Source organism: Miscanthus floridulus, chromosome 18 (assembly GCF_019320115.1).
Source record: "Miscanthus floridulus cultivar M001 chromosome 18, ASM1932011v1, whole genome shotgun sequence".
Taxonomy (NCBI): Eukaryota; Viridiplantae; Streptophyta; class Magnoliopsida; order Poales; family Poaceae; genus Miscanthus; species Miscanthus floridulus.
This window is the reverse complement of record NC_089597.1, coordinates 71,806,464-71,866,258: the sequence shown is the minus strand read 5'-3', so window position 1 is coordinate 71,866,258 and position 59,795 is coordinate 71,806,464. Positions and strand designations below refer to the sequence as shown.

The following is a 59,795-nucleotide window of genomic DNA, read 5'->3' as shown; positions in this document are numbered from 1 at the left end:
GAGTTAGTGGTAAAGAAAAGAACCGGATACACTAATTGAAGACCTAAAGCAAACCTTCGAAACTGAAGATGGAGGTGGAAATTGAATCCAAACAAATGTGTATAGAGTTCCTTCGGACACTACTCGGATTCCTGGTCAGTCATCGCTGAATCCAAGCAGCGCAACAAATTCGAGCCATAACAGAGATGGGCCTCTCGAAGTGTCAAAGTGTGCAGAAGCTAACAGGCGGCTGGCGCACTAATCGTTTCATATCAAGACGTTGAAAAAGGGTTACCTTTCTTTAATTGCTAAAGAAGACAGACAAGTTCGAGTGGACAGAGAAACCAACGAAGCTTTCAAGAAACTCAAGGCAATATCTCACATCCTCACCCGTTCTCACACCTCCAAAGAAATACGAAGACATGATGTTGTACATAGGCGGCAACTTCTACTGTGATCAGCACAGCGATTGTCAGTGGAAAGAGAAGAAGAAGGGCTGTATATATAAAGTACAATGCCCCGTATACTACATCAGCGAAGTACTGTCAGAATCAAAAATCCGGTACCCGCATGTGCAAAAACTACTCTATGCCCTCCTGATCACTTCACGTAAGCTTCACCACTATTTTGAAAGCCACAGGATTACCGTGGTGACAGATTTCCCACTCGGAGACATCCTACACAACAGAGATGCAACTAGGGCGCATATCTAAGTGGGCAGTTGAACTTGGTGCTCTCAATATCGATTTCACCCCACGGAAGGCAATTAAATCTCAAGCTCTGGCTGATTTTGTTGCTGAATGGACAGAAATTCAACAACCTAGTGTCAAGTACCATCCTTGATCATTGGAAGATGTACTTTGATGGATCACTCAAGCTAGGCGGAGCCGGTGCAGGTGTCCTCCTAATTTCTCCAGACAGAAAGCAACTCAAGTACGTCCTTCAGATATTATGGCAGCTACAAATAATGAGGCAGAATACGAAGCCCTCATTCATGGGCTACGAGTGGCAATTACCCTCAGAATCAAACGTTTACTCATTTGCGGAGATTCAGCAGTAGTAATCAATCAAGTCAACAAAGATTGGGACTGCACCAAAGAAAACATGGGCGCTTACTGTGCTGAAATACGAAAGCTCGAAAAACATTTTCAAGGATTAGAAATTCTACACGTCCTGTGCGATTCTAATATTGCGGCAGACATCCTCGCCAAGCTTGGATCAGACAGGGCGAAGGTCCCACCTAGTGTATTCATAGAGGAGTTATCAGCTCCCTCTATCAAACAACCCTGGTGAGATAACCCCTGAAATCTCAGCCAAAGACAACCAGATCTTAGGTAATCACCAGTTCATGGACCCTAGGTTTTTATTGATTACATCAAAGAAAACAAGTTGCCAGCTGAAAAAGAAGAAGCTACCCGAGTTGTTCGTAGAAGCAAGAACTACGTCCTAGTAGGAGATAAGCTCTACAGAAGAGCCTCATCATCAGGAGTACTCCTAAAATGCGTCTCATTTGAAGAGGGCAAAGAGATCCTAGACGAAATACACTCAGGTTGCTATGGAAATCACACCGCTTCAAGAACACTAGTCGGAAAAGCATTCTGCACTGGTTACTACTGGCCAACCGCTTTGAAAGACACAGAAGAACTCATCAGAAGATGCAAAGGTTGTCAAATGTTCGCAAGATAGGCTCATGTGCCAGCTCACAACCTGATCTGCATCCCACCTGCTTGGCCTTTCTCCTGCTGGGGGCTGGATCAAGTAGGACCCCTCAAGAAAGCAAAAGGCAGCTTCGAGTACATCTTCGTAGCAATTGACAAGTTCACCAAGTGGATTGAATTCAAACCACTCGCAAAATACAGCGCATAGCCAAAGCAGTCGAGTTCATCCAAGACTTTATGCACCACTTCGGCATGCCCAATCGAATCATCATGGATTTGGGTTCTCCCTTCACAACCATAGAATTCCAAAGTTGGGCACAAGACTACGGCTTCAGAATAGATTACGCATCAGTCGCACATCTAGAGGCCAATGGACAGGTCGAAAGGGCAAACGGACTCATACTAGCTGGATTAAAACCAAGATTGTATGAAGAACTAATAGACTATGGATCAAAGTGGATCGAAGAATTACCCAAGGTTGTATGGGGGCTACGGACTCAAATAAGCAGAGCTACCGGATACTCACCTTTCTTCCTGGTGTACGGATCAGAAGCAGTACTACCCGCAGACTTGATCTGGACGTCACCAAGGATAGAACAATACGACGAAGGAGAAGCAGAACACACCCAAAGATTAGAACTCGACAGTACAGAAGAAGTCAGAGTGAACGCTACCCTTCAATCAGCAAGATACCTCCAAGGACTAAGACTGCCACTACAACAAGAATACCCTAGTCTCGATCATTACAAGTCAGAGACCTAGTACTAAGAAGAATACAAAAGACAGACGGACGCCATAAACTACTCAGTCCATGGGAAGGTCCTTTTATCGTCACAAAAGTCACCGGACCAGGCACATACAAGCTAGATAACTGAAGACGGAAAAGAAGTCAACAATACATGGCACATCAGTCAGCTACAAAGATTCTACGCATGAAAACAACTCAAGGGAAAATATGTATACAAGACACAAGAGATCAACGATCATGATCAACAAAGATAGCGCTCATCAAACAACATATGTATTATTATAGCTTATCAATGATTCACGATCAATAAAGATGGTCTTTACACAAAACATATGTCTTGTTATGACTTTCTCTGAAGTTGTCTTCATTAAGCAAAATGGCTGAAACATGCCTGAGCATACCGGCCGAGAGCAAAATAGCTGAAAAGACGCTTGAGCCCGCCGATGAGGGTAGCTAATAAGCTAACACCCGAATTAAAAAGCAAAATAGGCTGAAAAGACGCCTGAGCATACCGGCCGAGAGCAAAATAGCTGAAAAGACTCTTGAGCCCGCCGATGAGGGTAGCTAATAAGCTAACACCCGAATTAAAAAGCAAAATGGCTGAAAAGACGCCTGAGCATACCGGCCGAGAGCAAAATAGCTGAAAAAGATGCTTGAGCCCACCGATGAGGGTAGCTAATAAGCTAACACCCGAACAAAAAGCAAAATGGCTGAAAAGACGCCTGAGCATACCGGCCGAGAGCAAAATAGCTGAAAACATGCTTGAGCCCGCCGATGAGGGTAGCTAATAAGCTAACACCCGAACAAAAAGCAAAATGGCTGAAAAGACGCCTGAGCATACCGAGCCGAGAGCAAAATAGCTGAAAACATGCTTGAGCCCGCCGATGAGGGTAGCTAATAAGCTAACACCCGAACCAAAAAGAAAAACGACTGAGAATAAGCCTGAACATAAATCAGAGCAATTTCAAGACAAGACCCTCCAGCTCCTTGTTCCAAATAGCAAGAGGCTCAGGGGGCTACACTCAGAAGATCCCAAGAAGCGCTACATGGTTTCGCTCAAGAAAGCACTTGAACAACGCTTGTTCCTGCTCAACAAGACTTGAAGGAAATAAGACAAGGCTTCCAGAACTCTACCATGAAGCAGCTCGGGGGCTTGCCGGTCCTAGGATACTTTTGCAACCAGAAGATAGGACCAGATGCTGACCACACTACGAGCTAAGCCAAGAAGAAGAAGCTGGAGATATCCTAAGTCTTTTTTAATACTAACAAGAACGCAAAGTTTGTCGACACAACGGGCTATACCGAGTTGTTTACAAGTCACAGACGAAAGCCAGACAAGCACTCAACAAGTCAAGGAAGTCTGTCAAGACATCAATCTACATACACCGAGTTGTTTCACACGGCACAGACGAAAGCTAGACAAGTACTCGGCAAATCAAGAAAATTTGTCAAATACAACGATCTACATACAGCGAGTGGTTTATACAACGCGGATGAGAATCAGAACAGATAGCTACCTAGAGAAAATTCTGATCAATTGGACAACACATTTAAAGAGTAAGCAAGGATTAGACATCCAGACAAAGAAGACATCAACAAAGATAGAGGATCTTCATTCAAGAAAGAGTATAAGTATTCTGTTACAAAAGCCGGAGTGCAGGGGTCGATTACATTCAAGCATTGTCATCAGGAGTAGAAACATCAATATTGAGATTATCTACAATCTTCCTGGCTAAGTCATCGACCTCGGGCTCTAACCTCTCGACAGCATCGAGGTACTCTTGGCTCTTGGCTTCATCAGCAACCTTGGACAAAGGAAAGTCCAGAGAAAGAACCCGGACCTAGGCAAGGACGTTCCTGGTGCAAAGATGGGCACAACGCTTCACGAACTCCTAGAAACGGGTCGAGCACTTGGGGAATGAATTGAGCCCAAGAATGACCATCGTCTGCTGAAGTCCGAAGAAGGTCGGCTACTGACCGAAAAGACTTCCACAAAGCTTTCTAGTTTTCAGTAGCCGTTGCCAACTTGCCAGTCAAGTCCTCGACTGGTCTTTTGGGCCTGCACAAGATCTCTGTCAGCTCCACGCCTAATCAATCTAGCAAGCGCGAGTTCTTCTTAGCTTGAGCAATTACCTCCTCAGCCTTGTTGTGGCTAGTTCGAGCAAGCGTCTTCATCTCCTCGATACCCTCCGAGAGCTTCTGCTTTTCAACTCGAAGAGCTAGACCAGGCAACAGAAACAAGTCAGCGGAAAAGAAAATTAGAGTACAAAAGAAAAAAACGAAAAGTCAGCAGAAAGGGAAGCTAGAATACAAAAGGAAACAAAAAGAACCCGCAATACCTTTGCACTCGATTCTTCGCAGCATCCTTCTGCTTCTCTACCTCTACCACTCGGGCACGAAGAGTTTTCTCCTCCTTTTGGTGCGTCTGACGCTCGGTCTCCAACTCGCCCTGGAGGAGGTCAAGCTCGGCCTTCAGGGCACTTACCTCAGAAGACAACTTCTTCTCATTTTTGGACGAGAAAAAGAAGCCGGTATGATCTCGAGAGAAAGACTAAACAAAGAGAGAGAGAGAGAGAGAAGGCATAAGAAGAAAATGAAGATCAAACATCCAAAGAAAGAACTCCAGCAAAACTCACCTGAAGCTTTTCACCAAAGGAAGTCGAAAGGGCCCCCTAGGCAGCAGTCAATTCTGACAGACGATGGGTGGCGTCGAACTGCAGCAACACTTCGTCGTCCAAGCGCTGACTACTGGTTCCAAGGAGAGCAGAGGGAGAAGCTGGCGAAGGCAAAGAAGGCAGAACCAGGGCTGTATCCTGGGAAGCCCCGGCTACCTCTCCAGAAGTACCCACCGCCGTGGCCACGGTCACCTCCGAAGCAACAGGATCAGCAGCGGTAGGGGACCCGGCTTCCCTCACAGCTACCTCACCGACCGAACATCCCAAGTCCAGAGACTCAGCGCACAGAGGCGGGTCAGAGGACTGAGAAGAAGTAGGCGGAGGGTTAAGGGAAGGCGAGGGTCTGCAAAATCACAAGAAAAATCGACTGATAAAGAATATGAGCGAGGGAAGAACAGAGAGAGAAGCAAAAAAGCATAACAAGGAATCACTTACTCAGCTATCTTCTTCCTCATAAGACCAAAATAAGACCTCGTAGGGGGAACCACGGCAGCAAAGACGTCCCCGCCACTCGTCGGCAGGAGCAGCGTAGCCTGGTACCGGAGCCCCGGAAGAACTCGGTACCGAGCTACGGAAGAACTCGGTACCAGAATCTCAGAGGAACTCAGGTGCTGGTGCCCTAGAAGAACTTGTACCCGATGACCGCTTACTACAAAGAGATCAAGACCAAAGTCAGAACAAAAAGAAGGTTTCAACTACAGGAAAGCAAGAAAACAACTCACCGACGAGTAACAAGGGCAGCACCATCGTCCTCTTCCGCCTCACTCTCGACCAAGGTTGCCAAAACACCAGCTGAAAAAGGACAAAAGTACTCGGTTCAAGATAAAAACAAGAAGACAAAGGGACAAAGCGTATTAATATGCTCACCTAAGAGCATGCTAGCTACAACTAGGAGTACCTGGACGAGTACTTGACTGGCGGGACTTCTTGGCAGAAGACAAACCAGAAGAACTTTCAGCTCGCCCCCTCTTTCCGACACTGCTGAGGGCCTCGGGGAACTGAACGAGGAACATACTCTACATATACATCAGGGTTTGCGGAAGAAACACCAGGAAGCATTACGACGGTTTGCGACTTACTAGTTAAAGAAGCCCCAGCAAGACTACCCCCAGCCCCCACAATGGCAGGGAGGTCGTGAAGGGGAATCGGGTCGATGAAGTTACGCCCCAATCCCTACGAAAAGAATAAGACAACAAGACAAGGAAGATTAAGCGAAAATAGATACAGCAAAAAGAAATACAAAAAGTACCTGCACAAAGAGAAAACAACTTACAGCTGGAGGCGGGTTCTTTGCACAGAACTCGGAGACGGTAAGCGGGACAACGCTTGCTCCTTTCAGCATCTTCTGAAGACGCTCGAGTACTTCCTCATTCGGTCAACTCAAGGGCGGAGACCATGCGTGAAGGATCCTCAGCCCCAGAGTACTCGAAGCCAAAGTTCTCTCGCTCCTTCAGAGGCTGAACACGACGGCGAAGAAAACTCGAGACGATTTCGAAGCCGGTCAAGCCCTGCTGCTTCAGAGTGCCTATCCGCTCAAGGAACGGCTGGATCGCCTGGAGCTCGTCCGGTGTCAGGGAGTTCTTTTCCCACCAGGTCGTTAACTCGAGGGACCAGATCCTAGAATGAACGGAGAGAGAAGGAATCAAATTGGTGGCATAGAACCAGTCAGCACGCCAATCCCTCACAGAGTCAACCAGGTCATAGTCAAAGAACTTGCTTTTAAGACCCTGGCGAAACTGAATCCCGTAGCCGCCAAGAACATTGGTGTCTTCGCGGCGGGGTTGAGGCTTCAGACGAAAGAAGTGACGGAAGAGAGAAAGAGAAGGAGGAATTCCAAGGAAAGCTTCACAGAGATGAACAAAAACAGAAAGATGGAGAACGGCATTGGGAGTAAGATGGTTCAAACTAACCCCAAAATAACCAAGAAATTGATGAAGGAAGGCGAAAGCAGGAAGGCAAAGTCCGGCACGGATAAAGGAGACGAAGAGAATAATCTCACCAGGGCCTAGAGCAGGGACCCGATGCTCGCCTAGAGCTCTCCATTCAGCAATGTCCTTGCTCTGGATCAGACCATCGCTAACAAGCTCACGAAGCTGGTCTTCAGTCATTGTCAGGAGCCGGCCAAGACTTCTGGGCAGCCCTCATGGCCACGAACTCCTGGTTCTCGATCACGGAAAGAGACGACTCCTCATCCACGAAGGTTGCCTGGGACTTGCTCGCGGCTTTCTTCCTACCCATGTACTAACTGGAGACAAAAAAAGCACTAGGGAAAGAGAAGGCTCGGATGGCGGCGCTCAGATGGCGGCGGTAATGGTGACGGCTGGAGTTGCAAAGGCTAGGGTTTTTTCAAGGCGAAGGCGAAGGCAGGGTACCAAAGAAAAGGAGGACAAAGGCCTTTAAATAGATTTTACACCGGTAAAAATGCGGCCCACCAGGCCCGTTTTAACTGGCATGAGAACGCAATGGTCCATTTACTGACACAGCTAAAATGACGGAAGGCACAAATCCACACAACAGGTACAGTTCAACAGGCAGATTTCGGACTTATCCATCCAGCAAAACGACAGAGTTACCATATGGCTGCAAAAAGAACTCATCAGCCATGAAGCAACGGAAGGTTACCTCACAAGGAACATAACAACCCGGTTCTAACATAAAGAACTCAGGGAATCTCATAGACAACCAGGACATCAGCAGAATAAAGAATGACAACTCGGAAGACAAGATTCTCTCTATTACAAATGACTTCAAAAGATACAAGATTACACATCTTACAAGACCCAACGAACTCAGAACTACGACAGGCAAGTAGCAAAAAGGAACCCGGAAACAACTAGGCTCTGGAACGACTACGTGTTCCAAATCGCTACTCGGTAGAACAAACCGCACTCGGCTACACTATTTTCTTCAAAGGACGGACGCAGTGCACCCAAGGCGGAAATCAGCAGAACGGCAGGACAACATGGAGCAGAGAAGGCCGGCAGGCATCTGTCTACCCAAGTCTGATGTGATGCTGGATATGGTGTTGATCTGCACCGGACAGTCTCAAGACAAGCGGCGAGGATCAACCCAGAACTGCCAGATGAAGGAACGAAGCCCACATCACAAGACTTCCTCCAACTACTGCCACGTACATCCTGGTACATTGCTGCTGCGGGATTAGCCTACCTCTAATCCCTATCACAAGACTTCCTCCAGCTACGGCAAGACATACAAGAACTACAAAATAAACCCGAGGGCTGCTCTACTTCACAAACTACCATATTCATGACTACAGAGACTTCAGAACAAGCAACAGAATGCTCAATGAATCAAAACAGCACTCTAGGAGGGCTATTTATAGACCGAAGGAGCGGTGCACATGGACCAAGAGCACCAACGGAACAAGCCTAACAAAGGACACAGTGAAAAGACAGAACTCAATAATGAAGGGGAACTCAGGCGTGAAGGAACAGTACTCAACAACAAGCATATTCGGGAGAATATACCAACACAGTACAACCCGTGAACAAAAGGCATTTACACTCAACCACCACCATACAACTACACCTGACAACAGCGGACTCTACATCTGAAAGCAGCAGACTCTACAGTCTGAAAGCAGCAGACTCTACATCTGACAACAGCAGACTACCAGAGAATATGTCAAGATTCTGTATCCGAGTTCTCTTTGAACAATGCTCGGGGCTGCAACAGGGGAAGTTTTCAGTTCGTTGAACAACTCAAATTCAAGACCCTCCAACTTTTTGTTCCAAATAGCAAGAGGCTCGGGGGCTACACTCAGTGAGTGCACTTTTTCCTTCAAAAAAGCGCACGTCACTCAGAAGACTTCTTCAAGACAGACGACTTCAAGGCCACACGATAAAAAGAACCCGGATATAGCTATATCCGAGATCTTTCGACAAAAGAACCCGGATATAGCTAAATCCAAGCTCTTTTCGACAAAGAACCCGGGTATATGCTCGGGAGCCCTTCGACGAAGAATCAGGGCGATTTCAAGAAAAGACCCTCAAGCTCCTTGTGCCAAACTAGCAAGAGGCTCGGGGGCTACATCCAAATGGGAGTACTTTTTTCTTCAAAAAGGTACACGCCACGCGAAGATCTCACGAAGCGCTACACGGTTTCGCTCAAGAAAGCACTCGGACGACGCTTGTTCCTGCTCGACAAGACTTGAAGGAACAAGACGAGGCTTCCAGAACTCAACCATGAAGTGCTCGGGGGCTTGTCGGTGCGGGACCCACGGGATACCCCGCAAGGAAGGGAGAACTAGTCTAACTAGGATTCTTCCCATGTAATCTTAGTAGTAGTATTATTCTATAATCCTACTAGGAACTCTCATTGTAAACCGACTAGGACTCCGGCCTCCTGACTATATAAAGGAGGGCAGGGCTCCTTGAGAAGGAGAGTTCAGAGAACAATTGTACAACACAACACTTTACAATCAATCCAACGCAAAGGCTAACGCCGACTGGACGTAGGGCTATTACTCGATCAAAGATCGAGGGTCCAAACCAGGATAAATCGACTGTCTCTTGCGTTAACCGTCGAGTTCCGCATACGCTGAAGCCCGAACATACTGCCCCGGGGACCCCCGTGGCAGGCTATCGGTGGTCAAACATCGACACATAGGTCTTCCTAGAAATAACAGGATTTTACATCATTGATGTTGACCTTTGCCATCCCTTTGAATTTGTCTAAAAGCTTGAGCACATCTTTCTACTAGAAAGAGCCTTTCTTTGAGTTACCAGGCAACTTGCCAGGGCTGTAGTAGTTCTCCCAGATTAGTGAGACCCATGAAAAGTCTTCTCTATTAAAGAATTTATGTAACTATTTGATTAGTAAAGCTTCATTCTGGGTCTTAATGTTAAGGACTCCCAATCCTCCATCTCTTGTTCTGCAAACTATTAACCAAGCTGCCTTTGGTTTTTGTCGGTGATTGGTTCTCTTGTTCTTTCCTTCCAATTAAAAACCATGTTTCCTTTGGCATGCAGTCCACGTTGTGTTCAGAATCAAACCACCTCGACATTTTTACTGTATGTTTGGAAGTTGGTCGAAGTTGTGTGTGGGGGGGGGGGGACAAAAACCATAATATGACCTTCTTGACTATGGTTGCAGCTTTTTGTTGGGATATATATTTGGCTAACCAGGAATGATATAGTGTTTAATAAATGTCACCCAAAAATGTTTTTGTAGGTTCTATTCAGAGGGACGTACTAGCTTCGGTTCTAGGCTCTATTGCAGATCATGGATGATCGCAAACATCAGATGATTGAGGCATGCGGGTCGAATCTTAGAATCCTGCACCATGGAGTTCTTCGCATTCAATGGATTGCCATTTTTTTCCGTTTATATTAATATTGTGAAACTGTTGTAAGCGTTTAAAGTGGATGTATTTGTTTAACTTTGGACCAATGTCTCTTTTCTAAAGAGGAATGAAGCCGATAGTTTTCATTATCTAAAAAATTTTAAAACTCTGTTGTTTCTCTCCAGCCGAATCTTCCATATTGTCAGCATCAGGGTTCAAAATTTCGGCCAAATTTCGCAAAATTCGGTAATTTCGGTGGTGGCTGAAAGAAAAATCCAAAATTTTGTAATACACTAATACATGTGTTACATAACTTTAGACTCAATTTTTTTTGTTTATATTGCATATTTTTGTATTCAATAGATGTGTAGTCATAAATCATACTAATATTTGTTTAGATTTAAATGTTTTTTTAGAAAAAAGCATACTTCATGTGCTAGTCTCTAAAAAAAATCGCCGAAATTTTGGCCGAATTTCGCGAAATTCGGTAGTTTCGGTGGTGGCCGAAATTTTTGCAATACCGAAATTAAAAACCCTAGTCAGCATTGTTGGTGCTCATGTTCCTTGTTTGGCTAATGATTGTTCCACAGCATCCCGATGCACAAACTATTGTTTTATGCCATCTTGGGTAGTCCACGTTTTGCAGGCTTCTTCTGTTAGATCAATCCACTATGGATGCCCAAATTTGCTTCGACAATGTGCATTCGACGAACAGGTGGTACGTTGTTTCAAGATTCCGAACACATAATTCACTACTACACAAACTTTACTGGAGGCGGACGTTTTCGGTTTCCCGCGGCGGGCAAAGCCGTCCGCCGCGGCCTAGAGGCCACGGTAAATCGTGGCTTAACCGCGGCGGACGACTTTGCCCGCCGCGGTTAACCGATTTCCCGCGGCGGGCTCTTTAGGATGCCCGCCGCGGTTAATAGTTTAAAAAAAACCCAGGAGCCCGTCGGCGAGCCCATTCTCGAGCCCACCGACGAGCCCGTTCCCAGCCCAATACCAGCACCACCGCACCTCGCTGGATCCGCCACCGGGGTCTCCTCCTCGCCGTATCCGCCGTCGGAGAGGTCATCCTCGCCGGATCCACGGCCAGGGAGGACGACCTCGCCGGATCTATGGCCAGGGAGCGCAGATCGACCGGATCTGCGGCCGTGGACGAAGAGGAGGTCGGACCCACGCCGTGGACGACGAGGGCGCTGGATCCGCCGTGAGGCCATGGAGGAGGCTGTCGTCATCGATCCGCCGCTGGGATGCCTCGATCCGCCGTCGGGAGCCTCGATCCGTCGCCTTGGTCGCCCTTGGACGAGGTCGCCGCCGTCGCGCCCAGCTATCGCGGCCCCGTGCGCGCCGTCGCCCGGCCGGCCGTCGCGCGCCGCCCGGTCACGCGCCGCTCGATCCACACGACTGGATCCGCCGCTGCCGCAGCTCGATCTATCCCCCCCCCCCCCCGCGAACGGATCCGCCGCCAAGGGGTCGCTGCGACCCGATCCATGCTTGGTGGCAGGGAAGAAGGTGGAGGGGCGCCGGATCCGGCCTTCCCCCACCGCTGGCGAGCCGGCCACGCCCGCGCCGCTCTCCGCCCCGGGCCTCCGCGCCTCCGGGCCACGCCGAGAGGCCGGCCATGCCCGCGAGGCTGTGCCTCCTCTCCGGAACGCCGCGCCTCTGGCCGACGAGGCTGAGCCGCCGCACCTTCGCGCCGAGAGGCCACCACGGCGAGCTCCACCACCCTGCCAAGAGGAGTGAGGGAGGGAAGAGAGAGTGAGAGGTGAGGAGGAGGGGAGACGGGAGTGGAAGGAGAGGGGTGCGGTGAGATGGGAGGGAGAGGAGTGAGGGGAGGGCGAGCTCCACCACCGCATGAGAGTCCTTCAGCTTCGCGGCCGTCTCGCGGCGAGTGGGTGAAACCCTAACACCTCCCTTTTATATGAAGCCCAGTAGATCGGCTGATTTGGGCTCAAAATTGGGCCAGCATTTTACGTGACGGGCCTTATAGGATGCCCGCCACAGTAAATCGATTTACCGTGGCGAGCATCTTAAGGCGTCCGCCACGGTAAATGCCCTATTTACCGTAGCGGGCATCTTAAGACGCCCGCCACGATAAATCGATTTACCGTGGCGGGCTAAAGTGCCCGCCACGGTAAATAAAAAATGCCTGCCGCGGGTAAATCGTGGCATCTACCGCAGCGGGCAAAAATAGGTGACCGCCACGGAGTGCAAAAATGCAACGCTACGCATAATCGTTTGTATAGTAGTGATTGGCAGAAATAGTTATTTGGCCAACCTCTCGGTTTCATCCTTGCCGTCGTCCAGATTTTAACTTGTAGCATTAGCTAGATGAAGAACCTGCATTTGTTGGGTTGGGTGCCTTGGTTTTCCATATTGCTTTAGGGCGCGTTTAGTTGGCAATTTTTTTTGATTTTGGCTACTGTAGCACTTTCGTTTGTATTTGGTAATTAGTGTTTAATTATGGACTAATTAGGTTCGAAAGTTTCTTCTCGCGATTTCTCATCCAACTGTGCAATTAGTTTTGTTTTTCGTCTACATTTAGTACTCCATATATGTGCCGCAAGATTCGATGTGACACTTTGGGGTGAAATTTTTTGGAATCTAAACATGGCCTTAGCCGTTTGGCTTTTGATTTGTCCCTCAAACTAGGCGTTGTATGCAGACCTTGCCGACTGTTTTCATTTTGCAGAGAGCACCCATTTTATTGAGTCGGCTTCTTCCGTCAAGGCCATTTCTTGTAGCAGAACACACGACTGCACGAGGTCAGCTATGAGATTAGTGTTCATGTCGTAGTCAATGTCTAATATCCATTTTCATCAGCTATATAGCATCCGTCAGTTGGGGTGAGCTGAATATATACGGGTTTATAAACGGATCTGCGCCGTCAGATCTTGGAGTTCGTTATGGTCTTGGCCGTCTGATCGCCAGGGTGGGTGGCTGACGCGTGGGCCGGCGGCATCTGGTCTGCGATTTCATGGTGAGTGCGTGAGGGAGAGATATCAGTTTGCTTTTTCTGCGTGTGCTTTTGGTCTGGCTATTTATTACCACCACTGGTCCTAAATACAGTGCTAAAATGAATTATTATTGTTGTCTAAAGCCCCCTTTGGCACGGCTCATCCAAAACGGCTTCACCGGTGAAGCCAGAAAAACTGGCTTTTCTCGGCTTCTAGTTCATTTTAACCCCGGCTTACAAAACGGCTTTACACTACAATGTTTCGATTTGCGTAAAATAGATAAAGCCGAAGCCAGCATAAGCCGTGCCAAAGAGACCCTAAGTCAAACGGTCACCATTCTATTTTTCCTTGTGTTAAGCTTCTGCAGTGCACCGGTGCGCCTGCCGTTGCAACCAGCGAAGTCAGCCTTCTGTCCATTGCCTAGCGTTACGGGAGAGAGCAAACTAAGATTGTGATGTACTATGAGTTAGCGAATTTAGCGATTGAATGAATAGAATAGAGTCAGTGTCACGTTTCTTTTCTATATATATTGGTTCCGGACTTTGTTATTAGTCAGCGGGTGTGTAATGATTCTTCTTAATTTTCAAGAAAGCTCTCCTTTGGTTAAAAAAACTACACTTATATAATTCATATATACTACTATATATCTAAGTAATTAAAGAAATCGCAAAAATACTAGCTAAGGCCTGACATGTGACATCAACTCGGGCGATAGGTGCGTTATACCTAACATATATATTATTCCATCCACTCCCGATTATTCCATAAATAAACAAACAATTAATCACCGCGACCAATAATATACACACACACACAAATATATGGCTGACTAAGTTGGCAGGGGGCGGGACAACAAGGCCTAACCGACGGAATCCTCCGGTGTAACGAGGCCTAACCGCTGTAATCCTCCGGCACTGATAGCGGCGACCCAGCTCAGTCACGGTGGAGTGTCAAAGGAAGCAACCAATGCAATAGTTCTGTTCCCGGCGACCTGTTCCATGCTCGCATCCGTCTCCATCCTAAACCAACCAATCCCTGAGGCGAAATTGAAATAAGCTGCTGCTATAGCAAAACTCGAATAAAGGATGGATGAATGTCTAACATGGAATTGGGTAAGCAAGCCTAATTATTGTGCACCGGTTCTGGACAAGTCAAACAGAGGGAGGGAAGGGGCCACGAAGCCGCCTCGCCTTGGTCGAAGTACTCGCACCATCACCACCAACCCACGCCAACGCCACACCACACGACCCCCAACCCCAACCACAACGAACAACGAGGTATATTCTCTCCCTACTAAAAAAAATAAAGTAGTTTAGAATAGCGACGCGGTCTCCAAAATATTACTTTGACTCTATATTTTTATAAAAAAATATTTATCAAAAAGTGATATATGTATATTTTTATAAAAAATATTTTTCAAGACAAATATATTTATATGACTTTCATATTTTTAAACTCAATAATTTAAAAGTTATTTATGATTTATATTCTCAATGTTTGACCTAGAACGATTTTATTTTTGAGTACGGAGGAAGTATAATTAATTTCCAAACAGATCAATCATCCTCTACATGTTACATCACCTCGGCCGCCTGTCGCGTCTTTATAAGCCTTAGAAAAGAGATGCGCCGCGGTGGCCATCGCCGGCAGTACATATCAGCACCGGAGACCGGCCCGGCCCTGCCTTAAGGTTGCGTGTTTTGTTATTCTTTGTGAGCGTGGGCGTTGATGGCGTCAACGGCGTACTCGCGGCCATCTAAGCCGCCTGGGCCGGCGGCCGGCGATAGGAAAGGACCGCGGCTGGCCAAGGAGCTCGGCAGGATCGAGCCCAAGAAGCTGGGCATCGGGCTGGTGGCCGGCTGCTGCCTCGCGCTGCTCACCTATCTCTCCTTTGCCCGGCTATTTGCCATCTACTCGCCCGTATTTGGTAAGGCCTTTGAATCCGATTCCCCCACTAAGAATTCGTCTCTCTCTTGGATGTCTGGTACTTTCTTTCAATATGCTTAGCTCAGTGATGAGAGTTCCTTCAACGAATTGAACAACAGACAGCTCGTCCCTGGTGTTGAAGAACACGCCGCCGGCAACGACGACGGTGCCGGCTACAGAGACGCTGCCGGTGCAGCAAGAGACCCAAGTGGAGGACCAGAAAGATATTCCTGACCCTGAGGCGGACCCGAACATGCCAAACTTACCAGAGGTCACAACAGAAAAGGATCAACAGGAGGAGGCCACAACGACGAAGCCAGGTATTTGCATTTCCTCCTCACGTTGGAAAGGGTATCTCATTAATTCTCGAAGTACTCCAACTTTTAATTTGCATGATGATAAACTATATACTCCGTATTTGTATTCGTTTCTGGACGCGTTTTAATTATGAAGTAGCCCGTGTACCAATACGATGTAATTAAGACATGCACAAACCTCTGTGTTTTCTTCAGCCGGTGCCATTTCGGAGGCAAAGATCACCTGCGACGAGAACGGCGTTGACGAGGGCTTCCCGTACGCGCGCCCGCCGGTGTGTGAGCTCGCCGGCGACATCCGTATCAGTCCCAAGGAGAAAGCCATGTACTTGGTTAACCCGTCCGGCGCCGGCCCGTTCGACTCCAACGGGGAGAAGAAGATTCGCCCGTTCGCCCGCAAGGACGACTTCCTCCTCCCTGGCGTCGTGGAGGTCACGATCAAGTCCGTGTCCTCGGCCGCGGTCGCGCCACAGTGCACGCGCCGGCACGACGTCCCGGTGGTGGTCTTCTCCGTGGCCGGGTACACGGACAACTTCTTCCACGACAACACGGACGTGCTGATCCCGCTGTTCCTCACCACGGCGCACCTGAAAGGAGAGGTGCAGTTCCTCATCACCAACTTCAAGCCTTGGTGGGTGCACAAGTTCACGCCCCTTCTGAAGAAGCTCTCCAACTACGATGTCATCAACTTCGACAAGGACGAGGAGGTGCATTGCTTCCGGTCAGGCCACCTCGGGATGTACCGCGACCGCGACCTCATCATCTCCCCTCACCCGACGCGCAACCCGCACAACTACTCCATGGTCGACTACAAACCGGTTCCTCCGCCGTGCCTTTAACCTGCCGCGCGACGCGCCGGCGGTGCTCGGCGAGGAGACCAGCGCCAAGCCTAAGATGCTCATCATCGAGCGGAAGGGCACGCGGAAGCTGCTCAACCTGCGGGAGGTGTCCGCGCTGTGCGAGGCGCTCGGCTTCGCGGTGACCGTGGCGGAGGCCGGCCCTGACGTGCGTGGGTTCGCGGAGAGGGTGAACGCGGCCGACGTGCTCCTCGCGGTGCACGGTGCCGGGCTCACGAACCAGATCTTCCTGCCGACGGGTGCCGTGCTTGTGCAGATCGTGCCCTGGGGGAAGATGGACTGGATGGCGACCAACTTCTATGGGCAGCCGGCGCGCGACATGCGGCTCCGGTACGTGGAGTACTACGTCTCGGAGGAGGAGACGACGCTCAAGGACAAGTACCCCAGGGATCACTACGTGTTCAAGGACCCAATGCGCATCCACGCGCAGGGGTGGCCCGGCATCGCCGAGATCATCATGAAGCAGGATGTCATGGTCAACATGACAAGGTTCAAGCCGTTCCTGCTCAAGGCGCTCGACGAGTTGCAGGAGTAGCTTGGCTGGAGAAGGGTGATTACCTTTGGTTAGCCTTTGTATGGCTCGATGCGGACAGTTCGGAGAGGGCGATAGACCAGCACAGATGCGGTACAGGGGACCTTTCGTTTTCTTTCTTTCTTTTTATTTGTCATTTAAAATCAACTGAAATTGTTTATTTTCATTTGGGGCTGTTTATTAACACGTCGTTGTGCAACTCGGAAACAGCTATAAATTACTCTTCCACGAAAGATAGCTTCAGTTTTGTGTCGAAAACGAAGACAAAGATTTTTTTTAGCACTAGGACTAGGAAAATACAACAAATTTATAAGATAACTTCAGTTTGTTATTAGGAAGAAAAACTATAAATATTTTGGTATTCAAAAATCAACACCCAGAGTATTTCTTCAATTGCTAGTTTTTTTAATTAAGACACCTAAAAGAGTGTCCCATATTCGATATTTAGGGAAACAATTGATAGTACAAAAGATAAACTGTTTTACATAAAACGATCTTTAAAAAAAGTACATGAAAGATCAAATTGGTCCTTCGATCGTCAACTACCAGCCCAAGCTTGAGGATCGCACTAAACACATGACAAGAGAAATAGCTTAAAAACCGCAAAATCCACTCACCACTAGAAACGAGATCTAGAAGCCATTGAACGAACTTGCTTGAACTGCTGCAGTTTCTGGGTTTTAGCAAACAGTGGAGGGACTGGATCGCTATTACTCTTTCCTCGGCAAGCACAAAAATTCTGCTTAATGGGTGCCCCGGGAGCCTCCAGCAAGGAGACCCGCTTCCCTGATGCTATTTGTGTTGGTCTTGGACGTCCGAAATTAGCTGATTTGCTTGGCAGACAGTCATGGTTTCCTCAGGTCATTGGGACATCACTCTATTCGGTGCTGAGCGCCTTTTATGCTTATGATTTGGTGCTCTTTGTCACCCCCACAACAGGACGATCTGCTTGTGCTCAAGGAGATTCTCAGGGTGTTTCATGAAGCGTCGGCCTATTCATGAACCTAGAGAAAAGTGTGGCCACGCCAATCCATTGCACCGTTGATGAGCAGGTGAACCTCGTTGAATTGATTCTATAGCGTAGTGTTAGTAATTTCCCCAGCCGGTATTTGGGAACCCCACTATCTGTCCACAAGTTGAACAAGTGTGATGAGCAACCATAATGGACGCAATTGAGCAAAGGATTCCGTCATGGAAAGGGAAGCCGTTAAACCTGGCTGGCCGTGCGATTCATGTATCGGTCACCTTATCAGCCATCCTGACACACACTGCAGGCGTGCTTTCCTTTGAACCGGAGCGGAGGTCACGCGAGGAGGACAGTGTCGCGTCACTTGGCCAATTGTTTGCTGGCCACGGGAGCTGGGAGGTCTGGGTTTCGTGGACCTTCGTCGTTTTGGTATTGCTCTCATACTGCGTTGGAAATGGCTGCGAAGAATGGACCCACGACGCACTTGGGTCGATTTACAGACATCAGAGAAAAACATCGTCATGCCAGCGTTAGATCAACTGAATCCATCTTGGGAGATGACAAGTCTACCTTATTCTGGCGTGATCGTTAGTCGACGGCAGAAGCATCAGCTCAATTGCGCCGGCACTGTTTGCCGTGGTGCCCACTCGAAGACACAGGCATATGGTCGCTGAAGCGTTCGCCGCCCATGCGTGGGTTCGCGACATCAGGGGGAATCTCACGGTCCAAGTGCTGATTGAATACATTCAATGGCGTTGGGCGAGCGATGGGCTCTACTCTGTGGAATCGGCTTATAGGGCACTCTTTCGCGGCCTGTGCTCGTCACTAGGCGCCAAGCAGCCTGTTCGCTCTCATATACGATCATGTATTATAAGCTGGAATAATATTTTTCTCTCACACTAAACCAGCAAGCAGTAAATAATCCACAATCGTTTACGACGAAACGAACAGACCGAATGAGTTGTGAATAAGGTTAAATACTTCTTCTCGTTGGCACTTCACAAGAAGTACTGGACAGCTGACAGGCGGCATTGGCATAGGATTCAAGACTCCAACACATGTGTGCTCTGTGCTCAAGCACCGGAGACGACTGACCACCTTCTTGTCGCCTGTGTTTTCAGCAGAGTGGTTTGGTCAAGGGTAGTTGACATCATTGGTCTACAAGGGCCGATTCAAGACAATGCGCCATGTTTCTGGTGTTGGTGGATGCGAGCCAGAAAGCAGGTACCAAAGGTGGGTACACATGGCTTTGACATGGCTGTGTTGCTAGTGGATTGGAGGCTGTGGCAAGAGCACCATAGTTTTCTTGCGGCTGGGGAGGATGCCAAGCTTTGGGATCGTGAGTGTTTTCGCCAGCTTCGGTCACTTTTAACGTTCTGGTTGTATAATCGCTCCTTAGCTCTTCTATGTATGTTTGGTTGCCACGCTGAGGCCTTGCTGGTAACCTATGGTTTACCAAGTTTTCTGTAACTTAAACTCTACCGCCTCTTAATGAAATATGTGCTGCAGAGACATGGTCTCGAAAAAAGAAAATTAGTTGGAGAAACTGTGAAGGGAGTGGGTCCTCACTCCTCAAGTCACTAGCGAGGAGAGTAGGGGGACTGAGGTGGCAGCAGCAACGAGTATATTAGGGCAGTCCCAATGGTGCATTGATGATGGTTTCTATCCTCATTAATGACTTGCCACGTAGGCAAAATGCTGACATGGCAACGTAATTAATGAAGAAAGAGAGCAAAAATCATAGAAATGGTTTCTTCATAAAAAAACCAGGTCTACTCTTGACCCAATGCACCAAGAAACCATGAAATCGCCATTGGGGAGAAACCACCAGTTTCTATGGAGCTCGTGTCGCACTCCCATTGGAGAAAAAGATAGAGTTGGGAGAGAGAAAGAGAAAATAGTTATTACTCATAGAAACCATGGGTTGGAAAGCAGTACTTTTTGGTGCGATATCCTATATTATAGAAACTACTAGTTTCTTTCATTGGGACTGCCCTTAGTGGCGTCAAGTGCTATAATTTTTTAATACCTAACTCTATTTACTTTTTCAAAACATTTTTCATCAATCTCGAGAAGTGATGAATTGGGGTAGGCTAGCAACCTCTCTTCATTTATCCTTCCATTCAGAAAACGTATTTTGATTAGGGGAAAGTCAAATAAAATGGATTTGACCCTTAATTTCTCTAATAATATGTTTGTGAGTTTCTGAAAAATCAGTATCATCCTAAAGGCACTATGATGCAACTTTAAAGTCTTAAATTTGCATATAATCTGACTAATTATTGATCAAACTTTGTGAAACTTGTTTCTTGGGTGATCATTTTTTAACACAGGTAATATATATAGAAGCTAAGATGCACTCATGCATACTCTTCACAGATTGTAGTACACACCACACAGCCCACCCCCACATAGGTGTATGTTAGCACACGTGACACGCCTAACAGATTGGAGGCATGCTATCACAGAGCACAAATACGCGCTTGGACCATTGAACTGCGCAGGGTGCATGTACCATCCTTATAGCAATTAAAATTATAGGGCGGGGGGGGGGGGGGGGGGGGGGGGCGCAAATTCCATAGCAATCAAGGCATGCTCAATTCGATACTATCAATATCTTTGGAAACTTATTTTAATAATTTTTATGACAACAAAAAAATAGATCCTAAAATCAAGAAAATGCAGAAATAATAATCCCCTCATCCCAAAATACAAGGTATTATAGATTCAAAATTTGTCTAAAATTATAAAATATTTTGTATTGCTCAATCCCAACCATGTTTGTCTATCTTTTAAACCCTATGCATGCACATACCTATGAATGCATTTAAACACCAACTTGCCTAAAATGACTCATATAATTAGTGCACGGAATTAATGACTACCTTACTAAGAAATAAGCTAGTTAACAATCAAACTAATTAATTAGTGAGAGGCAAGTTAGTCTTTTGACATACAATATCCCTATTGTTTGATCTTCTTCGTCAGAAGTGTGAAATCTTGCAATATCGTTTGCTCAAAGTACAATATCTGCTAATTCTGTAATAAACTAAACAAAAGCATTATTTTACTGTAAGTGCAATCAAGCCCTAATGTGGGTTTTGGTGTTGATGACCACCTAATTAGAGAACTAATGAGATTTATTAAGATGACAAGCAGAGAATTCATTATAGAGGATGTTACATGGAAAGGTGGAGGCCCCAATTACAAATAAGGACGGCATCGCGCTCAAAGGAGTTTTGAATTCTTGTCTTTTGAAATTGAGTATGGGAAAAGCCGTACTATAAATGAGACACTACAACTGGTTAAAAGTGTGCAACCAAATGCCCAATCTTTACACAAAACATCCTCACGCCTCAGCTAAGATAGCCAACTTAACAACTCCTTCACCCTTGCTGTCTTGCTGGGTGTGGCAGTGCCGCACCTAGAGAGAGGCACTGCCGCACTAAAGTAATTGTTGGGAGGCAGGGGGTTATTTATACTTTTCCCTGTCCTCCATAACGTCTCTCTCTTCTTCTCCAATGGTTCAGACCGACAAAAATCAGCAGGTGCTCATCTCCTCTCTCCTCCATTGGTGCCCTTCAAGCTCTCAAGCTTTCCCTTTGACTTCTCCATCAATCCTTGAGAGAAAAAGGTGCCAAAAGTGATTAGAGAGCAACTCCACTGATTCCTAAAGCCTAAAGAGCATTTGGTTCACGTTTTGGCCGACGGTTGTGTTTGTTACTCTTGGAGCTTGGCTCCTAGCTAGCTAGAGCGTCTCCCGGTGAGCTTGCTAAGTTTGTGGCAGCCTTGAGAGGTTTATAACCACCCTCTTGCAGGGAAGTAAAATCACCACTCATCTCAAGAGTTCACTCTCTTGACTTAAGAATGAGGTAGGGTTGCAAAGCCCTAAGCCTTAGTGGTATACCTCAACAACGTAGACTTAGGCAAGCCTTGGTGGCGAGCTGAAACCATGGGATAAATCCTTGTGTCATCTTGTGCTTGTGTTGCTACACTTGTGTTTTTATTGTTGTTGAGGTGATTTCTAAGGTTTGAGGCTGGTCTACTTGTGTGTGGTGTTCCCACCACTTTCAGCTGTCGATCTGTGATCTACTACCCTGCCAGAAAGCTAAAAAATTTACCTGATCTAAATTTCGTAGGGTAGATTTTGAACTATGAACTAATCTCTCCTGCAGGTGCGGCAGTGCCGCTGTTTGGTGCGGTAGTGCCTCTGTGTGGCAGTGCCGCGCTCACAGAGCGGTAGTGCTGCATATGAATTTGACTTCGGTTTGAGTTGAATTTTTACAGGCCTATTCACCCCCCTCTAGGCGTACCAGAGATCCTACAAGTGGTATCGGAGCAGGTTACCTCGTGTGCGCTTCGCTGCATGAGGTATGGAGCCCCGAGGAGGATCCGGTACTATGAACCCCATCAACATCGATCTGGAGGACATTGGGTTGCATGACACTGACAGCAGTGAGCTTAGCGCCTCTACAGTGAGGAACTCCATGCTCCCGTAGCTAGAGGCAACCGATGCCGAAAAGCTCAAATGAAGAAGAAAGAAGAAGAAGAAGGGCCATCTAGAAATGAAAAGAGAATGCAGAGAGAAAAGAAGAAGAAGGAGCAGCAGCGGTTAGAGAGAAGAAAGTAAGAACAAGAAGAAAGAGGACTCAATAGAGAAGCTAGAAGAAAAAGAAGGAAAGTAAGCAAAAAGAAGGAACAAGAAGCAAACGCCTCCAATGCATCTTCAATGTGAGCTATCTAGCAGCTCCAAAGATGGTGATGAGTGATGAGTCCTACCAAGTGCATAGCAAGGAGGACAAGAAAGGAAATGGCAAGAAGAATGACGACAACAAATATGCCACCGTATCCTTTAACTATTCTTCTAGTCTATGACTAACCATGATCTCAAGTCTTTCATCAATGTGCCCGCGGGCAAGTTAGCTCATTTCGATGGGACTAACTTTACCAAGTGGAAGCACTTGATGAGAGCCTATCCTATAAGTCTTCATCCTAGCATTTGAGAGATTGTTTGCAATGGATTTGAGCCACCGGTTGATCCCAAGAATCCAACCATGGAAGAAATGAGAATCATCCACCTCAATGGTCAAGCTACTAGTGTGCTACTTAGTGCCTTGGATGGTGATGAGTACAAAAGAGTGATTGGTGTGGATGTTGCCAAGCAAATTTGGGATACTTTGCATCTTGCACATGAAGGGGTTGACAAAGTGAGAAAGGCAAGAATTGATTTGTTGATGTCCAAGCTCAACCGATTTGTTATCTGGATGGAGAAGGGCCACAAGAGATGTTTGATAGGTTGATGACCATGGTGGGCAAGATTAGAGGCTATGGTTGATGAGCTAGATGATCACAAAGTTGTCAAGATTATATTAGAAGTTTATTCACCAAGAAATGAGACCGTAGTAACTCTAATTAGAGACAAGAAGAAGTTTGAGTACTTCATACCAAATGATGTACTTGGGAGGATCTTGACCTTTGACATGCAAAGAGAAGAAGCAAATGAGAGGAAGAAGTTTGGAGAATTGCAAGCAAAGCTAGAAGGCATCAAGATCAACAAGGATGTAGCTCTCAAGGCCAACAAATCAAGCAAGCAAGGCTCTACTAGCAAGTCCAAGACCAACAAGCAAGCTTCAATTAGCAAGCCCAAAGCAATCAAGCAAGTTCAAGAAAGAGTAGAGATCACCTCATCCTCTAGTGAGAGTGAACATGATGATGACCAATATGAGAAAGTGGATGATGTTGCTCTCTTTATGAGGAGGTTTCACAAAGGGTTGAAGAAGCAAAGGTACAAGGTAGTAAAGAGGAAGTTTCCAAACAAGAAAAAGAGGACTGCTATAATTGTGGAAGCACAGATCACTTCATTGCCAAGTGCCCACATGAGATCAAGGAGAACAAGTATATGAAAGAGAAGAAGGAGGACAAGGCCGACTGGAGAAAGAGCAAGAAAAACATGGGAGAAGCTCACATTGGGCATGAATGGGGTTTATCTATTGAAAGCTCAAGTGAAGAAGATGAGAAAGTTGCAACCATTGGTATCCATGATCCATCTTCTTCACCAAGACTCTTCACCAATATGTCAATGATGACTACTCCTCTCACATTTGTCTTATGGCAAAGGGTGAGAAGATAAAATCTAAATCCAAGGCCAAAGCTCCTCCACCTTCACCTCCTAGTGATATCTCTAGTAGTGATATTAGTGATAGCTCTAGTGATGAAAAAATTGATCAATTAACTAAGAACTTAGATAGAAAGACTACACTATTCATCATTAAACTAATAGAGGACTTAGAGAGTGTCCAAGCCGAGCTAGAATCTAGAGAGGAAACTCTTATCCGACAAGAGGATCTCTACATTGCTAGCAAGGAAGCTCTTGCATTAGAGAGAAGTGAGGTAGAATCCTTGCGTAAGGCCTTAGCCAAAGAATAAGGGACCATGCTATCACAAAGAAAGAAAATATTACTCTCAAGAAAAAGTATTGTGACTTAGATGAAAAGCACAAAGAACTTGAGCTACAATATAACATTCTTTGGGATAGCAACTCACATCCCTCTAAGGCAAAGGATGCCTCTACTACCTCCACTAGTCAAGGCTGTAGAAAATGTTATAATATTGATTTGAATGCTTATTCCACTAATCTTGCAAACATGGAGGCAATGGGAAAAGAAAATGCTAGACTCAATGAGATCATTGGCAAGGGCTGCTTGAGTGGTAAGGCTCAAGTAAGTGACAAGAAGGCAAATGATTCAAAAGTGCCTCAATTCAAGCAAGGGAGACACCCCTCACACACACACACAAATATATGGCTGACTAAGTTGGCAGGGGGCGGGACAACAAGGCCTAACCGACGGAATCCTCCGGTGTAACGAGGCCTAACCGCTGTAATCCTCCGGCACTGATAGCGGCGACCCAGCTCAGTCACGGTGGAGTGTCAAAGGAAGCAACCAATGCAATAGTTCTGTTCCCGGCGACCTGTTCCATGCTCGCATCCGTCTCCATCCTAAACCAACCAATCCCTGAGGCGAAATTGAAATAAGCTGCTGCTATAGCAAAACTCGAATAAAGGATGGATGAATGTCTAACATGGAATTGGGTAAGCAAGCCTAATTATTGTGCACCGGTTCTGGACAAGTCAAACAGAGGGAGGGAAGGGGCCACGAAGCCGCCTCGCCTTGGTCGTAGTACTCGCACCATCACCACCAACCCACGCCACGCCACGCCACACCACACGACCCCCAACCCCAACCCCAACCACAACGAACAACGAGGTATACTCTCTCCCTACTAAAAAAAAATAAAGTAGTTTAGAATAGCGACGCGGTGTCCAAAGTATTACTTTGACTCTATATTTTTATAAAAAATATTTATCAAAAAGTGATATATGTATATTTTTATAAAAAATATTTTTCAAGACAAATCTATTTATATGACTTTCATATTTTTAAACTCAATAATTTAAAAGTTATTCATAATTTATATTCTCAATGTTTGACCAAGAACGATTTTATTTTTGAGTAAGGAGGAAGTATAATTAATTTCCAAACAGATCAATCATCCTCTACATGTTACATCACCTCGGCCGCCTGTCGCGTCTTTATAAGCCTTAGAAAAGAGATGCGCCGCGGTGGCCATCGCCGGCAGTACATATCAGCACCGGAGACCGGCCCGGCCCTGCCTTAAGGTTGCGTGTTTTGTTATTCTTTGTGAGCGTGGGCGTTGATGGCGTCAACGGCGTACTCGCGGCCATCTAAGCCGCCTGGGCCGGCGGCCGGCGATAGGAAAGGACCGCGGCTGGCCAAGGAGCTCGGCAGGATCGAGCCCAAGAAGCTGGGCATCGGGCTGGTGGCCGGCTGCTGCCTCGCGCTGCTCACCTATCTCTCCTTTGCCCGGCTATTTGCCATCTACTCGCCCGTATTTGGTAAGGCCTTTGAATCCGATTCCCCCACTAAGAATTCGTCTCTCTCTTGGATGTCTGGTACTTTCTTTCAATATGCTTAGCTCAGTGATGAGAGTTCCTTCAACGAATTGAACAACAGACAGCTCGTCCCTGGTGTTGAAGAACACGCCGCCGGCAACGACGACGGTGCCGGCTACAGAGACGCTGCCGGTGCAGCAAGAGACCCAAGTGGAGGACCAGAAAGATATTCCTGACCCTGAGGCGGACCCGAACATGCCAAACTTACCAGAGGTCACAACAGAAAAGGATCAACAGGAGGAGGCCACAACGACGAAGCCAGGTATTTGCATTTCCTCCTCACGTTGGAAAGGGTATCTCATTAATTCTCGAAGTACTCCAACTTTTAATTTGCATGATGATAAACTATATACTCCGTATTTGTATTCGTTTCTGGACGCGTTTTAATTATGAAGTAGCCCGTGTACCAATACGATGTAATTAAGACATGCACAAACCTCTGTGTTTTCTTCAGCCGGTGCCATTTCGGAGGCAAAGATCACCTGCGACGAGAACGGCGTTGACGAGGGCTTCCCGTACGCGCGCCCGCCGGTGTGTGAGCTCGCCGGCGACATCCGTATCAGTCCCAAGGAGAAAGCCATGTACTTGGTTAACCCGTCCGGCGCCGGCCCGTTCGACTCCAACGGGGAGAAGAAGATTCGCCCGTTCGCCCGCAAGGACGACTTCCTCCTCCCTGGCGTCGTGGAGGTCACGATCAAGTCCGTGTCCTCGGCCGCGGTCGCGCCACAGTGCACGCGCCGGCACGACGTCCCGGTGGTGGTCTTCTCCGTGGCCGGGTACACGGACAACTTCTTCCACGACAACACGGACGTGCTGATCCCGCTGTTCCTCACCACGGCGCACCTGAAAGGAGAGGTGCAGTTCCTCATCACCAACTTCAAGCCTTGGTGGGTGCACAAGTTCACGCCCCTTCTGAAGAAGCTCTCCAACTACGATGTCATCAACTTCGACGAGGACGAGGAGGTGCATTGCTTCCGGTCAGGCCACCTCGGGATGTACCGCGACCGCGACCTTATCATCTCCCCTCACCCGACGCGCAACCCGCACAACTACTCCATGGTCGACTACAACCGGTTCCTCCGCCGTGCCTTTAACCTGCCGCGCGACGCGCCGGCGGTGCTCGGCGAGGAGACCAGCGCCAAGCCTAAGATGCTCATCATCGAGAGGAAGGGCACGCGGAAGCTGCTCAACCTGCGGGAGGTGTCCGCGCTGTGCGAGGCGCTCGGCTTCGCGGTGACCGTGGCGGAGGCCGGCGCTGACGTGCGTGGGTTCGCGGAGAGGGTGAACGCGGCCGACGTGCTCCTCGCGGTGCACGGTGCCGGGCTCACGAACCAGATCTTCCTGCCGACGGGTGCCGTGCTTGTGCAGATCGTGCCCTGGGGGAAGATGGACTGGATGGCGACCAACTTCTATGGGCAGCCGGCGCGCGACATGCGGCTCCGGTACGTGGAGTACTACGTCTCGGAGGAGGAGACGACGCTCAAGGACAAGTACCCCAGGGATCACTACGTGTTCAAGGACCCAATGCGCATCCACGCGCAGGGGTGGCCCGGCATCGCCGAGATCATCATGAAGCAGGATGTCATGGTCAACATGACAAGGTTCAAGCCGTTCCTGCTCAAGGCGCTCGACGAGTTGCAGGAGTAGCTTGGCTGGAGAAGGGTGATTACCTTTGGTTAGCCTTTGTATGGCTCGATGCGGACAGTTCGGAGAGGGCGATAGACCAGCACAGATGCGGTACAGGGGACCTTTCGTTTTCTTTCTTTCTTTTTATTTGTCATTTAAAATCAACTGAAATTGTTTATTTTCATTTGGGGCTGTTTATTAACACGTCGTTGTGCAACTTGGAAACAGCTATAAATTACTCTTCCACGAAAGATAGCTTCAGTTTTGTGTCGAAAACGAAGACAAAGATTTTTTTTAGCACTAGGACTAGGAAAATACAACAAATTTATAAGATAACTTCAGTTTGTTATTAGGAAGAAAAACTATAAATATTTTGGTATTCAAAAATCAACACCCAGAGTATTTCTTCAATTGCTAGTTTTTTTAATTAAGACACCTAAAAGAGTGTCCCATATTCGATATTTAGGGAAACAATTGATAGTACAAAAGATAAACTGTTTTACATAAAACGATCTTTAAAAAAAGTACATGAAAGATCAAATTGGTCCTTCGATCGTCAACTACCAGCCCAAGCTTGAGGATCGCACTAAACACATGACAAGAGAAATAGCTTAAAAACCGCAAAATCCACTCACCACTAGAAACGAGATCTAGAAGCCATTGAATGAACTTGCTTGAACTGCTGCAGTTTCTGGGTTTTAGCAAACAGTGGAGGGACTGGATCGCTATTACTCTTTCCTCGGCAAGCACAAAAATTCTGCTTAATGGGTGCCCCGGGAGCCTCCAGCAAGGAGACCCGCTTTCCTGATGCTATTTGTGTTGGTCTTGGACGTCCGAAATTAGCTGATTTGCTTGGCAGACAGTCATGGTTTCCTCAGGTCATTGGGACATCACTCTATTCGGTGCTGAGCGCCTTTTATGCTTATGATTTGGTGCTCTTTGTCACCCCCACAACAGGACGATCTGCTTGTGCTCAAGGAGATTCTCAGGGTGTTTCATGAAGCGTCGGGCTATTCATGAACCTAGAGAAAAGTGTGGCCACGCCAATCCATTGCACCGTTGATGAGCAGGTGAACCTCGTTGAATTGATTCTATAGCGTAGTGTTAGTAATTTCCCCAGCCGGTATTTGGGAACCCCACTATCTGTCCACAAGTTGAACAAGTGTGATGAGCAACCATAATGGACGCAATTGAGCAAAGGATTCCGTCATGGAAAGGGAAGCCGTTAAACCTGGCTGGCCGTGCGATTCATGTATCGGTCACCTTATCAGCCATCCTGACACACACTGCAGGCGTGCTTTCCTTTGAACCGGAGCGGAGGTCACGCGAGGAGGACAGTGTCGCGTCACTTGGCCAATTGTTTGCTGGCCACGGGAGCTGGGAGGTCTGGGTTTCGTGGACCTTCGTCGTTTTGGTATTGCTCTCATACTGCGTTGGAAATGGCTGCGAAGAATGGACCCACGACGCACTTGGGTCGATTTACAGACATCAGAGAAAAACATCGTCATGCCAGCGTTAGATCAACTGAATCCATCTTGGGAGATGACAAGTCTACCTTATTCTGGCGTGATCGTTAGTCGACGGCAGAAGCATCAGCTCAATTGCGCCGGCACTGTTTGCCGTGGTGCCCACTCGAAGACACAGGCATATGGTCGCTGAAGCGTTCGCCGCCCATGCGTGGGTTCGCGACATCAGGGGGAATCTCACGGTCCAAGTGCTGATTGAATACATTCAATGGCGTTGGGCGAGCGATGGGCTCTACTCTGTGGAATCGGCTTATAGGGCACTCTTTCGCGGCCCGTGCTCGTCGCTAGGCGCCAAGCAGCCTGTTCGCTCTCGTATACGATCATGTATTATAAGCTGGAATAATATTTTTCTCTCACACTAAACCAGCAAGCAGTAAATAATCCACGATCGTTTACGACGAAACGAACGGACCGAATGAGTTGTGAATAAGGTTAAATACTTCTTCTCGTTGGCACTTCACAAGAAGTACTGGACAGCTGACAGGCGGCATTGGCATAGGATTCAAGACTCCAACACATGTGTGCTCTGTGCTCAAGCACCGGAGACGACTGACCACCTTCTTGTCGCCTGTGTTTTCAGCAGAGTGGTTTGGTCAAGGGTAGTTGACATCATTGGTCTACAAGGGCCGATTCAAGACAATGCGCCATGTTTCTGGTGTTGGTGGATGCGAGCCAGAAAGCAGGTACCAAAGGTGGGTACACATGGCTTTGACATGGCTGTGTTGCTAGTGGATTGGAGGCTGTGGCAAGAGCACCATAGTTTTCTTGCGGCTGGGGAGGATGCCAAGCTTTGGGATCGTGAGTGTTTTCGCCAGCTTCGGTCACTTTTAACGTTCTGGTTGTATAATCGCTCCTTAGCTCTTCTATGTATGTTTGGTTGCCACGCTGAGGCCTTGCTGGTAACCTATGGTTTACCAAGTTTTCTGTAACTTAAACTCTACCGCCTCTTAATGAAATATGTGCTGCAGAGACATGGTCTCGAAAAAAGAAAATTAGTTGGAGAAACTGTGAAGGGAGTGGGTCCTCACTCCTCAAGTCACTAGCGAGGAGAGTAGGGGGACTGAGGTGGCAGCAGCAACGAGTATATTAGGGCAGTCCCAATGGTGCATTGATAATGGTTTCTATCCTCATTAAATGACTTGCCACGTAGGCAAAATGCTGATATGGCAATGTAATTAATGAAGAAAGAGAGCAAAAATCATAGAAATGGTTTCTTCATAAAGAAACCAGGTCTACTCTTGACCCAATGCACCAAGAAACCATGAAATCGCCATTAGGGAGAAACCACCAGTTTCTAGGGAGCTCGTGTCGCACTCCCATTGGAGAAAAAGATAGAGTTGGGAGAGAGAAAGAGAAAATAGTTATTACTCATAGAAACCATGGGTTGGAAAGCAGTACTTTTTTGGTGCGATATCCTATATTATAGAAACTACTAGTTTCTTTCATTGGGACTGCCCTTAGTGGCGTCAAGTGCTATAATTTTTTAATACCTAACTCTATTTACTTTTTCAAAACATTTTTCATCAATCTCGAGAAGAGATGAATTGGGGTAGGCTAGCAACCTCTCTTCATTTATCCTTCCATTCAGAAAACGTATTTTGATTAGGGGAAAGTCAAATAAAATGGATTTGACCCTTAATTTCTCTAATAATATGTTTGTGAGTTTCTGAAAAATCAGTATCATCCTAAAGGCACTATGATGCAACTTTAAAGTCTTAAATTTGCATATAATCTGACTAATTATTGATCAAACTTTGTGAAACTTGTTTCTTGGGTGATCATTTTTTAACACAGGTAATATATATAGAAGCTAAGATGCACTCATGCATACTCTTCACAGATTGTAGTACACACCACACAGCCCACCCCCACATAGGTGTATGTTAGCACACGTGACACGCCTAACAGATTGGAGGCATGCTATCACAGAGCACAAATACGCGCTTGGACCATTGAACTGCGCAGGGTGCATGTACCATCCTTATAGCAAATTTAAATTATAGGGCGGGGGGGGGGGGGGGGGGGGGGGGGGGGGGGGGGGGGGCGCAAATTCCATAGCCAATCAAGGCATGCTCAATTCGATACTATCAATATCTTTGGAAACTTAATTTTAATAATTTTTATGACAACAAAAAAATAGATCCTAAAATCAAGAAAATGCAGAAATAATAATCCCCTCATCCCAAAATACAAGGTATTATAGATTCAAAATTTGTCTAAAATTATAAAATATTTTGTATTGCTCAATCCCAACCATGTTTGTCTATCTTTTAAACCCTATGCATGCACATACCTATGAATGCATTTAAACACCAACTTGCCTAAAATGACTCATATAATTAGTGCACGGAATTAATGACTACCTTACTAAGAAATAAGCTAGTTAACAATCAAACTAATTAATTAGTGAGAGGCAAGTTAGTCTTTTGACATACAATATCCCTATTGTTTGATCTTCTTCGTCAGAAGTGTGAAATCTTGCAATATCGTTTGCTCAAAGTACAATATCTGCTAATTCTGTAATAAACTAAACAAAAGCATTATTTTACTGTAAGTGCAATCAAGCCCTAATGTGGGTTTTGGTGTTGATGACCACCTAATTAGAGAACTAATGAGATTTATTAAGATGACAAGCAGAGAATTCATTATAGAGGATGTTACATGGAAAGGTGGAGGCCCCAATTACAAATAAGGACGGCATCGCGCTCAAAGGAGTTTTGAATTCTTGTCTTTTGAAATTGAGTATGGGAAAAGCCGTACTATAAATGAGACACTACAACTGGTTAAAAGTGTGCAACCAAATGCCCAATCTTTACACAAAACATCCTCACGCCTCAGCTAAGATAGCCAACTTAACAACTCCTTCACCCTTGCTGTCTTGCTGGGTGTGGCAGTGCCGCACCTAGAGAGAGGCACTGCCGCACTAAAGTAATTGTTGGGAGGCAGGGGGTTATTTATACTTTTCCCTGTCCTCCATAACGTCTCTCTCTTCTTCTCCAATGGTTCAGACCGACAAAAATCAGCAGGTGCTCATCTCCTCTCTCCTCCATTGGTGCCCTTCAAGCTCTCAAGCTTTCCCTTTGACTTCTCCATCAATCCTTGAGAGAAAAAGGTGCCAAAAGTGATTAGAGAGCAACTCCACTGATTCCTAAAGCCTAAAGAGCATTTGGTTCACTGTTTTGGCCGACGGTTGTGTTTGTTACTCTTGGAGCTTGGCTCCTAGCTAGCTAGAGCGTCTCCCGGTGAGCTTGCTAAGTTTGTGGCAGCCTTGAGAGGTTTATAACCACCTCTTGCAGGGAGTAAAATCACCACTCATCTCAAGAGTTCACTCTCTTGACTTAAGAATGAGGTAGGGTTGCAAAGCCCTAAGCCTTAGTGATATACCTCAACAACGTAGACTTAGGCAAGCCTTGGTGGCGAGCTGAACCATAGGGATAAATCCATTGTGTCATCTTGTGCTTGTGTTGCTACACTTGTGTTCTTATTGTTGTTGAGGTGATTTCTAAGGTTTGAGGCCGGATCTACTTGTGTGTGGTGTTCCCACCACTTTCAGCTGTCGATCTGTGATCTACTACCCTGCAGAAAGCTAAAAAATTTACCTGATCTAAATTTCGTAGGGTAGATTTTGAACTATGAACTAATCTCTCCTGCAGGTGCGGCAGTGCCGCTGTTTGGTGCGGTAGTGCCTCTGTGTGGCAGTGCCGCGCTCACAGAGCGGTAGTGCCTGCATATGAATTTGACTTCGGTTTGAGTTGAATTTTTACAGGCCTATTCACCCCCCTCTAGGCGTACCAGAGATCCTACAAGTGGTATCGGAGCAGGTTACCTCGTGTGCGCTTCGCTGCATGAGGTATGGAGCCCCGAGGAGGATCCGGTACTATGAACCCCATCAACATCGATCTAGGAGGACATTGGGCTTGCATGACACTGACTAGCAGTGAGCTTAGCGCCTCTACAGTGAGGAACTCCATGCTCCCACGTAGCTAGAGGCAACCGATGCCGAAAAGCTCAAAATGAAGAAGAAAGAAGAAGAAGAAGGGCATCTAGAAATGAAAAAAGAGAAGCAAGAGAGAAGAAGAAGAAGGAGCAGCAGCGGTTAGAAGAGAAGAAAGTAAGAAAAGAAGAAAGAAGACTCAATAGAGAAGCTAGAAGAAAAAGAAGAGAAGTAAGAAAAAAGAAGGAACAAGAAGCAAAAGCCTCCAATGCATCTTCAAGTGAGCTATCTAGCAGCTCCAAAGATGGTGATGATGATGAGTCCTACCAAGTGCATAGCAAGGAGGACAAGAAAGGAAATGGCAAGAAGAATGACGACAACAAATATGCCACCGTATCCTTTAACTATTCTTCTATGTCTATGACTAACCATGATCTCAAGTCTTTCATCAATGTGCCCGCGGGCAAGTTAGCTCATTTCGATGGGACTAACTTTACCAAGTGGAAGCACTTGATGAGAGCCTATCCTATAAGTCTTCATCCTAGCATTTGAGAGATTGTTTGCAATGGATTTGAGCCACCGGTTGATCCCAAGAATCCAACCATGGAAGAAATGAGAATCATCCACCTCAATGGTCAAGCTACTAGTGTGCTACTTAGTGCCTTGGATGGTGATGAGTACAAAAGAGTGATTGGTGTGGATGTTGCCAAGCAAATTTGGGATACTTTGCATCTTGCACATGAAGGGGTTGACAAAGTGAGAAAGGCAAGAATTGATTTGTTGATGTCCAAGCTCAACCGATTTGTTATCTTGGATGGAGAAGGGCCACAAGAGATGTTTGATAGGTTGATGACCATGGTGGGCAAGATTAGAGGCTATGGTTGTGATGAGCTAGATGATCACAAAGTTGTCAAGATTATATTAGAAGTTTATTCACCAAGAAATGAGACCGTAGTAACTCTAATTAGAGACAAGAAGAAGTTTGAGTACTTCATACCAAATGATGTACTTGGGAGGATCTTGACCTTTGACATGCAAAGAGAAGAAGCAAATGAGAGGAAGAAGTTTGGAGAATTGCAAGCAAAGCTAGAAGGCATCAAGATCAACAAGGATGTAGCTCTCAAGGCCAACAAATCAAGCAAGCAAGGCTCTACTAGCAAGTCCAAGACCAACAAGCAAGCTTCAATTAGCAAGCCCAAAGCAATCAAGCAAGTTCAAGAAAGAGTAGAGATCACCTCATCCTCTAGTGAGAGTGAACATGATGATGACCAATATGAGAAAGTGGATGATGTTGCTCTCTTTATGAGGAGGTTTCACAAAGGGTTGAAGAAGCAAAGGTACAAGGTAGTAAAGAGGAAGTTTCCAAACAAGAAAAAGAGGACATGCTATAATTGTGGAAGCACAGATCACTTCATTGCCAAGTGCCCACATGAGATCAAGGAGAACAAGTATATGAAAGAGAAGAAGGAGGACAAGGCCGACTGGAGAAAGAGCAAGAAAAACATGGGAGAAGCTCACATTGGGCATGAATGGGGTTTATCTATTGAAAGCTCAAGTGAAGAAGATGAGAAAGTTGCAACCATTGGTATCCATGATCCATCTTCTTCACCAAGACTCTTCACCAATATGTTCAATGATGACTACTCCTCTCACATTTGTCTTATGGCAAAGGGTGAGAAGATAAAATCTAAATCCAAGGCCAAAGCTCCTCCACCTTCACCTCCTAGTGATATCTCTAGTAGTGATATTAGTGATAGCTCTAGTGATGAAAAAAATTGATCAATTAACTAAGAACTTAGATAGAAAGACTACACTATTCATCATTAAACTAATAGAGGACTTAGAGAGTGTCCAAGCCGAGCTAGAATCTAGAGAGGAAACTCTTATCCGACAAGAGGATCTCTACATTGCTAGCAAGGAAGCTCTTGCATTAGAGAGAAGTGAGGTAGAATCCTTGCGTAAGGCCTTAGCCAAAGAATAAGGGACCATGCTATCACAAAGAAAGAAAATATTACTCTCAAGAAAAAGTATTGTGACTTAGATGAAAAGCACAAAGAACTTGAGCTACAATATAACATTCTTTGGGATAGCAACTCACATCCCTCTAAGGCAAAGGATGCCTCTACTACCTCCACTAGTCAAGGCTGTAGAAAATGTTATAATATTGATTTGAATGCTTATTCCACTAATCTTGCAAACATGGAGGCAATGGGAAAAGAAAATGCTAGACTCAATGAGATCATTGGCAAGGGCTGCTTGAGTGGTAAGGCTCAAGTAAGTGACAAGAAGGCAAATGATTCAAAAGTGCCTCAATTCAAGCAAGGGAGACACCCCTCAATCAAGCATGGGCTTGGGCACACTGCAGGAGCCAAGATAAATGGAAGAAAGATCATAAATAGCTATGAGTGTATCAAGTTTGAGAGGAAGGAAAGAGTTGGTATAGATCAACTTGCACAGATAGCAGCAGTGCCGCAATGAAGGCCGGTTGTGCCGCTCCCCGTAAAAATGGGAAGGCTACCAATTCTGCTCCTGATCAAACTAAGCCCAAGAAGAAGGTGTCCCAATAGAAACAGGTTCAACAGAAGCCAAAGGAATCAGTGTGGGCACTATGAACAAGTATGCCTACCAACCAAAGTTTCAACCACCTTGACAAAGCTTGACTTCGTGTTTTGTTTTAAGGAACAACAACAGTAGAAAAGTAGTTGTCAAATATGTTGGAAAGGAATCCAACACATATAGGAATACTTCTATGTGGGTTTCTAAATTTCTTGTGACTAACATGCAAGGCCCTAAGTTTAATTGGGGACCTAAATCAAGCAACTAAATCTGTTTTGCAGGCATACTCCTCCGGTGGATCAAGTTGGGTGCTTGATAGTGGATGTACAAATCATATGACCGGAGAAAGGAGTATGTTCTCATCATATACCCAAAGATGGACCCCGGAGAAAGTAAAGCTAATCTTGAGACTTGTTTAGTGGCAAAATCTAGCATGGGGTGGCTTTGGCATCGCCGACTAGCCCATGTTGGGATGAGGAACTTGGCCAAACTTCAAAAGGACGAACACATCCTTGGGCTAACAAATGTTCACTTTGAGAAAGATAGGATATGTAGCGCTTGTCAAGCCAGAAAGCAAGTTGGCGTACCTCACCCACCAAAGAGCATCTTGACCATGATGCAACCATTGGAACTCATACACATGGATCTCTTTGGACTGGTCGCCTACCTAAGTATCGGGGGTAACAAATATGGTCTTGTTATTGTTGATGATTATTCCTGTTTTACTTGGGTATTTTTCTTGTTTGATAAGTGTCAAGTTAGAGACAAAGTGAAGACTTTTGTTAGAAAAGCTCAAAAGGAGTTTTGTCTCCCCATCAAGAAAATGAGAAGTGACAATGGGACCGAATTCAAGAACACCCAAGTTGAGGAGTTTCTTGATGAAGAAGGCATCAAGCATGAGTTCTCAACTCCATACACCCTCAACAAAATGGTGTAGTAGAGAGAAAGAATCGTACACTAATTTACATGGCAAGGACAATGCTAGATGAGTACAAGACGCATGACCTCTTTTGGTGTGAAGCCATCAACACCGCTTGCCATGCCATCAACCACCTCTACCTACACAAGAAGTTGAAGAAAACTTCATATGAGCTTCTAACCAGTAACAAACCAAAGGTTAGAGTGTTTGGGTGTAAGTGTTTCATACTTAATAAGAAACCCAAAACCTCTAAGTTCGCACCTAAAGTTGATGGAGGTTTTCTTCTTGGTTATGGATCAAATGAGCATGCATATCATGTTTTCAACAAAACCTCCGGGAGAGTTGAAATAGCGGTAGACGTGACATTTGATGAATCTAATGGCTCTCAAGTGGAGCAACTTGATTTAAGTGTTGTAGGAAAGGAGGATCCACCATGTGAAGTAATCAAGCAATTGACTATTGATGATATAAGACCACAAGAAGACGAAGTCACTGAAGTGGTGGTTCCTCAAGCTGCTAATGAACAAAGTTCTATTGATGTACCTGATGCTGAGGGGGAGCAGACCCCTGCTGCAAATTAGCAGAGTGGTAGTGCCATACATAAGAGTGGTAGTGTCGCACTCTCTTGACAGCAGCAGCAAGTCCAACTCCAATTCAAGGACAGAACCTACAACCCATATTCGAGCAAGAAGATAATGAAGATCAAGAATATGGACAAGAGGCCATTGATCATCCAAGGCTAAGGCAAACAATACAACGGGATCATCCCGTTGATAATATCCTTGGGAGTCTTCAAAAGGGGGTAACAACTCGTTCACATTTAGCAAACTTTTGTCAATATTACTTGTTTGTTTCCTCTTTGGAACCTCTTAAGGTTGAGCAAGCACTTGGTGATCCAGATTGGGTGATGGCCATGCAATATGAGCTCAACAATTTTGAAAGAAATCAAGTGTGGACCTTGGTGGAGAGACCCAACACCATTATCATTGGCACCAAGTGGGTCTTTACAACAAGCAAGATGAGAATGGCGTGGTAACAAGAAACAAGGCAAGATTGGTTGCTCAAGGTTTCACTCAAGTAGAGGGCTTGAACTTTGAGGAAACATATGCACCGGTGGCAAGACTTGAAGCAATCCGAATGCTTCTAGCCTATGCCGCTCATCACAATTTCAAGCTATATCAAATAGATGTGAAGAGTGCATTCCTCAATAGCCCCATTCAAGAACTTGTCTATGTTGAGCAACCACCGGATTTTGAAGATCCTAAGTTCCCCAACCATGTCTACAAACTCCTTAAGGCAATTCAAATGCTTCTAGCCTATGCCGCTCATCACAACTTCAAGCTATATCAAATGGATGTGAAGAGTGCATTTCTCAACGGCCCTATTCAAGAACTTGTCTATATTGAACAACCATCAGGCTTTGAAGATCACAAGTTTCCCAACCATGTCTACAAACTCCAAAAGGCGCTCTATGGGCTTAATCAAGCACCAAGAGCATAGTATGAATGCCTTAAGGAATTGTTGCTTAAACAAGGCTTTGAAATAGGCAAAGCCGACCCTACCCTTTTCACTCACAAAGTTGGTAAAGATATATTTGTGTGCCAAATATATATCGATGACATAATATTTGGTAGTAGTAATAATACTTTTTATGAGGAATTTAGTAGGATCATGATGAAGAGATTTGAGATGTCCATGATGCGTGAGTTGAAGTTCTTCCTTGAATTTCAAATCAAGCAAGTGAAGGATGGAACTTTTATTAGTCAAACGAAGTACACCCATGATATACTCAAGAAGTTTGACATGGTGAATGCCAAGCCTATCAAAACTCCCATGCCAACCAATGGACATCTTGATCTCAACATTGAAGGGAAAGCCGTGGATACCAAGGTATATCATTCCATGATCGGTTCTCTACTTTATTTGTGCACATCTAGGCCCAATATTATGCTTAGTGTGTGCATGTGTGCTAGATTTCAAGCTAACCTGAAATAATGTCACTTTGATGGCCGTTAAGAGAATCTTGAGATATTTAGTACACACTCCTAACCTTGGTTTGTGGTATTCTAAGGGCTCTAAGTTTGATCTACTTGGGTATTCGGATTCCGATTACGCCGGTTGCAAAGTAGATCGAAAAAGCACTTTAGGGACATGTCAATTCCTTTGACGATCCCTAGTGTCTTAGAGTTCTAAAAAGCAAAATTGTGTATCCCTTTTCACTATCGAGGCCGAGTACATTGCAGCTGGTGCATGTCGTGCCCAACTACTTTGGATGAGGCAAACTCTTCATGATTTCGGATGTCATTTTACCAAAATTTCATTATTATGTGACAATGAGAGTGCCATTAAACTTGCAAACAATCTCGTAAGCCACTCTAGAACCTAGCACATAGACATCCATCATCATTTCTTGAGAGACCATGAAACCAAAGGAGATATCAAAATTCACCATGTGAGAACCGAAAAGCAACTAGCCGATATCTTCACAAAGCCCCTCGATGAGTCAAGGTTTTGTGCTTTGCATAGTGAGTTAAATATACTTGATTCTTGTAACATGGTTTGAATTTTAGCATGCCTTTGTTTGATAAACTAGTATCTAGGCAAAAGAGTTGAAAATTTTCATATTGTGCATGAAAATGATTTATAAAAGGTAACTTATGTATCATGATCATGGTTTGTATTGATTATTTGTTTCTGGTCATGGTATATAGGTGATATGTGTCCATATCTTATACAGAGAGAGTCATATAGATTATAGCTAACTCTCACTATTTTGGGGAGTGCAGTAGTGCCGCGCCTGCCGTGCACTGCGACAGTGCCGGGCTAGGCATGCGGTAGTGCCGCACTTTGAATATCAATTGAGATTCGGCCCAAACGGTTTTACTGCGGGGCCCATTTATTCTTTCTCTTATCCTTAGGTCTACAGTAACTTCTTTCCCTCTCTCTTCCCCCCAACAACGATGCCCGTGTCTCTCTCTCCTCTCGTGCCCACGCCGTCACCGTCGCTTGGCCACGCATTGCCGGTCTCTGCCAGTGCCGCGATAGCTGCCAGCCCTCCCTCAATATCACTGATGGCTGCTACTGCCCCTAGCCTGAGCAGTTTCTTCCCTCTCCTCTCCAATCCTCATTTGAGAAGGTAGAACCCTAAACCTACTCGATCTAGGCAATGTGAGTGTTTCTGTGATGGATTCGGGTTCTTAGTTGTACTATGAATGAGTAGGAGGGAGATTTGATGGACAAATTGAATCAATAGGTCGATTCATTTGGGGGTGGTGCACAACATGTGCGGCAGTGCCGCGGTAAGGTGTGGCAGTACCACACCCTGTAGTTTGAGACTATGTCTAGTTGTGACTTTCCTAGATGAATCGATATATTGGTTGTATTTATTCACCACATGCTCACTCCCACTCAAAATGTTATCACTATTCCCATCTATTACATGACATCATGTGTTTTTATCTTGAACTATGCTCTGGAAATTGTTTGGTGATGTGGGAAGACATTTGAAGAATGGATTTGCTAAGAAAGAAGGAGGTCATGAGCTTGTGGAGATACTGAGTGCGGCAGTGCTACTCTTAGGGTGTGGCAGTGCCGCACTACCTAGGCAACACTGTCCATAGTGTCTCTCAAGTTCATGGTCGAAGTCCTTTTTCTTATCAAGACTATTCTTCAAGTGTTTTTCTATGTCCCATTTGTACAGTTTCTTATCTAGTTCATTCTATGCATAAATAGAGCACAGAGATAATGACCGATGAGGGAAAAGGAAGATGAATGAGCAAAGAGACAAGGATCTGCATTCGTCGTGGTCGAGGGAGGTCAACAACAGCAGGCAGTAGTGCAAGCTCTAAGGGGACTTGGTGACAGGGGGAGGCGCGAGCAATACATTGAAGATGAGGAGAGGCTAGAGGTGACAGGTCATACCACTGATGCCATTCCTGACACCCCATAACATCTCTTTGAGTTTGATGGCAGATACATGAGAGATTTTGAGGGTGAGATCATTATGAGACCTCCAGATGGCGCCCTGCCAGCATGCAGTTGTCAACTATTCCAAGAGTTGGAAGCTATTGGAAGAGGCAAGGGGGATCAATCCCTATGCAATGCGCTAGGATTTGGGCATTGATTACAGATTCTAGAATGAGTTTCATTCAAACTTTTATGCCACTGCCATTCTTGCATCCAAGAAAACTAAGATCATCAAGATGCAGTATATTGATTGGGATGAGATGTAGGAGAAGGAGGAGCCTGAGTTTGATAAGGAAATCAAAATTTGTGATAGGTTCTAGCTTTCAGACATCATGGGTTTCTAGTATAACTGGAATGAGGAGGTCCTTGCACAGATTCATGCCACATACTTCTATGACTAGACCTCTGATGAGATTCACTAGATGACTGATGGTCGGCACTACCGAGTTGACTTTATCACTTTTAGCTAGATTCTTAGCTTTGGGGAGGAGCACAGAAGTTACACTTACATTCATGATGAGCCTCGAGCTGAGATCCGCGACATCAGTTACATGTGGAGAGATAGAAGGATTATAGATGGCAAGAGGAGTGGTCTACACATCTTCTATCACATCCTCAACAACCTCATTAGAAACACCATCAACCCAAAGGATGGAGGAGCCTCAGATATTAATGGCTATGTGAGAAATGTGTTGGCTAGATTTGCTCTAGGTGGGGATAGGTTCAATGTCCCTAGATTCATATGGACTGAGTTGAGATTTGTAGCGGAGGATGGGAGGAGGGGGCTGCCCTATGCCCCTTACCTCATGTTCATGATTGAGAAGGTCACTAGGATTTTATTTTTCGAAGGATGGGATGCACACCATCTACAAAATTGAGAAGACTCAGCCAGCTTTAGCTACTCAAGGGAGCGGGGAGCTCTCATGCTCATGTAGATATCCCTGAGACTTCCCACTCTAGGTCTCAGCAGAGGAGGCAAGATGAAGAAGTTTGGCAAGTGGTTGAAGGCAATCTTCGGTAAGTGCACCTATACAGCTGACACAGCGTATGAGACACAACTTGAGCAGTGTCAACAGCGTGGACAACAAGACCTTCCACCACTTCCTCCTATTCCACCTCCTCCATAGTATGACCTTCCGAGTCTCTCCGACATAGATTTAGATGATGATGATGATGATGATGATGAGGGAGCAGCAGGGACTGAGCAGTAGATTGAGATGAGACCCTAGAGGGATACCGTTAGAGATAGGAGACGAGGTGTTCCACTCGCTACACCACCACTACTCATCGTCAGGGCCAGTGCATGTATTGACTCCGACGATGATGATGGTGATGGTGGTGCTAGGACTGTTGCAGGAGGTGCTAGGGCTACAGGAGGTGATGATATTGATTGGACGGACATCTTGGGAGATGACGAGTAGGTGTTGATCTTTCTTCTTTTCTTCTCTTTTTGGTGCTTTATGCCAAAGGGGGAGAAAATTAGAGGGGTCAACAACTTTTCGATGCCATGGTCAGCAGCTGCGCTTCATGTCCTATTCGATGAGTGTTAGTCTTCGTTAGGTGGAAAGTTTGAGAGTCGCTCAAAACTCTAAATTGTGAAATAATGCTACTATTTGACTCTTTGTGTATCGGATATGTTCATGTATCATTTGTGTGGATTAGAAGTCATCTTATTGTGCTAGGTTACATATCTTTTTTTATCTGAGCTAGCTATGTGGTCCTTGACTCTGTCTTGCTCGTACAGTCAGGTACTGATAGTGCCGCACTCCTAGTATGGCAGTGCCACACTCAGCTAAGCAATAAGCACATGTGTGCATGATCTGTCATATGCATCACGTATATATTTTCTTGACACTATGTGCAGCACCCCACAAAGGCATGGATGTAGGGGGAGCCCCAATTTTCACTTCACTAAAGTGTGAATCTTGACCTCTTATTCCAAGTTGAGAATTCAATTCTCTATTCACATATTTAGGGGAGGCTCTACACCCATGACTCGAAAAAAAATCTCAGTTATTCATTTCATATCTTTTGTAAGCTCTAATTGGGTTGTCATCAATCATCAAAAAGAGGGAGATTGTAAGTGCAATCAAGCTCTAATGTGGGTTTTGGTGTTGATGACCACCTAATTAGAGAACTAATGAGATTTATCAAGATGACAAGTAGAGAATTCATTATAGAGGATGTTAAATGGAAAGGAGGAGCCCCCAATTACAAATAAGGACGGCATCGCGCTCAAAGGAGTTTTGAATTCTTTTGCCTTTTGAAATTGAGTATGGGAAAAACCATACTATAAAGGGGGACACTACAACTGGTTAAAAGTGTGCAACCAAATGCTCAATCTTTACACAAAACATTCTCACACCTCAGCCAAGACAACCAAGTTAACAACTCCTTCACCCTTGCTGTCTTGCTGGGTGCGGCAGTGCCGCACCTGGAGAGAGGCACTGCCGCACTTAGGGCGGCATTGCCACACTAAATTAACCGTTGGGAGGCAGAGGGTTATTTATACTTTTCCCTGTCCTCCATAACGTGTCTCTCTTCTCCCCAACGGTTCAGACCGATGAAAATCAGTAGGTGCTCATCTCCTCTCTCCTCCATTGGTGCCCTTCAAGCTCTCAAGCTTTCCCTTTGACTTCTCCATCAATCCTTGAGAGAAAAAGGTGCCAAAAGTGATTAGAGAGCAATTCCACTGATTCCCAAAGCCTAAAGAGCATTTGGTTCACGCTTTGGCCGATGGTTGTGTTTGTTACTCTTGGAGCTTGGCTCCTAGCCGGCTAGAGCGTCGCCCGGTGAGCTTGCCAAGTTTGTGGCAGCCTCAGGAGGTTTGTAACCACCTCTTGTAGCGAGTAAAATCACCACTTATCTCAAGAGTTCACTCTCTTGACTTGAGAATGAGATAGGGTTGCGAAGCCCTAAGCCTTAGTGGTATACCTCAACAACGTGGACTTAGGCAAGCCTTGGTGGCGAGTTGAACGATGGGATAAATTCTTGTGTCATCTTATGCTTGTGTTGCTACACTTGTGTTCTTATTGTTGTTTAGGTGATTTCTAGGGTTTGAGGCCGATCTACTTGTGTGTGGTGTTCTCACCACTTTCAGCTGTTGATCTGTGATCTACTACCCTGTAGGAAGCTCAGAAATTTACCCGATCTAAATTTCGTTGGGTAGATTTTGAACTATAAATAATCTCTCCTGCAGGTGCGGTAGTGCCGCTGTTTGGTGCGACAGTGCCTCTGTGCGGCTGTGCCGCACTCACAGAGCGGCAGTGCCACGTGTGAATTTGACTTCGGTTTGAGTTGAATTTTTATAGGCCTATTCACCCCCCCTCTAGGCGTTCTAGAGATCCTACATTTACCCAATAAAATATAATTACTCAAGGTAATATTTATTGGATAAACGACACTGTAATCTTGTCCAACAAAAAAAATATGACTACACAAGAAATTGGCACCGATAGATGGGATTAGCATTCCACTTTGGTACACATTTGTCAAATAATACTTCCTCTGTCCTATAATTCTAGGTACAGTGCTTAGTCGATCAATCCTGATTTTGATAAATTTTTTACTAAAAAATACTAATATTTATGATATCAAACAAGTAGCATTAGATTAATCATGAAATATATTTGAAATCATAATTGTTAACACTATTTTTCTATAAATTTAATTAAATTTAAAATAGTTTGACTTTAACCTAATCTAGAATTGTATTCTTTTTATAGAGATGGACATATAGTAAACACCTGGCACCACCCTCTCCCATCAGCATTGTCGTGTGAACATTCAAACCATACCACCATATTACACTTCCCATCTCAAGAAGCATCTATAGCTGCCTCCACTCTAGTACCCTACTCATCCCCCCTTCGTGGTGTGGTACATCAAGGATTGGCACTGGGCGGTGCCTCCTCCATACTGGCGGATCTAGGATAAAAATCCAAGGATGAACTATATACTGTTAATTGCTATGATAGAGTGATCATATAGAAAATAAGAGACAATATTATATATGGTGGTCGCATCAATTGTTTCTTCTTATGTTTGTATGGTTTCATCCAATCTAGTACTTGACCCTAAACCATGCTAAAATATCTTTTCAAGCCTATGACTACTAATTTAAAGAATGGTGTCACTAAAAGTCTACAACTTACAAGGAGAATCAAATTCAGATGACATAATTTTATTAACCTTTTCCTTTTTCTCCCTTTCTCTATTGCAACTAATCATGGTCGCCTTCCTCAGGTCGGAGTGCCCCTAGTGGAGGAGGCACTAAGACAAAGACCTTTGTTCCATCCATGGTGATGATATGTCAGGTTTTCCCTAGGCCTTAGTGGAGCTATTAGGATTGGCGAAAGCCAAACCGTCGAACCGAGCAACTAAATTGTGACGGTAAAATACAAAAGACTATCCAAAACATGTTTGCCTTCCACCTGGGTGTCGAGGCTTGACTCAGCATGTGACACAATAAGCCTAGCCTAAGTGGAGAGGAGCTGGTTTGAATTTGGTCAAGGTTTAAACTCTAGAAAAAAATGAAATAGCTTTCCTTTTAAACATTTTCTCTTTTTATTCCTTTCAGCCCAACACTAGAAGCAGGCTTTGGTCATTTCTTCATTTTCCACACGTGAAATTCAGCCTTGGGCTGATCTACAGCCTAGTTCGGCCTCTCCATCCTTTCTCTTCTGTGAAGCCTAGCTCAGTGACCTGTTCCTTTCTCTATGCACGTGTCATCCTGTTTCCTAATCTGGAAGGTAGCCTAGCTCGCGTCCTGCTCGGCAGCCTAAGTGGACAATTGCTCAAGCTGATGCCTACACTCTCCTTTCTCCCTCGAACTAGTGGCCCCTACTTCTTCACTCTCATCTTCCTCGTGCTTGGAATCCTGCTCTCGCTTTAACGTTGGCTTCTTCACTCAACCGAGTAATGGAGGTCTTCAAGGAGGCCTTAAGGCCAGTAGTGACACCCTAGCAAATACCGCCATGCCTGTCACCGCTTCTACCACCCCTTTCTGCTCTATAAAGTGCTAGCCGAGCCCCTCCTTTCTTCCCTTTTACTCTCAACTCCAGCTCACCAACTCACCACCTCAATCCATTTGTTCTGGCGTCCATCGTCATCAACACCTCCTTTAGGCTTTGCATGGTAACACCGCTATCGAAGGTGGCCTCCTTTCTTCCTTTCATCTTGATCCATGCGACTTTGAGCTCACTGGGCATCATTTTCTCTCTCTAGTCTGCCTCTGTAGGTGAACTTCTCGTCAGTGAGATTGATTTCATAGAGTTGTGGTAATGTCCACACCATCTCGATTCAGTATGCATTGTGTTTAAGGTTTTGAAACGCCAATTTTGTGTTTCTCCAGCGAACTCTATCGCCAGCAATTGTTGCGACTTGCCATAGCTGTATCGCTTGGTCATCATGTTCTTCCACACTTTGTGGATCAAAACTTCATTGGATGACACAGATCATGTCGGGATGCTGACGTAACCTTCGCCAGATTTGGAGAGTTGGGGAATTAGGGAAGAGAAGTTGGCTAATTTGAGAAACCATGTCCTCTGGTGATATGAGTGACATGGAGGATCCTTTGTGCCTCTTTGCCGAAGGCACGTCATTGTCATCCTCCTCCTCATCCTTCGTCTCATCCTCATCCTCATCCTCGTCCTCATCCTTGTCCTTCTTGTCCTCATTCTCCTTGTTGCCTGCCACCTCACCATAGAACCTCTTGTCTTTTGTTGTCTAGGAAAAATTAGGCGGACTCTCTTCACTTCAGCCTATCTCGCTGTTGCTTTCCCATACTTCTGATCCTTCATCGCTTGAGGAGTTGTTGTTGGGCAGGTTGAAGCCAAACATGGTGCAAGTGAAATTTTGGCTCGGTGTATATGTTTTTGGTGCGGAGAAAGAAGAGTGCAAGTTTTTAGATGGTAGATCGCTCCTATTTCTATAGAATTGTGAGCGCCTCTTTAGTTTCTTGATATCAATGGGGATGAATGGTCGTGACACTGTAGGGGCACAAAATTTCGAGCGTGTGAGACCAAACAATCATTCTACATCACAAATGCAAATGAGGAGCAATCAAAGAAGAGTCGATGAGGCGACCTGACATCAATGCATGCTTCCTCTCTTTCCCAGGCCGACCCAAAAGGCCCACACAATGGCCACAAACGGTGCCCACAGGGAATAGGGAATCTTTTCGAGTGGATAGTCAAACGTAGATATACTCCATCTGCCCCAAAATAAATATTTTTTCAAAAAAAAAACTAGATAGGCTAAAGAGATTGGTTAAAGCACATGTATCCTTATCTCATTTCCTTTTCCGGAGGATATATACTCAATTTGGAAGTTATCGTTTGCATACACTTGTGGTTAGTTGCCGCATTAGGAGACAATGTCCCACATTTTTTTATATACATAATGTTAATTGTTTTAGATAAATTTTAAAGCTTATTAGAAAGTTATTTATTTTGAGATGAATGAAGTAGAGGGTGAAATCTGGAGTGTCTCATGGAGATGCTCTTAGGATTTAAGAAGTCAACTTCAAAAAATTATCATTTCTAATCCCTCCGTTGCAAATTGTAAGTTGTTCAAACTTTTCTAGTAAAAGCTATAAATCTAGACATATCATATACCTATATCACTAGATGCATAACAAAAGTTGTGTGCAAAAAAAAAAAGCAAGAACGACTTACAATTTGGAAAGAAGAGTAGTGAGGAAAGTTTATCTATATATTTATAGTGTATAAAAAATAGGGTTTTTGGTGTTCTTGCTCCTTATTTTGAAGTGCAATTATGATTTTATCCTCATTTTTCTAACTTTGTGATTTTGCTCTTCACTGTTAGCAAGTCAACGCGATTTTGCCCCTGGTCTTTGTGAATTTACCTATGTTTTGACCGTTGACTAGGAGCAAAATCGCGTTGACTTGCTAACAGTGAAGGGCAAAATCACAAAGTTAGAAAAACGAGGGTAAAATCATAATTGCACATCAAAGTAGGGGCAAGAACACAAGACCTCCTATATCAATATCAATACATTCTTCTCAAATCTCTTGATATGATATTGATTTCATAGTATCGATGGTATATTTTTCAGAAATAGTGGCTGTCAAAGTCCAGTTCAAATAACTTTTCCAGATCCATATACGCTTTATTATAAAAGAAGAAACAGTAAGAATACTTTGAAGGACAGGGATGGCTGTTGCATCTCATATTAATTGTATCGAGTTATGTTAGTATATAATACTAGCTAAAATTATATTCTTAATCATGTCTACATCGACTAATATTTATTGCTGTGCTTTTCATTCCATAGCTGTCTAGACTAGCTGACATCAGCTGCAATCCTCTGTTGCATCACTTTTTCATGTGCTATTCTTGTTTGTCGCACTGGCGCCCCGTTCAGCCGGTGGGATGGATCTCTTAAAATACGGAATCTCTTAAAATACGGAACAGCGTGTCGCGGTGCCGTGCGGACTTGTTCCAACGATGCAAGAGATTAATCAAGAGACAAAGGAGAGGCTCGGAGGAAGGAAATAGCTTCGAAAGCAGAGGCAATCAGTCACTCGCCAGCCTAGCAGCTACCGCATCTCCCGGTGTCGGCCAGGGCCGCCTCCAACCTCCATACGACCACGCCCAATTCTCGGCTGGATCAGTCTGCCGCCACCCACCCCACCTCCCAGTCTCCCAGTCGCCTACGCTGCGGCCCTCTGGTCAGAGGCGCACATGGCACATAGATAGAGGGGAACCGGCACACGCAGGAAGCCAAGCCTGACTGCGTCTTCTTGCTTCCTCCCGTGCTTCGTTTCTTTGACACACCGGCGGCCGGGCCGCCTCCTATCGTCGCTCTCTTCTTGGGTTGCCGCACGCCTCTATTCCTATTCTCGGGTTGGGCGGGGCCAAGAAGTGGAAAAGGGCAGGATGAAGTCCGGCGAGCGGCCGAAGCTGGTGCGGGGCCTCCGGCAGGAGTCTCGGCGGTTCCGGCTTCTAGTCATCGTCGTCGGATTCTTCCTCGTCTCTCTGACCTTCGTCGTCATCTCCAAGCCCGACGCCATCCTCTTCAGCCGTAAGTAGAGAATTCAGAGACTCGGAATTCGATTGTTTCACCTCACCTTGCCTCCGTTTCGAGCGCGACTGTCTACCTTGAATTTCGTTAACTAGCTGAACCTGAATTCGCTTCTCTTGAACAGTGAACGGCAAGCTGCCGGTGGACCAGGCGCCGACGTCCATCCTGATCCAGCAGAAGGTTAACTCGTCCCCAGCCACCATCCTTAGGACCTCCACCGACGCACTCCGTAAGCAATCCTCCGTCGAATTCTCGAGACTTCGTTTTATCTTTGAAAATCACTGAAACTTTGGGCGTTTCTTCGTGCAGCGGGTGGAGACCCTAGAGTGGTCGATGACGAAGCTGATCCAAAACCACAAGGTTAATTTCTTTTTATTTATTGATTATTTCTATCTGAAAGGTATTCTTTCTTGCTCAATTTTGCTTATTTACGCTGTTGTTCGATTGACGTGTGGTATTGCACTGCCTTCAATCCCCTCTGGCTGCAGGGTTCAAAGGCGAGGAGGAAGAGAGCCGGGTACTGAGCGAGCCGGACCCGACCAGCGGGATGACGGAGCTGACCCCCAACAAGGACGGCAGCGGTCGTAAATCCGACGAGAAGTTAGGTGAGGCGTCGCAGTTGAGCGGCACATGATTTCCTTTTCCGGGCCGGACACCCGATTCCAAATTCTTCGTGTTCGTTTTCGTTTTCGTTTGGTTACAGTCGGTGGGTGTTCGCAGTCGCAGATCCATGATTTGACGCTCGGACCTTAGACGGGTAAATTGAGAGCCTCCACCCTGTTCGCTTTTCTCATTGAATTTTGCCTTGGATTGTTCACGTCCAGGCGGCGGAGGTGACGGCAAGGGGGAGAGGAAGGAGGAGCGAGGGCACGCGACGGACAAGCATAAAGTCACGCTCCCAACCGTTTCCAATTACACTATTCATGACACCGAGGACACGGAAAATGCCAAGCGAGACGGTGTGTACCCCATTCCTATCTTTATTTATGCTTCGCTTATTGTTTCTGCTCCATGAAAGAGCTCGATTTGCCAAAACACAGCAACTAGCTTCGAATGTCTTGCTCTGAGCTTCACAAACATTTCTAATTTGGAATAGTAACTAACTGGGCACTGTCTAGAGAAAGCTGATGCGAAATGTCACGCATACCTCTTTCATACCATGAAATAAAATTAGAGTGTGGAAATGTTACATATACAACAAATCCTCCCTGATTCCTCCAAAAATAAAATAAAATAAAATAAAACAATCCTCCCTCAGTTCTAAAATTAGACCGAATTAGTTTAATCCTAAGTCAAACTACTTTTATAATCTCGACCAAGCTTCAAAGTGTGGCTTTCAAAAGAAATTATTAAACGCAGGGAGTAGATTTCCAATATGCCCGTTTTAGGCCCCGTTTGGCAGGGCTTCTCCATCGGCTTCAGGAGCCGTTTGGAGCCGTTTTCTACCAAACGGGGTAAAGTAAAATAGCTTCACTTGTGAAGCCCCTAAAAACATGCTCTCACAGTGATTTGGGTGGGATAGAGCCAAAAAAAGTGGCTTCTCCCGGCTTCTCTAGGCCCCTAAAAACATGCTCTTACAGGGAAGCCATTTTGCCAAACAGTTTACCAAAATCGCTTCAGCTCCACCGGTGGAACTATTCGTGGAGCTGAAGCAAAAAAAAAATGACTTCACTAGTGAAGTAAAGCCCTGCCAAACGGGGCTTTAGAGAGATTTAGGTTTCATATTGGGCTTCTTCCCTTTTTTTCTCCTTTCAGTTAACTGTTCAAGCTCATATTCTTGATGCCTAACAGTTACTAGTTTCGGTTAGGCTGTCTGTCCTTTTTTTTTTCCTGGAATCTACCTAAACCGTCTCTGTCTCCCTTGCTAAGCTCCAGCCGTTTCTGCCTACTATTTTGATTAAACATAGCGTGTTGTTGACACAGTACCTTTCACTTTGCAGGTACAAGTTATGATCAGCAGGGGAGCAAGCCCCTGTGTGATTTCACAAATTTTAGAGCAAATGTGTGCGAGATGCGTGGTGATGTTAGAGTTCACCCAAATGCTACATCAATCATGTTCATGGAGCCTGGCCATTCGCAGAGAGATGAGCTGTGGAAAATTAAGCCTTACCCTCGGAAAGGGGACGAGTTCTGCCTTAGCCATATCACTGAGCTGACAGTGAAATCAAGCAAAGTGGCCCCAGAGTGCACCAAGTACCATGACGTGCCTGCTGTGATCTTTTCCCTGACAGGCTATACTGGAAATCTGTTCCATGACTTCACTGACGTGATGGTCCCTCTTTTCACGACAGCAAGCGAGTTTAATGGAGAAGTTCGGTTCCTTATAACAGACATGGCACTTTGGTGGACAATCAAGTACCAGACTGTGCTTCAGAAGCTGTCCAAGTACCCTGTCATTGATTTCAGCAAGGATGACCAGGTGCACTGCTTCAAGCATGTCATTGTCGGCCTGCATGCTTACATGGAATTCACGATAGACTCGTCCAAGGCTCCACACAACTATTCAATGGTTGATTTTAATAGATTCATGCGCGGAGCTTACTCACTGGGCAGGGACACTGTTACCGTGCTCGGAGAGTACCCTAAGGTCAAGCCAAGACTGCTCATAATCAAGAGGCACCGTACAAGGATGTTCCTTAACCTCGATGAGATCATTGCAATGGCTGAGGAGCTCGGCTTTGAGGTGGTTATCGATGAGGCCAATGTGAGCTCTGATATCTCCAAGTTCGCCAGGCTGGTTAACACGGTGGACGTTATGATGGGTGTCCATGGAGCTGGGCTTACAAACTGCGTGTTCTTGCCACAGAATGCCACACTGATTCAGATTGTGCCGTGGGGAGGGTTGGAATGGGTATCCCGCACTGATTTCGGCAACCCGGCAGAGCTGATGGGGCTGCACTACAAGCAATACAGCATCGGCGTGGACGAGAGCAGCCTCACGGAGCAATATCCGAGGGACCATGAGATCTTCAAGAACCCTATTGCTTTCCATAAAAACGGGTTTGACTTCATCAGGCAGACCTTCATGGACAAGCAAAACGTGAAGCTGGATTGCAAAAGGTTCAGGCCTATTCTATTGGAGGCACTGGATAACCTCAACCCATAACTGGATCAATTGGTTGTTGGGCATAGCAATAGAGATTACTGAATACTGTCCATTTTTTTTCTTTACCATTCGTTCCTTTTAGTAAAATCTCTTGTTCGTTCTGTCCCTGCCTGAGAAGGTCCGCATTGTGGAAATTTTAGGGGAAAATGGCTTATAAGCTGTGTACACTGTATAAATTGCTGCCGGTGCAAAAGTGGAACAAATTCATCCTAATCATACATAGTACCATGTGCGATTTGTCTTTTTTTAGAGAACATGTGCGATATGTCTTCTTTCATCCTGCAACACTGCAGTATTTTGGGTTGGAGTACCAGTTGACTCGCATGTTGGTTTACATATTTGTACAAACATAATCGCTACAGTTGTTACAAAGCGATGTGCTGAGGTGTCTCATGAATAATGTTGATTGGTTAACTACCCTGGCTCTCATGTGGTCAGCATGCAAGAACACTAGTCCTAGGATAACAATAAGATTATTGGGAAACATGTGATTTATGCCTTAGGCATGTGAAGAGAATTTTCTGGTTGCCATCCAAAGTCATACTTATCCCTTCATTGTCATTAAAAATTATGAGTTCCCTTCACTGTCATTTATTTCTAATTTTTAATTCCCTCACTGCCATCTCTATTCCATGAGCAGCCAATTTCCCCTCGTTGCCATCTAATTATATTTTTGTTCCCTTCACTTCCATTCACGCTACAAGGAACACTGTTTTTTGCCACAACTGCTCCTCCAGAGTTCGCTTTTCTGAAAAAAAAAAAGAGTAGACCCACGGCGACCGGCAGTCGTAGCGACCCATGCAACGATACCAAGCAGGCCTTAGGCGACCCCGCGTGGGTGGCCGAGGCACGGTGGCGAGCGCCAGAACGTCAGGGCGACCCAAGCCGAGGTGTCGTTGAGCATGTTGACGATGGCGTGCTCCATGGGTAAACCTCGAGGCTGTCCATCAGAGCAGCGGCGGGCGAGAGCAAGGTCGCAGCGAAGCGGGCGGAGCTCGCCACATGGCCATGGGCAGCTGCGAGACGCCAGCGGGACTACGGCGAGGGCCACTCGTGGGCCACCAGCAGGCGGCGAGGAGCCGGCGCACCGCGCGGCCGCAGTGGTGCAAGCAGACCTTGCGTGGGCAGCGGCTGGGTCCAATTCCATTTCAGCGGGCGTTCACGGGATTCCAACACAGCGGACGATCAACCGCAGCTCCCCTCCCAGCGCGCTAATGTCAGCGCCGACATGAGTAAAAAAAAAACAAAGCATCTTTTTTTCAAAATGATATAACTTCGGAAGGATGTATCCATTTTCAATCCCGTCTGTACCGGTGTGTTCTATATGATGAGGCGAACAAAACTAGACCCAACATGTATATGTTTCGAAGAATTTTTTTCTAATAGCAATTTATGTGTATTAAATTATAAAATATAACTTATAAATTATGCACACAAGTTGTATTGATTACCTTATATACATAAGTTGTATGGAATAACTCATGTACACAAGTTGTGTTTCATAATTTTTGTATGAAAGTTGTGTTTCACGTTTTGTGTTTCTAAGTTTTGGTATAAGTTATAAGTTAATTTATTCTTTTGTGTGTGTTTGTAAGTTTTGTCATAAGTTATAAGTTCGTTCATTCCTTTCTGTTAATATCTTTTTTGTAAATGAGTTGTGTTTCATAACTCTTGTGTTTTCATGTTTTCGCATAAGTAATATGTTATAAGTTATACGTTATAAGTTATATGTTATAAGTTAGTACGCATAAATTATTATTAATTTTTTTTCGAAATATATGGAAGTGGGTTTTAGTTTTATTCGTCTGGTCACGTAAAACACACCAGTGCAAACGGAATTAAAAATGGATACACCATTTAAAAGTTACAACATTTTAAAATAAATATTTTGCTTTTGCATACACAAAGAAAGGGAACAAGAGCGGGAGAGGGGTGAGGGGTGCACGGGGATGGGTATTTCTAAAAGGGAAAGAGGTGGATTTTTTCCAAAAAAGGAAACTATTGCATGTCTGAAAATTGTTCGTTGCTTTTGAATTGAGTGATCATTCGCTAATTAGTGGCCTTGGCAGCTGGGACCACGGTGTATCCGAGGTGCGAGCTACGGTAAGGGTAGTCTTAGTTGGAGTTTCATCGGTGTTTTTTCTATATTTAGTAAGCTGCCGTATAGGTACTTTTGATGATGTGGCAACATTTTTAAAAAGAGAGAAGAAATGAGTTTCATGAGGATAAAGCTCTCTTGGCACGATTACCAACTCTATATGAGTTATAAATTAAAGGTCAATAAATCAGAAACTCTCCACTGAGAGGATAAAGCTCTCTTGTTTCATTTCATTCCATATGACATGACAGTTTTAGAAACAATGTCATAAAACACTCCACTGAGACTAACCTAAGCCATGCGTGGGGTAGCATCGAGGCCGTGGCAAAGTGAGCTAGGAGGTCGCACGCTGGGATGGCAAGAGCGGCACATGGGGCTACGGATAGGGCCAACGGCGTCTGTCAAGCGACGCAAACAGCTCATAGCAAGGCCACGGCGGCGCATGCAGACCTCAGCAAGGTCACGGCGGCGGCGTGCAGATCTCAGCGTGTGCAGACCTCATGTGAGTTATTGGTAGGGGGCGAACCTTGTGGCCCTGAATTTTCTAGGACCTAGAGCGACACTCTAGAATCGAGGTCCCTTATTATAAATAAATATCATATCAATAATACTCATATTTATATATTAATTTTACCCATAAATAAATGAAATTATACAAAGCATTTTTGTAAACTAAATTATGCATATTAGATTGAATATAGTTGCTCCTCGATGCATAAAGTTGTAACCGAAACTTACATATTCGCACCAATAGCATGAATGATGAAGGAACATGAATCACTAAAACAACCTCACGTATTTACAGGCTAGCCTTGGGTCTTGGCTGCACGGATCAGGCAATCACAAAAACAACTTCACGCATTTACCATGGTGGTTGCTGCTTGCACGTACTGGAATCAAGGTTTGCCAAGGTTCGTCAGAGGTGTCGTCCATCGTGGCATCTCGACTGGTCGTGGCATGCAGTGCCTCAGCCTCAACGCCAGCAGATTGCATCGACGCCCTGACACCAGTGGACGGGCATTCTACAACTGCCGTGCTGTTTCGTGGTAGGTTTTGGTAACGCAAACGCAAAGGAATCACAGCTTTCCACGTGACGGCAACAGATATAATGTGAACTGATAACCGATTACATTTCCATTTGCGTTACAATTCTACTCCCCCGTCCCAAAAAGAACGTGAATCTCACTTTTCGAGGTTATGTTAGTGTAGATGTAAAATTACATATTTACCCTTTTTCTCTATTGGGTGTTGTGAGATGTTCTTCGGAAGTTTAAAATATTTCTTGCATAGATGCATATGGTATAGTTGTGTTTTAGGCATGTATTGGTTTTTTTAATAGGTGGTTCTCACTGGAAAAGCTGATCTCAAATCCATGATTACGTTTTTTTGACAAGATTTGAACCGCAGGATTACATTCTTGGGAGACGGAAGGAGTACCAGCCAAACAGCACGTGCTATGTGCTACCCATCTACTTTTAGGACAAACTTAATATAATGCATACATGGTGGAGCCCTTTGTCGTGGAGGGCCTGGAGCGGCTACCCCGCGTGCAGGGTAGCGAACTCAGAGTACGTGTGCGGCACCGTGGCGGCGAGTAGGTGCGTGACAAGGACATGATATCTTCTTATGCGACCATTGATTGTAAGGTGATGAGCTCGTTCCTACGTTCGCATAATGATAAAACTGAGAATTTGTTACTACCTAGTAGTATCGACATTTCAAATGTGCTTAGGAACAACAGTGATGATGATATAGTACGGGTATGCCACGAACAAGACCGATCGACGCAATAGAGTGCATGATCGTATTTAGAATAGATGGTCGTACTATTAAGAGGGGAGCTCTAATTAGCGAATTCGGTCGTCTAGTGCCACTAGGTGTTGGAACTACATGCATGTACATTTATAGGCCTAGTGACACAATAGATAGCAAGCGAAAATGTTTATGAAAAACACCTTGAAAATGCTAACTCTACTCTAACTGTTTGGCAAAACATTTGAGAGTTGGCACGCTTGTAAGGAGGCGAAGAAGTGCTTTCGGTGCTATTGTCACGCAGGCATCGGACTTGTCCACTATGCACCGGACACGGTGGCATGGGGTTTTCTCTGCACGTTTTCTAGCCGAGCACCTAAGTGTTCGGTGTGCACCAGATGGGTGGCACCGAACAGGGCATGCTGAGAGCTTGCAAACTGGCTCATCGGGTGATTCTACTCACCGGCGTGTCCGGTGTGGCCCTGTACGCCACACCAGATAGGGCTTGCAGAGAGGTTGTAAATCACGTATTTCAAGCTCTGCACACACTAGACACAGCACCGGACGTCTGACAGCCAGTAACGACTAGTTTTGAAGCCGTTGGGGTATCTGGTCCGGTGTCCGGTGCACCACCGGACATGTTTGGTGATGAGGACATCATTGGCTCAAATATGACCATGCCAACCACTTCTATACCAAAGGTGCAACCATTCTATATGAGGCTTATCATTGATGCATTTGATGAATTGGTGCTCCACCATAAAATGTGTGTATTTTCATTTTCAGAATTACTTACATGGATCAAGGGAAGGTTTGATTGCATATGGAAAGCATGGAAGGTTAATGAAGTTGATTGGGGACCAAATCCAAGTATTCCCAACGTCCTCCACCTGGACACCACGTCACTTTTGGTCCAAGGAAAGAAAGACATCAAATCCAACACGTTTTGGGGCTGGATTCGGACTCCAGGACAGCTCCAACTTGTGATGTTCACCACGGTCGCATACGGACTCGGATTGGGGCGTTCAAGTACTTCATGGAATCCTTATGAAGTCTATTTTCACATGGATCTGGAATCATGTCCATAACTGTTCTGAGGCGGCCGCAATGACCGAATTACTACCGAGAGGTTTTCTGTTCAAAGGTGCTGCGTCGCCTTAGTTTGGTCCAATGGGCCGTGTATCAAGTTGGGTCCATTAGGGACGTGTCCTAGGGTTGGAGCACGACCCCAACACCCTGGTGGTCGTCCTTCCATCTTCATATACCCCTTAGCCGCCACCAAGAACAGTTGGGTTTTGTTTTGTTGAAAGTTTAGCCATTGCTACTTCCTTGTAGACGCGTGTGTCGACTAGACCATCCGTTCTACTCGATTCAGAACCCCAACTTTGTGATTTCAGATTGGTTTTCATCTCCATATTTGCAATTGAGTTGCTTGTTCTACTTGTTCTTGCTTGTTCCTCGATTGCTTGCAGGAATTACCCTAGTGGTTTGGTTGATCGTGTTCCACAAGATCGCGACGGCTGTTGGAGGTGGTGTATCGGTTGCTAAGGCGCAGCATCCTTGGATGGTTGTAGTCGGGCCGTGAACGTCATCTCCATCCCCAAATCGAGTTATCCACCTTCTCTCATCGAAAGATCAGGATTCACCCTAGCGGGTTCATATCAGGTTCCACAAGATCGCGACGGCTGTTGGAGGTGGTGTATCGGTTGCTAAGGCGCAGCATCCTTGGATGGTTGTAGTCGGGCCGTGAACGTCATCTCCATCCCCAAATCGAGTTATCCACCTTCTCTCATCGAAAGATCAGGATTCACCCTAGCGGGTTCATATCATTTGGTGCCCCCGCAGCGGCTGTCTCAAGAGGTTAATGGTTGGGTTCTCATGTGGGGCTATAAATAGAACTTATGGCCGGCCTTGGCCACTTTCTTGGCACCCCATACACTTGTGCACACCTCGTGAGGCCTGAGAAATATAGTCCATTCACTTGCATCCTTTGATTCTTCATTTGGGTGAGATTGGAAAGCCTCTAGTGCATTGCATCGTCGTTCTTGCATCTTGTGGCACTAGTTGGGCGAGTTGGGCCAGTGGATCTCTTGTTACTCTTGGTGATTGTCATCACCTAGTCGGCCTAGTGTTTGGAGGGATTGCTGAGCGACTTTGGTGATTGTTGTCGGCTTTGATTGAAGCTATTGTAAGGGGCTCTTATGCTCATCTCCGCAGGAGATCATGAAGAGCAACTCTAGTGGAACCGTGGCTAGTTGGAGTGCACCTCTTGAGTGGTTCTTGTGCACCCAAGTTGTGTGTTTGGCATGTTAGGCCAATTAGCGTGTGAACCATCAAGTGGGGACTCACCACAACGAGGACGTAGGTTGCTGGCAAGCAATAGAACCTCGAGGATATATCTTGTGTTCACTTGCCCCGTTTGGTTTGTTCTCCATTCACTTGTTCATTACTTTCATACTTGATATTGTGAGTAGTTGTTGTATGCTTGACAAGCTTGATTAGCATAGTGATAGTTGTAGCTTGTTGTAGTTGCTCATATTAGTAGCTCTTGCCTATTTTGCTAGTTTTATTAATTGGTAGCTTGTGTGATTGTGTGACATATACTCGAGAAAAATCTACTAATTTTCTTTAGGGGCTTGCTTTGCGTGAAATAGAGCTAGTGCAAAGTAGAAGCTAGTTAGAACCATTTGTTATACTAATCACTTTGCACTTGTAATTGTGAATTTGTAGAAAATTTTTATAGGCTATTCACCCCCTCTAGCAATCTAGATCCTATTAGACAGTTTTGTTGCATCAGATTGTGCCAACAAGCATCCATCGGCACAATCTGATGACCCATTTAAAACTCCCGCGCAACTGTCCGGTGTCCCCCACTAGTGAATAGTGCTACCGTATACTCTAATGGTTCATAGGGGGTAACCATCTAAACAAACTAATGGCGCTAACCCTAGCCCTATCCAATAGCCTACTGCGTTACACATAGGTTCACCATACAGAGCATGCATCACCATACATAGCACTTTCCCCAAGCCCCTAGGTTGGCCATTGTAGGATACTCTAGTGTTGGGGTTATGATACCCTGAGTATCTCAAGTCACCGATTAGTTAGCTTCTTGGGCGGCCCATGATGTCCTAGTCAACATAAGCCTAGCAACTATGGCTCGTCTAAGCTATGCGGACCTAGGCCATGTACTAAGGTGAGTGATTGACCATGACCTCTCTCTCTTCTGCTGCATGCGACGTAGCACCGCACGACCTCTCCTCCATCTCGACCCTAGGGAAGGAACAGGGAGGGGTCGAGCTCTGTTAAGCACACTAGCTCTAACAAGGATAGGCACGCCCCACTCACTCCGCTAGGACTAAGGGGACAACCATCTCGGGGTAGGCTAATGAGGACATCACCTGCCCAAATACAACCACATTAGCAACTTTTGATTCACAAAAATACATACATGGATCAAAAAGAGTGTTAAAGACACATGGAAGGCATGGAGGACCAAAGAAGTTGATTGGGGGCCAAGTACAAGTATTCCCAACATCCTCCACCAGGACACCATGTCACTTTTGGCCCAAGGAAATAAAGAGATCAAATCCAACACGTTTTGGGGCTGGATTCGGACTGCAACACTGCGCCAACTTGCGACGGCCGCCACGACCTCATCCAGACTCTGTTTTGGGCATTCAAGTATTCCATGGAATCCTTATGAAGTATATTTTCATATGGATTTGTACTCATGTCTATATTTTGGCTGAGGCGGCCGCAATGATCAAATTACTATCGAGAGTTTTTTCTGTCAAAGGTGCTATGTCGCCTTATTTTGGCCCGATGGGCCTTGTATCAAGTAAGGTCCAATAAGGATGTGTCCTAGGGTTGGAGGACGACACTAGGACCCCTGGTCATCCTCCTAGGTATAAATGAGGATTAGAGCCGCCACAAATAGATTGGGTTTTGTTTAGATCAAGTTTAGCTCTCGCTACTTGCTTGTAAGCGCGCATGCTGGATCAGCCGCCTGACTTCTTATCTCCGGAACCCCACCTTATTTGAGATTGAGTTTGAAACCTTCATCTTCATCTAGTAAATTTAGTACTTGTTATACTTGTTTTTGCTAGTTCTTCGATTGTTTGTAGGACGAGTGCCCTAGTGGCCGGGTGACGCGCTCCACAAGATCACGACAACCATTGGAGGTGGTGTATCGGTTGCTAAGGTACAGCTTGGAATGCTGTAGTCAAGCCATGAACACCATCTCCATCCACCAATCAAGTTATCCCATGCCCTCTCATTGAAAGATCTAGATTCAACCCTAGCGGGTTCATACCATATGCGCCATCCCTGCGCCTCGCCTCATAGATAGGACAGCATCGCCAGGCGATGA

General features: G+C 45.6%; 3 protein-coding genes and 1 pseudogene across 3 annotated transcripts; all 4 read left to right on the top strand.

The window, feature by feature from the left end:
• Window positions 1-11,583: 11,583 nt before the first annotated feature.
• Window positions 11,584-12,111, top strand: LOC136524007 (protein IQ-DOMAIN 14-like). Its single transcript, XM_066517498.1, has one exon. The coding sequence runs from the start codon at window positions 11,584-11,586 to the stop codon at window positions 12,109-12,111; it is 528 nt and encodes a 175-aa protein (XP_066373595.1).
• Window positions 12,112-14,896: 2,785 nt separating this feature from the next.
• On the top strand, window positions 14,897-17,195 carry LOC136520540 (beta-1,2-xylosyltransferease XAX1-like; annotated as a pseudogene).
• Window positions 17,196-25,483: 8,288 nt separating this feature from the next.
• On the top strand, window positions 25,484-27,780 carry LOC136520480 (beta-1,2-xylosyltransferease XAX1-like). Its single transcript, XM_066514022.1, has 3 exons — window positions 25,484-25,836; window positions 25,955-26,155; window positions 26,348-27,780. The coding sequence occupies exons 1-3, from the start codon at window positions 25,638-25,640 to the stop codon at window positions 27,538-27,540; spliced, it is 1,593 nt and encodes a 530-aa protein (XP_066370119.1). The 5' UTR covers window positions 25,484-25,637; the 3' UTR covers window positions 27,541-27,780.
• A 20,123-nt stretch (window positions 27,781-47,903) lies between these two features.
• LOC136520004 (alpha-1,3-arabinosyltransferase XAT3) lies at window positions 47,904-51,827 on the top strand. The gene is made up of 6 exons (XM_066513411.1): window positions 47,904-48,467; window positions 48,592-48,696; window positions 48,777-48,827; window positions 48,956-49,072; window positions 49,292-49,426; window positions 50,408-51,827. Exons 1-6 carry the CDS (start codon window positions 48,323-48,325, stop codon window positions 51,571-51,573), a joined length of 1,719 nt encoding a protein of 572 aa, XP_066369508.1. The 5' UTR covers window positions 47,904-48,322; the 3' UTR covers window positions 51,574-51,827.
• The last annotated feature ends 7,968 nt before the right edge of the window (window positions 51,828-59,795 follow it).

What these genes read in the sequence shown, in the direction of transcription:
- LOC136524007 (XM_066517498.1), top strand. Translation starts at nt 11,584, where the DNA reads ATGGAGGAGGCTGTCGTCATCGATCCGCCGCTGGGATGCCTCGATCCG.
- LOC136520480 (XM_066514022.1), top strand. Translation starts at nt 25,638, where the DNA reads ATGGCGTCAACGGCGTACTCGCGGCCATCTAAGCCGCCTGGGCCGGCG. An exon ending in CATCTACTCGCCCGTATTTG is followed by an intron (nt 25,837 to 25,954) that starts GTAAGGCCTTTG and finishes ATTGAACAACAG; the next exon opens with ACAGCTCGTCCCTGGTGTTG. An exon ending in GGCCACAACGACGAAGCCAG is followed by an intron (nt 26,156 to 26,347) that starts GTATTTGCATTT and finishes TGTTTTCTTCAG; the next exon opens with CCGGTGCCATTTCGGAGGCA.
- LOC136520004 (XM_066513411.1), top strand. Translation starts at nt 48,323, where the DNA reads ATGAAGTCCGGCGAGCGGCCGAAGCTGGTGCGGGGCCTCCGGCAGGAG. An exon ending in CGACGCCATCCTCTTCAGCC is followed by an intron (nt 48,468 to 48,591) that starts GTAAGTAGAGAA and finishes TCTCTTGAACAG; the next exon opens with TGAACGGCAAGCTGCCGGTG. An exon ending in TAAATCCGACGAGAAGTTAG is followed by an intron (nt 49,073 to 49,291) that starts GTGAGGCGTCGC and finishes GTTCACGTCCAG; the next exon opens with GCGGCGGAGGTGACGGCAAG.